The 72,089-nt window shown below is 39.5% G+C and overlaps 1 protein-coding gene across 1 annotated transcript; it reads right to left on the reverse strand.

The window, feature by feature from the left end:
* Positions 1 to 5,245: 5,245 nt before the first annotated feature.
* On the reverse strand, positions 5,246 to 46,469 carry ITGB8 (integrin subunit beta 8). Its single transcript, XM_074150609.1, has 14 exons — positions 46,340 to 46,469; positions 32,528 to 32,613; positions 29,710 to 29,884; positions 26,873 to 27,119; positions 25,183 to 25,348; positions 22,278 to 22,436; positions 17,157 to 17,252; positions 16,973 to 17,062; positions 14,247 to 14,381; positions 10,876 to 11,281; positions 8,407 to 8,632; positions 6,702 to 6,805; positions 5,462 to 5,625; positions 5,246 to 5,368 (listed from the first exon to the last, which is right to left on the reverse strand). Exons 1-14 carry the CDS (start codon positions 46,467 to 46,469, stop codon positions 5,246 to 5,248), a joined length of 2,307 nt encoding a protein of 768 aa, XP_074006710.1.
* Between the last annotated feature and the right edge of the window lie 25,620 nt (positions 46,470 to 72,089).

Genomic DNA, 72,089 nt, shown 5'->3' on the forward strand with positions numbered 1-72,089 from the left:
ATTGCTAAATAAGACACTTCAAAGTAGCTTTATTTTTTAAAGCAGTAGTAGGTAGAAGTGAAAAAGATGCTAGCACAGTGAGTTCATCCAACACTAATGCCTTCTTTCATCTTTCCAACATCTCCCTTCAAGATATAACTGAAAGAGCCCAAACACAATATAGATATCACGACAAAATGTTAGGATTTGGGTAGAAGCCATTATTTTAACAAATGCCAGACATTTCAGTTTTTTTTTTTTTAATAAGTAGGTACCATTTTTTTTTTAAGTGTGCGTGCAGAAAAGGAAACAAAGAGAACACGCAATCCAAAGCAGCATTTCTAAGGCTTAAGAATCTACTAATTTTAGGTTTTTCTCTTTTTCTTCTCCCTCCTCCCCTCTCTCCCCCTGAAAAGCCAACCATTCTGAGCTGGCTCACACTCAGTGAAACCCCACTGATTTGGCTCACTATAGAAATGCATTCACGCTGGCTAATTTTAACCTTTTTCCCCCTTTCCATGAATTTCAACTCTCCGTTAGACCCATGAGATGCCTGTGCATCGGAGCAGTGTCAAGTTCATCATTAAAAAGTAGTGTTCTTCTCAACTATTGCTCCATTTCTGCTTACCAAATAAATCCTTTCCCCTCTTTTGCAAATGGACAGCCAGAACACTGGCACTGTGCTTCACTCACAGTGTAAGTGTCACCCAGCACTGACTCAGCATGAATGCCTCTACGAGCAGTGCCCTTTCCCAGCTACATCTTACATTCCTTAAAACAGGCTGGTGGAGATGCTGGGGCTGGTGGGAAGTCAGTAGGCAGATGCCCAAAGACTTTCCAGAAGCTTTAATGGAAGTCTGCGGCGTCCAGGTTTACAGAACGTACTGGCACAGGCAGTCCCTTGCGATGTTACATACAAGCATTTTTTGATGAGTAAAGACGCAAAAAGCCTGCAGTGACGAGGACAGTGTGTGGCCAAGCGCCTAGGACAGAACCTGTGTCACCTCTGCCAAACCATCCAACTTCGAAGGTGCTTCCCACCCTGACCTATGGAGAAGTGTGATCTCAGAGCACCATCTCTGTGGGGATTCTGTAGGATCATTCCAAATTCTGGGAACTGTCGGATGCATGGCACCCGCTGAGGATGCCACCCCTCTTCAAGTCCCTGCACAAGCAGCAGGACCCTTCCATCTCTCTGCCTTGGGCATCACTAGGCCTCATGGCCACTTATAGAACTAAGGGTTGCTTGAAGCTGCTTCACACATTCACTCCCTATGTACATGTAGGTATGCACACTAAGCAGGAAACAGATATTATATATGATCAGACTGGGAAAATAACTTTTCTTCCACTGTGGTCTGAAGAATACTTGACATAGCAGGTTTTCACGACACCGAAGAGAGGAAAAAATAAATCCAGTTGATAAATAGTGGATAAAATGTAAACTATGCCTATACAAACGTCCTTCCTTTTTAAGGTTCACTTCCAACATTCCTTGTGAACGTAAGGGAATTTCAGCTGGGCACAATGAAAATTCCTCACATACCATGTGCACGTTTTCTGGATGAAACAGCTATTTTCCCACACGATTCTGTAGTAATGTTATTAACCTACTCGTGATGGTTGGAAATAATCAATTCATAGTATTTCTTTGTTTTAGAAGAATCTGAAGTAAAATGCATGCTTTTTAATTGCATAAACATGTCATTTCTGAAATGGTAGACAAATAAATAGGTACAGGTAAAAAAAGTGGGATTAGAATTTGAAAATGAAACATATGGAGTTTAACATTAAGAAATCTGCTGTGAAAAGTCATGCACTTACTGTTTGTGGAAGTAAATCTAAAAACAACTCCCAAGCCCAACAATGAGATGCAAGAATATCTGCTGGTATAATTGTGGGTATAGGCATGCAGTCGAATTATTGGCTTCTTTTTTTTTTTTCATTTTTTGAAGAAGCCCAGTGTAAGAAGTTTTATTTAAGAAGTTTGGAACGTTCTATTCTGAGGCTAGATATTTTTTCCTTGATCTTTACGAGCATCTTTGACGCACAATACATTGAAAACTAATATGAACTAATTAATCTTTAATATCTCCCATATTAAGCACTATAGGAAGCGGAATCCTTCTGCAATCACTGAGGAAATTCCTTGTGAATTACAGGCTGCTTTCTCATTTAAGGTCATGTGCTGAGGGAACACAGCTCCCTAAATAGTGAGGCTTTTGTTGGGCTATTCATCTCCTGCAGCAGCTCTTCTGAAAAACATGGTCAAAGGCAGAGGGAAACAAGTACCAAGCAAAGCCAGAGTTTCTCATGGATAGATTCCATCCCTAGAAACAAAGCCTCCTCCCAAGGATCCTGCTCTGTATAAGCTCCCCATGGGCCTTCTAAAAGCCTTGACCTGTCACATTAGCAGCAGCTTATTCTTTTTCACCAGCCTCCTCCACAATACAGCAAAGCCATGAGGGAGATGCAAGAAAAGCTTTTTTTTCTATTTTTTTTTTTTTTCCTTAAAAAACTTTTTTTTTTTCTTTAAATACTTTTTTTTTAACCTCAGGCCAGCAAGCAGCTTACAGTGCAATCTGTCCTGTGAGCCTGCTCCATTTGACCAGAGCATTTTAAACCTTCAGGCAGGTGTCTGATAAGGAAATACTGGCCGTGCCCCTTCACAGGCAGCACCGCAGAAGAAAAGTAGTAGCAGTGTGACACGTCTGGAGGATGGGTGTTACAGCTCAAATCTTTCTTCCACAAAGAACCCAACTCCATTATCCCCTACCCACATCATTTAACTCCCTCTAACAGTGAAAAGTAATTTCTAAAGAAAAAAAAAACATTAGCTATCACTTCAGTAAATGCTTAAAGGCCATTATGGGAAACGCATCTCAACAAACAATTAAAATTAAACAATTATTACACTGTTTAAAGAATATAATCACACCTTTTGTAATATACTCAGCTACTCTCCACTGAGCTTTTCATTTTTTTGTTGTTGTTATTGTGTTGTTAAGTGAAACAGATAATCAGAGACTTTGTTTCCTGCTCACTTAAAAATACTAACAAATTGTGTCAAGGACAATAGCAGGTAAACTTCTATCGACCTTTTATGTTAATACCACTGAAAGCAATGGTTTAGAATCTGTTAATTTACAGAAGAGGAAAATAGTTCTACGTATTTTAAAAGAAAATGAAAGTTTAAGGTATACTTCATAGATTACAGAATTAATCTATAATTAAGATATTACAATGAAGTTATCACTAAAATCAGGGTCAGTGTAAGGAAACCCCCTTTTCTTTAAATGAGACACTTTTACCTATATTGTAGAAAGCTCAGGGACTACTTTGAGGACTGCTTTAGAAACATTTAATAGTCCAGTTTATATATTTTTTAAAACCAATCCCTAAAATCTAAAGCTCTTATGGCAGTTTAATGGAAGGCCAATTGTCTCTATATTATTTTTCTCAATCCCACTTGATCCACGACCCAATAAACTGTGAACACTCCCGTAACACTTATAATTTCTTCTGCACCCTGCCTTCCTTTTACACGTGCACTCCTCAGATTTCAGTGGGAATTTACAGAATCAATACAGAATAGGGAATACGAATATTTAGTAATTTCTAAAAACTGCATATAAAAAGGTTCTGCTTTGTTTCTGTAACTCTATGACAGGGCAGGGTGCTGGGCCATGAGAGGTTGGACTGGGAGGTCCCTTCCAACCTGGTAATCTGTGATTCTATGATTCAATATTTAGCATCAGTAATTAATGTTGCTAAAATGACACACTGCATAATGTCTTCTGAGATGATTTTTCTTCTTGCCAGCAATATTTTAGTGCATTAGAGGTTGATCAGATTTTTGTAGGGTTCCGGCAGCATAAAGTTAGTAAATCAGACCATTGGCTGACTCTCCCAACTAGCATATAACAATAACATGTCTCGTAGCACTATAGCCGGGTGTGGGGGTCAGAAAATGCTTCTGCTTGACCTTGTAGCTCAAATTCTGCTCTCAGGTAAACTCATACTGGTCCCGCTGTGTTTAGAAGTGTTTTGCCCATTTCTAAAGGCAGAATTTGATTCCACATTTATGAAGTCAATGAATGTGTTCTCTTGAAAAAAGACTCCTGTTTACTTCACCTTCTTCCAAATTGCAGGTTCTTTTCCACATCACACTGGACACAATTCTCAGTGCACAGTCACAAAAATTGAAGTGGTTACGTAAGGACTCATGAAATCTAATCCTCTCAACTAATTTACACGGGAAAAAAGAGCACGTGTGTAAAATCAGACTTACGTCTGACATCGTACAAAAAGAACAAAACCCTTATTTGGCAAAACACTGACATGTAGCTAGCAAACCAAACACAGCTCTGGTGCAATTTATCTGCTTGCAATGGAGTTGATGCTGCTGACTCCAAAAGGGAGGTCAGTTGGCAGTGATCATCACAAAGACTATGCTGTTTGACAGAGGAACCCTCTTCTTTTGTGTAGCCAATCAAGTGTCCAAATACCATAAAATTCACATATAAATTTATGTTGAAACAAGTAAAAAAGCTAAAAATTACTCTTTATCAGATATAAATTATCAAGTGACATCATAACGTATAAAAAACTATAGATATCTAATTTACCTGTGTGTGTGCACGTATGTGTGTGCATACACACACACAACTATACACCCACACCAGTAACTAAGCTCTCATTTAATCCAGTCTTTTTTATTAAGTAATGAGGAGAAGCTAAGAGGCTAAACCGGACAAATCAGTGGAATTTAGTCAACTGAGAGAACTACAAAAGTACCGTTTACTCTATTTAAGAGCATTCAAATAGTTTTATCTATTGCTATAATATACAGCAATGTTAATATTTCAGTCACAGTTTTTGTCCATTCCCACAGAGCACATCAGTACTAGCTACATGTAGAGTGAGATCAGTGCTTTGTCAGACTGGTTCATATCTACATTCTAGGCCGTAACTAAATAAATTAGAATACACTAAAGTGCTACATCAACACTAACGTTCCTGAACAGTAGTAACGCACATTTCTCTTTCGAAAAAAAAAAAAATAAAAATTAAAAAATACAGCAGCTAGAGTTTCAAACATAGTCACATTACGTGAATATGCTTACATGTCACTTTGTTACAGTATTCAACAAAATGCACAACACAAAACCAAACGGCAACAGTCAAGACTCCCACAGAGTACAAAAGGTAACTTTGAAAAAGTTGAGCATGATGGAAATAGGCATTTGCAGAAAACACACTGTCTTCAGAATTCACACTTGAAAGTTTCATTTAATCGTAACTTGCTGATGTCGATATTTATTTCCTCTGGTTTGTCACGTCTGTATGTTACTGTTCTTGTACAAACAGTGGGCAAAAACATCTTATCCTTGAAGGAGAACATACAATTTTTATCAATGATTAGCTAACTTTTATGTGCAAGAAAAAGATTACTGAATATGATGGCTCTGAAATCAATTACCTTCTTTGTTGCAGATATTCTGTAATCAGCTGAAGATTTAACTTTATTGCTACTCCCCTGCAGAATTATCTGCCTGATGATAAGGACAACAAGCAACCCGATCAGAAAGGTAACTATAAAGATTATGGAAAAGACTCTAAAGTAGCTTCGTCCAGAGAAACATTCTGCAACGAAAGGAAAACACAAGTGTAAAGCCTAATATATGGTACAGGCACATCCCTGAAACACTGTTCTATCTACCACTGCACAGTAATGTCGCAAAGATGTAACAGGAGCCTGGTAAAAGTTAAGGGAAAATAAGGTAAGTTAAGGGGAGAAGTTGCTATATGCAAAGGCAATTCTGATTAAGATCAATAAATAATGGTGAAAATATTATTCCTTTAATCTACAGAACTAAGACTAAGGCTTCACTGTGTTGGCCACCATGAATTCTCTGTAAGCTGGTGAGTTTATGGCTGAAATAGAGAGGAAGAATAGTTAGAGATGTATGGGGCCAAGACAGTTTCATCTTCACGAGATTACAGGGCAGATCGTTGGCAAAATATGAAAGAAGATGTGGTTTCTTGAATCTTTGTCCAGTGCTCTCCTCACTGGCAAACCTCTCTCACACATCAAGCTCTCGCTAAAGTTTAGAGAAAAGTATTCACAGTTAGTTTTCTCATTTATGAATATCCGTAAGATAAAAAAATGTACCAAAAAGTGAAGTGACAAAAGGTAACCATTTACCTCCATTTTTGTTGCAGCGTGGACTGATTAAGCTTTATGAGATTCTATTTAAAAAGATGTTATTTTTCCACAGCCCTCATAACTGTGCAGTTTTTTATACTTGAAAGGAATATCGAAACATTAAATGTGAGGTAAGCATTCTACTTCATTCTTCCTTGTTTCTGGTAGTGTCAAATAACGTAAGCATATCCAAAGTAATAAAACATACAGATGCCATAACAGATTTTTGTAAATATTTCTTTAAGCATTGCTCAGACAGGATTCATTATTATTAAATGTGACTTCTCAAGGAGCTGGGAAATCTGATTTAGCAATGCTTGCCAATCACATTTCCTGTTATTATTTATCTTTCACTTTCCCTGAAGCTATCAGTGATTTTTCTCTTTTCCCTGCTTTCTTTGTTATTGTAATAATACGACATGCTTTTAAAAGACATTGTAACAGTGGTGAATTCAATTATTAATCCCAACAGATTTTCACCTCTTATTAAAATTACCTATAAAACGCCACATACCTGAAGTTTGATCAATGTAATGCAGCAGGTAAGCACATGAGGTTGTGCACTGCTCAAGTTTAGTTTGAGATGCATTGTTAGAATGATGGCACTGAACACAATTCCTGTAAAATAAAAATTAAATTAAAAACCCATGTCTTTCTCCGCACTCCCCTTAAAGAGATTTGCTGACGTATCGCTTGCACATAATGCTTTCCTGTTGCTAGTAAAAACATTGCGACATTTATTTATTTTTTTTCTGAAACGTGATGCCTCTCTCAGCATTTTATCCCTGTGATGCTTCTCAGAACTAACTGGTCAGAAGTTGTAAAGTAAAACATGCTTTTGGCTTTGAGCCACCTTCATCCGGCCCTTGCTCTGCATTTTGTGATGTGTGGTCTTCAGGGGGTGTAGCTAAGGTTCCAGCACCCTTCCTTCAGCTGTCAGCCTCTAGTTCATCCCTAGTCTTTATTTATCAATGTCATTGGGATACAGGCTGGGACTGAAGGGAGAAGATAGGTGTAGGAAACACAGCTTTGTAAACATAGCATCCCAAAAATTCTTAAGGCAAAGCCATGTGAGGTCCCACTGCTGGGCAGTTCAGAGGGTCAGCAGCACCGTGGGAGGCAGCGCTGTAAGCCTCGCCATTTCCACTTTTCAGCTTTGCAGAAGATGGACATCACAAGTGATCCTGAAAAAGGCCTGACTGAATTTCTAACGAAACTATGCCATCCTCTGAATTTATTAAAGGCACGCATTTCACAGTGCCATTGAACAAATGTAAGCCAGCAAAGCTAACTGCATGTTATCTAGTGAAGTCACCTTTTCAGACATGGCCCAGCTTGGGTCTCCAGTGTATTCACCACACGAGCTATAACTCAAATATGAATAAACAACAATTCTGTTGTGATGAACGTTCCCTTTCCAACTAAAGGCTGATCTCTCACCCTCCCTATCCACAGTGGGATGCAGAGATTACATGTGCTGACAGGAGGGTATAGAAGAGCCATGCCCAAAGGCAGGGCTTCATTGACTCTTTAAGCCAGCACCAGCCACTGACAGCTTGGTCTATCTTCTCTCCTCCTTGGGCTGCTCATTTCGACCTCCACGCTGTCCCTTCCTCTCCGTGGGTGAGGAAAAATGGCATGCTTTAAAACTAGCACAGCAAAGACCAAGTGGTTTAAAAGTGAGTAATGGAGAATGCTGTTCTCTGGGTAAGACCTGCTCTGCTGACCGATGATGGTGATAACGCGCAGGTACCGCTCCCGTTCCACATCTCCTACTTTCAGCTGAGAAGCACAAGGAGTGTGCAAAAACAAATCTGGAGAATATTACTGGACTTGGTGGCATTCAAGAGTAGGATCTATCGTCCGTTTTTAAAACTCAAAATTTATGAGCTTTGTTTACTACAGAGAAGATTTCATATGAAGAACCATCTTTTAATAAATATATGAAAAAAAAAAGATAATCATAGGACACACCTCCTTTGACTTCAGAAGGCTGAAAGTTGGACACAGACTGCTGAACACAGATATGGACATGCAATTCTCTTGATTGCCAGTGTGAATCCTTCAGCTATACAAAGAAAAGTCTCAAGTATGAATTGTTTCTATTTCCTACAGTCTAAATATCTAAGAAATATAGTACACATCTAGCCAAGCAGAAATATTTACCCTTGTTTCAGTAACACAGATTAAAAAAGTCAAGTCTAGTACAAGAAACATACCAGTTTTCTTCACAGGCTTTGTTACAAGTTGGGCAATATTCACACAAACGGCCAAAGCTCCTTGGATCTGTGCATTCACACTTTCCACAGACACATTTTCCTCTTCCGCTGCAAATCTGGCCCTTCGAATTCAGGCAGTGCTTTGCTGATTGTAACGAGCACTGGCATCGGTCACCTTCCCAGCCAGCAAAGCATTTGCATTTACCGGCTTCACATTCACCATTACCTACAAAATCAGATAGCCTTCAGTCATATGCTTTTATGGAAACATAGAAAGTCAATTTTTGCAAGCATATATTTGTAGTGCTGGTGCTTTATGTTAAACAGAGCTAGTATTGACCTTGGCTTGCTCATTAGTTTTTAAGTTAACAATTTGGGCTGAAATTAAAGCTGTGATAAATATTTATGGCTGCTGTTTCTTGTTAAGTTGAGCAAAAGCTGCTATCTTGATGTTATCCTCAAATGTTTCACTAGAATTTTCCCTATTGCCTTGGATCAAAGCAGCGTGGATTAAAAATTACACAACGACCAGGAAAAGAGTCTTCAGGCAAACTAAACAAACTTCTCTTTAGCAAGAAAGCATTCAACTCAAATAAACAGCACGAGTCAGTGGAGGAAGAAGAATCAAGTTCATGTGCACATGCCAGATTGGTTTTTTTTTCTTTTCTTTTCGGAAGCACGTGTCGTAGTGCTGCTTTTCCGCCTTTCTAAAGGACAGATGACTGAGCTGGGCAGGTGGGTATGAACTGTAGGTTGTTTAATAAGAACTTCAAACACATAGTCTCAAGGATTCAAAGGCAGTGAAGAACCTCTGGTGGCCTTTACAATTTTCAAGGCAAAGCAGTGGGAACTTTAAGGCAAAATCCATATGTTTTCCATGTTGTAGCACATTTAGGCAGCTGTACAACTGACATGCTGATAATGTCTCGCCACAGTATTACAGCATGGGAAAGCATCTTTAGGAAATATAGAAATAGAAAGCGCGTAACGCACAGGCAAATCTCATGAGGTCTCCTCAACTATGCTTCAGCAGTACCCAAGTTTCACACAAACTGTGATGGCCCTCTCGTGCTCCAGGGATCCACAGAGTAGCTGCAGGAAGACAGTCCCATCTCACAGATGGGATCCCCTAAATGGGAGAGAGGCCAAGGTACAGCCTGGGCCTTTTTTTCACCTGGGCCGGGCAAAATGGATCATAGGAGAGTGGATCATAGGACAGTGGATTGTAGGACATCTCAGAGCAAGGCTCTGCACTGGAAAATACTCCATGAGGAGGCACAGAGCTCAGCCATGGCCCCAGGTGGCAGGTTCCCCTTGTGGTACCATAGGGCAGGACTCTATCACGTGGGAAGGTCTCCAACACAACAGGGAGACAAAGATCTCCCTGTCTCCTCTGCCGATCAGGGCACCACATCTAGGCTTTAGGAGCTTATAAGTTTGAAAGGTCTGCTTAGGGTAATAGTAAATTTGAAAATTTGGTTGGGGGAAGGGAAGAGGAGTGAGAAGATGAACCTTAATTCTTTGTGTTGGAATGAAGTATTTAAATGACTGGGTGAAATTATTTCTCTTCATTTTACATAAACTTCACAGCCATCAGCTGAGCAAAACCAAAAGAAGTCTACTGAAGTCCATAGTAGTCTAAATTTATCCAACTAAAGTTGAAAAAAATGGTCCCTCAATTCACTTATTGTTCAGTGTACTTAATGCAGGACAGCAGTGCGGATTTTAAAATATTTAATTACTTCTGAGGGGACAAAAATATTCTGGTAGAGATTCAGTAATGATACTGATTCAATCTCATTTTTCCTTAGTAACTCAAAAGTACATGTTTTGTATTTTGTTCATATGCAATTTTCTTTAAAAAAACATAAAGTAGGGCAGCATAAGAATAAGAATTTCTAACAACTCTCCCTGTTTATGTTTCAATTCCATTCTCCTTTTTGGAGTAGGTGTTCGGAACTGTATTAGCATATATATCAGTATTTGAAATCATGTTTCGCTGTATCTCTCACAGACTGATTTAGGGTGTTACGAAATTGGAATCTCATCTGGAAGTTGCAATTCCTGCTAGTCTCTTAGTATCTCATATTCCCATTAGACTGAAATGTATCAACTTACTTTCTCAAATAATGTTACTGTTTTATCCAAAATATCAGCATCATTACCTCTGGAGAAGTTTGAGATTCAAATCTTAAAATAGTTAAACTTAGAAAAAACTCAATAAATCCCCTAAAAAGCAGTGCTGAAGTTCAGAAGACAGCGCATACCTTTGTGGTGAAGAAAGCCCAGGAGCGTGAATTCCTATCAGGCTGTTCTGGATATTTCACACACTAATTCTGAACACACAATTCTTGTACTTGACAGCCTTGTATCATTGTTTTCAGCTGCATCATGTATATAAGCTTCATAAAACCAAACCAAACCAAACCCAAATGAAAACCAAACTCAGACATAAACTCCACAGCTTACCAGAACATAGGTTTCCCTGGTGATACGGGCAGGAAAAATCATCCATTTCACAGTACTTGCCATACACCTTGCCCAGCTTGCTTTTGTAGCAGAAACATTTTCCATCTATGCAACTCCCTTGACCGCTGCAGATGGGCTGGTCCTGGTGTCGTCTGCACCTCTCTGAAGGAAGCGTGTCTTTATTAGAGCTACAATTATTGTCCCGGCAATGGGACTGTTTGCCATCAGAAGAAGTTTCATCAGCCCATACTCTTTTGTGCTTTGCGCTGTCTCCAGACTGACAGGCACAGCTTTGCTCCACGTTAACGATGGCGGTTTCATTGAAACCAATAGGCTTAAGTATTGCATATTTTCTTCCTCCAGTCGTATCACACCCTGTCATTGTAACTGATACATTGAAAAGTACCTAAGAAGAAATAAAGATAGATTTTACATCATTATAATTTCCTATAAATTGCTTAATTTTTTTAACACATAAATAAAGCAGAATCTTACATTGCATATGAATATGCACTAGCTAATAATAAAATACACAGTGGCCATTTGTCAAATATGATATATTAGAAATGACAGGCATCACAAATACAGTTTAAATCCTAACAATAGAAGACTGACAGCAGTCTACGTGTCATGTTAAGAAGGCATAGCTGCATAAGACAAGTTTAATACAAATTAAATAGCAACAGAATTACCATCATCGTCCTCCTGATCTTATGTAATGAGTACATTCTGTTATAGAAATACTCAGATGAGAATTGGGACTGGATTGAGCAAGACAATACAGAAACAGAAATACTCTTCATAAAAGTAACCTATAATGAATGTTCTTGCTGCAGAAATAGTCTGTGCAAATAGAAACTACAGAGGATTTTTGGATGGCCCTACCTACTCCTACTAAAACACAGAAATGTCTCACGCCTTAGTATCAGTTTATTTTTCTCAGTTCTCACAACAGGAATGGAGCAAGAGAGTCTTGCTGCTCTTGCTGTGGTCCTGGGCAAACCAAGCGCTGCTTCAGAGTGGACCTAGCGCCCAACTCCTGGCCACGTCATGGCCATCACCACCGTGCCCCAGGTCCTCATCCCAGCAATGCCCACTGCCGCAGCAGCCCCCATGGCTTTCCAGAGCCCTGGCACAGAACTCTGGATCATTTCGGTGATTAGATGACTGCCAGAGTTTGTATCAGCCACTACCAAAACTCTTTGACAGCTCTGACATCTGTGATACTTTCACTGGATAGACATCTTGTATTTCACGATTGCTTTTTGGTTTTTTTTTTTGACCGGTAGGCTACTGACAGGGTATTCTCACTAAGGCAATAGCCTGCTGACAGAAAACAGCTCCTCCTCGCCTCCTCACAGAGAAAAAATAACCAAGAGGAAAGGTGAGAAAAGAGCCCAAGAGAAGCAAATTACTCTTTATCACCAAAGATTTCCAAACAGAACAAAAAACAAAAGAAAAAAAAAGAGAATCCCTAAGAAACTGATTATATACGAGGTGGAAACTACCCGCAAAGACTAAGACCATTCATTTCTCATGGCTGTCTCCCCCTCCTGCTGCGCCCCCACACGAGAATAGCAGAGCCCTTGGGGACAATGGTGGCTTTGTGGCGAGTGGGGCTGCGGCTGCCTACACGGACAAGGGGAGAAGAATGCTGTGCAGAAGCATGTGCTTCTTAACGTTGTATTGAGGGGGCACACAGACTTTGTCTCGCCCCTTGTTTTTCTTCTTGTTTCTTAAATGTGCCACTACACACGTAACCCCCTTGGTTGCCTACACTCTCTGTGCATGAAACTTCTTCCCTTTGGTTACGGGGCAAAAGTGTGGCCATGCACTAATTAATTCACATGGCAGGTGCGTATCACATGGGGAGGACAGGCTGCAGCTAGAGAATGTGCTTTTCATTCAAGACAGAGCCCCGCTAGAAAACATTATCTCCACGTACAATACACTACTGGAGGAACGGCAGGGAGATGGGATGGAAGGACAAATTATGTCTTGAGTACGAGTCGTGAAATGTGATAGGTCTGAACCCAGCAGCAGAAAGATTAAATGTATTGCAACTAAATAATACACCGTGAGCACTGACACTTGCTAATAGCCTACATTAGCTTTGCACCCTGAAGAGACCATAGGACTCTTCCAGAATATAACACACTTTGTGTTTTGGTAAGAAAAGGAAGGAAGAAGGATTAGACAATAAAAGGAATGTGAGAATTAAGAAAAAGCATTTTGCCTGTAAACAAATACTGAAAGGAGGATTTACGGTTAAAATAAATGAATCTCTTGAGGATGGCTCATTTTCAACAGCAGCAGAGGTTTAGGACCACATGCAATCTTTTATAATCAACTGGCTTGGCTTTTTATTAAAAAGAAACAGATATAAATATTTTTCTTTTCATTAAACAGAACAAATTCCAGTCCTACTTCTTATGACATGCACAGGGAACAACACTGGAGAAGAGATGAGTTAAGAAAAACATAGAAAACCTCCCTTAAACTGTAGAAGCTAATCACAGCAGGGTGTATAGACAGAATTCACACGAGCACAAAATGCATCTAAATGAACATATTTAAAATTCACACATTTAATCTACTGATTTGCTTTGCTATTTCTACACACAGACACAAGTAAAATCACACCAGCTGAGACGTATGCACATGTCAAGAAGGAAAGAACTCCTTGACCCTGCACTCCAGAAACACAGACCTCTTCCTGGCAAGCTAAATGAATTACTCTACTAGTCCAAGCAATTAAATAAATATATCAAGGCACAGAGTTGTTCTGGGAAGAAAACCATGGTCCTCATATTCGCCAGACTTCTTCCCCCGCGTTTTCATGGTGCATGATGCTCCAGTTTTAGAGTCCATTTCATTCAGTAGGTGGCACCAATCCAAATGGGGATAATCATTTTATTAATTTGATTTATAAAATAAACTAATTATCCACAACCCTGATTGTGCATGAAGACTACTAGAGCAAGGAGAGGGAAAGGTGGCGTCTAGTGCAGACCCAAGAAACACAAATTCCAGTGATTCTTTTCAACTGGGTGATTATCTTTCAACCCCTTTACGTACAGATTTCATCACAATGAACGTGGCCATTGTGCCCAGTGGAGGACAAAGGAGGAGAGTTTAATGGACATTAGCTTTCAGGAAAAGCTTTGAGCCCTAGTTCCATGAGATTAGTGAGAATTAAAATAAGATTCAGGAAAAATAAAACCAGAGAATAATAGAGAGTCTGTGGTCATTAATCACATAAACCCATTTTCAGTTTAAGTAAATCCCTAGAAGATTTCACACCATTGAAACCCAACCAAACAAAAACCCAAGTATTCCACTTCCTTGAAGAACAAGAACTATCAACATACTTCTTCATTATATCCCACATTTTTACATCCTTCCATGCCGGTTTTTTTGCTTCCATCAGGACAGATTGCAGTAATATTGAAATGAAGACCTTGGATCTGGTTATCGACTTGAATTCTCACTTCAGAGATTAGTTTCTGTAACCAGAAAACAAGTTTTAGTGGCATTGCATCCCAACATATAATGTGACTAACACCAAGTGTGGCTACTATGTCTGACTGAAAATGAAGAAAGCTTGTCTGTGTGAATAAAGGAATGAATTAAAGCATTGTTTCCCATATAAAGACCCGATTACATTCCAAATATACACAACCAGTGAACTGGTAATTCTGATAAAGAGGATTACGTTTTCCAGATAAAAACGTTTTCAGCTTTTCTAAATTGGTTTTGAGACTGTATTTTTTCACAATTTGAAAATCTACTCTAACAACCACACACAACAAAACCTGCTTATTGTTTGAGAGACTACACTGCCTTTTAGCCACGTTTAAAATGAAACAGTAAACATACATACAACTATTGTTATCCAGCAGAAAAGGTTCATAATTGATTTGACACTTTATAAAATTCTGATATTTTGCATCTGTCTTGGAAAAGTTTTCTCTGAACAAACCTTAGGGTGATCTAAAGGCTGGTGGGATTATTCTTACTGGTATATTTGGGTCAGATAGGACTTTATAAGTCAACAACTGGTTGATTCCCATTAGGGTTTTTTATGATATAAAATAATGAAAAAGCCAGCTACTTTGTAACTTGTATTTACAGTATGCTCTAAAATCTTTCTTCCTTCCAAGAAGGAATATTGCTTCTTGACCTTTTAAAAAATTTTTAAAGCTGTACAGACCGACAAGCTGAAAATTGCACAAAGAGATTACTAAAATTCCTGGCATATTAGTATTAAAAAAATTAGTTCAGTAGGATATTTTTACTGCTACAAATGGAAATTTAATTACATGAATCTGAATACATGTTTATCCTAGTAACTTTTTTGAAAATTAGTGACTCATCTTTGGCTTTTTAGCCAGGGATTTTCAGCCAGGGTTTTCCACAACTAAGCCTAAGGTTTCCCTGCCTAGAACAAGAGTGCAAGAGGCCCACTGTCATCAAACATCAACATTAAATTTATTTTCTTATCTAAGTACTTTTGCTTTCAAGAAAGCAAAACATTCAAGCCCTGTTCACCGTGTGTTTGTATATTACAAGCCCCTAAAAGTATGATAAAAATCTCGAAGCATCAAATCCAATGAAGTTTAGGATGGGAAGGAAGATACCGTGTAAAAAATGAAAATAAGGCAAGAGTAAACTGGGGGTGGCTGGAGCAGGAAAGTCCCACAGAATCATCCATTGAACTAAATCATTATTTTGTACATTTTTGTTTCCTCTCCTTGAATGTTTGCCCTCCACTGTGCTCTAAAAACTGGGATACAATTTAGGATGGACAGTGTAAAAGTGGCATAAAAAAGGGACTATGATCTTCAAAATTTTTTGCCAGCAATTTCCTGCAAACCTCCATATTCAAAATGAGATTTCTTGATTTTATAAGAGAAAATACAGTATCGGTGAGAACTCCACTGCAATTTGATCACACCTAATCTCCTCTGCTTTTGAATGTCTTTGCCTTCTGCACAATGTTTCCAACATGACAGTGAGGAAAATGTGCACAAACCCACTCTATTGACTAGGAACAGACATAGGACTCTTCATTATAGCAAATTTTCTGAAAGCAAATAGCCCGATTTAGATGGTTAACCTAGTGCAATGGATAATTTCAGCCTCCCATGTCCAACTGATTAAAAATAATGTGATACAGTTTGGTATCTTGCATATAGTTTGTAACTGATTTCTCAACATTTAGAACTTGCATGTTTGTGTAACTTGCCCACCTTAACAGCATTCAACCATCACGTTAATTTTGATGCTGCTTTATGGGCTCCCCGTGCCCTGGTACATCAAATGTACATTACTTGGCTTCATTTTCAAAGCCGTTCATGCCTCCTTTTACCAGGCTATCTTTCATTCACTATCAAGATGCCAATTTCCACTTTCAGGCTGCCATTCCCTGTCAATCATTTGTGGAAAATGACTTTATGCTCTTTCCCATACTATTACTTTCAGTTGAGAACTCCAGGAAAGAGTTCATAAAGCCATTTCCACTGTTCTCTCCCAAATCCCTATCAAAACTCTTCTTCACTGCCACGCCTCAAAACCTTGAGTCATTACACTGCTTTGTGCAGTGTAAATCCTGCTTTCCACAATATCTACTGTTGTCAAACTACTTCCTTCTAAACTCCCACCTGTTGTCCTTTTTCTAAGAATTATGCTGTAAAACTCTCTAGATACTGCCCTATCTTTATGCTCAGAAATTATATGGTACCTAGACAGTGGTGTCTGGTGTGTAACTAAAGATCTGAGATGCCAAAACTCAATTAAGCCAGACATTTCTTTTGAAGTTACATGGCAAGAGGTGCAGAGCAACAAACAGCATATTTAGAAGCATCCTTAGAAAGGAAAAAGTGCCACCTCTTAGCTTTGAGACCCCAAAAGCCTAGGAATTTGAGAACTATCATGGGACAGTGTCACCCACCGACCTGGACATTCAGAAAAATAGGGAACTTATCCTCGTGGACTTCAGATAGAAGACAAGATCCTGGATATTCCAACTTCAGGCTATGAAAGGTGAAAAACCCCTGTACAAATACGGCATACAACATTGTCGCTGTCATCATACCTGATAGGCTTCTACCACCAAATCATTGAGATTTGCTGCTTGTGATTCTATCTGTCTTGCAACAGTACCAGGCAACAGAGGTAACAGATCCTATGAGAAATAAAACCATTTATGCACAGTTTTAATTTTCAATATAAATATTGAGCTTTCAAAATGGGAAAAAGAAATCAGGTTTCTAACCTACTTTATACCAATGGAACTGGCTTCCTTGAACTGCAAAAATAACATTGATGTTATTGTCAATCAATTTTTCAGAGAGCTGCCCAAGAGATGGATGCTCCTGCAAAATACAACAGAAAAGAGAAGACTGGAGATTAGTAGGGAAAAACCTTATATTTCACATATGACACAACACAGGATTCCAAAACCGTCCCAATCCTTATTTCTAAATGTACAGAGCAATGCTAGGCCTACATCCAAAAGAAAGCAGGACCAATCAAATAAAAAGATCATGAAAAAAAAAAAAAAGACTGTGATGGGTTTATCTGTTGCCAGCTATGCAGGGTGCTGCACAGTGGGAGGACTAAGTCATATAGTACTATTTTGCTGGTTTGAGTCTGTTGCTTAAGAAGTCCAGATATGATCTCGTCCACGGTCCATCTAGAAGAATAACAAGATTCCTGAAAATGACTGGGTTCTTGTGCAAAAGTCAGGGAAAAAGTACAATATAAGGACACCAAGATAAGTTCTGCTTTTGGGAACAGCAAGGCAAGTAATTAAAGGTTTGTTTCTCGGAAATGTGTATTTTGGCACCAGGGATCAGATATATCAGCTACATGCAGCCACTGGGTCAGGTTGTAGCAATGCCAGTATGCTGTACACGTCTTACTTAGGGCTGACAGCTTTCTCCTCTGTGTGTCCAAGACCTATCTCAGGAGTGATGCTTCCAGTCCTCACCATGATGACCTGCTACGGTTTCTTAACCACACTTGTGCTTGCAGAAGGTAGCACGAGTTTCACGTCTGTCCCCAGTAATGACACTGCTCTATTTGGTGAAGTGCCTGTGATGGCATGTCCTCTGCCAGTGACCTGCCCTTCTACACTTCTCATTGAGAGATCTGACGTGGATTCGAGAACAAGAGGTGTGTTGCTATCCCCTCACCCAAGATCTGGGGAAGCACAAGGGTGTCTCTGTGGTCCCAGTGGGCTTTGTAAACCTGGGCTATGTGAGATCCCTCCAGCTCCAGTACTCTAAAACCAACTGTATCTGAAAGTCACTGTTTATTTACCGTACATCTGTGAATACTTCTCAAGAAGTAAATTCAACTCTTAAAATTAATGAATAAACACAGAGAAGGGATAGAGGTCTTGGCCTGTGTTTCCCCTTGCAGAGATTTCATCTGGACATCTCCACTTATGTCAGGTCCTTCAACCTCTTTCCCCCATATACTTCTGTTGTCTTTCTTTTCCTGATATTTTTCACCATCTGACCCATATTGCTGCTCTCTTTCACAAACACACTCTGTTTTCCTGCACCATTCATTTCTCCCCAGAGTGCCACTTGTTACTCAAGGCAACCAGCAAGTCACCTCTCTCCCAACAGTAATCTGAATGCCAAGACAGCTGAGACAAAGTTATGCAAGGGGGCAAAATCCATCATATATTTCACCATATATTCCACCATATTGCACCATTATAAGGAGCCTCGTGTGGAAAGAACAAAGAAGTTTCTTGCTGCAGTTTGATCTCAGCCAGGGTCCGTGCCTCTCTCAATTTTTCTACCCTTTGGTAAGAGATTATATTCCTTAAGATAAGTGATGGAAGGTAGTAATAAATGGACCTTCTTACAGATGCAGCTGGGGAGTGTGCCATACACGAGGGTCCAGTGAGCATCCATACCCACTACGTAGCTGTTGTGGGTGAACCCCAGCAGCAGTGGCTTTGTTGCCACTCTCACTAGCCTGCAACACATTCCTACAGCCTCCTGCCTTCTCCATGACCACAGACCACAGTGGTGGGGCCTCCATCATGCTGTACAAGCCACATACAACTGGCTGGCAGATCACAGACACACCAAGTGGTCCCAGGACACTGGCGAGTGAAGCCAGACATTCTGTAAATACCTCCTGCACTATAAATGTGTGAAAGACGGGGGCAGTGTTGAGACATCATGAGATAGTGGTCAAATAAGCCAGCCTTCTGCTTAACACGACATGGATTCCATCATAGTGGCCCTTCAACATCTCTGCAACAAAGGGCAAAACTCTGGGATCAGTGGTATCAGAAACAGCCCTCATTAAACAAAAGCTTATTCAGATGGAGCTTACTGAAGGCAAGAGACGACATGCATAGATGTGCAAGGGTTGCAGGGACTAGATCCCCAACTACCTAGTCTGCTTACAAGTATACTTGTCAGCTCTAACTCACCAGTGTCCAGCTTGGTTAGTAGTACATTAAAGTCTCACTTCAGATTAGAAAGAAAAGTTTTCTTTTTATTAGAAGAGACTTTAAAAAAAAAAAGCATCAACAGACCCACACCGTCTTTTTCATTTTAAGCGTGTAAAGAGATGGCATAAAGAACGGTTGGTCACTCACGGAGCCTCATTTTGCTTGCTGTAAAAACCTTGCTGTACTTTATGTATTTTTATCTTATCTCTTCCCACTACTGCTCAGGCAAATGTACATTCATTTAAGATCATCTTTCTTGTTCCAATTACATCATTCATTTTATTATTTTAACCTACTGTGTTAAGCTGAGAAGATAACTAATACAGATGGTAAGTATTTCAGTAAGGGAGTTAACCAAGCACAGATCTAATTAAAATGGACTAGATTTCATTCCTGTCTTATGCTTTTTTGCTGACCTCTGCATGACTGCTTAGCAAAAGTTAGAAAGGAAAAGGCAGAAAAGTGACTAACTGGAAACGCTTCTGATCTAAAGGTTAAGCTTCTGCCAATAAATAAAGCAAAGTCCTCTTAACTGGCACAAGGAGGAAATAAATATATGCCAAAACGCAATCTTCTCAAGAGTACCAGAAGACAGGAATCAAAGTAGGAAAACAATGTGATTGCAGACAGCTCTTCCATTTAGCATAGCACAAAAAAATTGCATTGATAAGGAAAAAAAAAAGCAAAAATATGTTTCACATGATGTATTTTTTAAAAAGCTGACAGCCTTTCATGACGTTTCATTTAAATATGAAATAGTCTTCCCTCCCTGATTTTACTTGTTCATTTGAAGTTTCTTTATGGATCTCTATGACTAAAATAATCACAGGCTATACATCACTGAGATGAAAAAAAAAGCAGGAAACCAGTACACCTACCTTTACAGACACTATTGTGTTATCGTGTAAAATCTACTCCAGAAAAAAAAAAAAAATTCCATTCTACCCCTTTTCTTTTACTAAATGCATGCCCACTATTACACGTGGGCATACAAGAATTTGCCCATGGTTGGAAAAGATATGGGCTAGTAGCCAGAAAACACATGGGCCAAAACGTGGCACCACAGATCCAAGCATCTTTCAAGGTCATTTCATTTGGCTGGCTAAAAAGACTACCTCATTTCACAAAAGGCATCAACAGCAATAACCACGGAGATTTCTTATTCTATATGGGACAGTAGAATCATCATCTTTCAGCCCGGAATCCAGAAAACACTTCCTTCAGTCAGCCATCAATCTGTCATAGTTCCTTAGAAAGAGATTAATTAATTTTGTCTGTATTTTATATTGGTGAGGTTTTGCAGCTGAAACAGAAGTTAATTTCTCAAGTTGGACAGAAAATAAATATAGTTTGTTTTTTCTTTTTTTTTTTTTTTTGAGAAAGACAATATCTTTATTACCAAAGGAATCCTGAACACCAGGATAAGATTTGTACCTTCAGTAATTGTTAATAAGCAGAGCAAAATTCCTCTCATTTATAGCACAGAAACTGGGGAGGCAGGGGGAGGGGGAAGAAAGAAAAATAGGGATAGGGACACCATAACCTGTAAGCATGCTCTGCTTTGGGAAAGGAAATTTTCAGTTTTATTTGCTTTAAGTAGAATAAAGGAAGGGGTTGTTTTTATCCCATGGACACTGTAGAAATACCGAAACTGAACTGACTGGCTAGAGGGAAATAAACAATCCTGACATCTGTAAGGGAATATCCAAGAGGTGACCGAGGGAGTATATGAATGCAAGAACATCAGATAATCAGAAATTCAAACAACCTTCCTGTTAGCACACGCTTAGCTCCCTCCTCCGCTCAGCAAGGTCCTGAACACTCACCAATTCCCAGAAACCTCCTGTATTCCGTGATCACACACCATACGGTGGCCGCTTCCTGCTGGCCCAGCATCCTCCTAAACACCAGTTGCTGGGACTGAATTCAGGTCTAGCCTAACTTAAACATAGCCCTTACCGACTTCACTAGCACCTTGCTGGCTTGAACACAGGCTATATGCTTTAACTAAGTGTAGGCAGCACTGAGAATAAAACTGGAATGTGCTCTAATGATACCACAGTCCATATTCCTCTTTTCTGGTGATTACATGGCTATTAAGTAGTGATTCATGTTTCTTAAATAAACAAATTCATATTTATTTAAGGAAGTAGCCAAAGCAAATAAAACCTACAAATCTTAGGAAAAAAAATTCCTTTCTCCAGTCACTCATGACTACTTTATACATTCTTGAAGAAATTATTTTGAAAGGTAAAAATATCTGCTGGGTGCATATTATTTTCCTATAGTGGATTTGATGCAACTTTTTGCACAGGTATGCATTACCACACATTGGCTTTATACTGTGAGATTCAAATGTATTTAATGCTACATTACCACAGCAAAGCTTTGTGGCACAAGAGTATTTTCTAGTCCATCACGGTTGAATCAGCTCATTGCTGTTGTATGTCTTCTGTTTTGCTCTTACCAAGCCTTTTCAATCAATGCATCTGTGCATCTTCTGACCATAAACCATGCCCACTACCTTTGCTTTATAAGCAGGATTGTGCAATTCTTACATATTACCAGCTACTTCTTGTGCAAAATATCACACCAGACACTTCCTACTTAGATTTTTTTACAAAATATGTGTGATTTTTTATGAGATGGACAAAAAACCACACCAAAACCAGCAACATATCCTCCTCTGCTATGCATTGTTGCCTCACACTCCAAAATACTTTATCCCAGACAAAAAGAATGTCAATATTTCCAGGTGATTGATTCTTCATTTCACAACTTGCCTATCTGGAAAAATACTATTCTAATAACTGAAATAAAAACAATGCTTTGACAGCAATCTAAAAACCTCCTTTAAGCAGTTTTAGACTGCTTAAAGTGTAAACACTGAAGACAGAATCTATGACATATACCTTACCATACTCGTAGCTTTGATGTACACATTATCTTTCAAATGACAGTTTCCGTCATGGGGAATTACGATCCCCGCTAATTTACTATCAAGGGCCAGATGGGAAGTTTGATCTGTCATCACGAGAAGCAGTCGCTTTGCTTCTTTACGCCATCCAATATGGCTCTAAAAAGAAAACAAAATTAGGCATAAGAAACCAGTAACTATTTTCTAAAATAATAATAACAAAATGTATGTGAAAGTCTACTTTCAGATACTACACTGATGAGCAGCACTGAGTTTAAATCAGGCTATTTAAAGCATTTTGTGTGCATATATATATTTTATACTAGGTCTGAAAACTACCACTACGAGTTACGAGATCCGCTTACCACTTTAAAGGAAGTTCTCTCAAAACATATACAAGTTATGCTTATATAGTGGGCTTGGGTACAGCTGCCACATCGTGTGTGTCACCATTATACACAAATTCAATGTGTAGCATTTGTAAAATTCTTTGGGATCCAAAAAGCACTACAACCAATAAATATGCATTCATTTGTATTGGTACTTCGTGCCTTCTTCTATATTTACTTTATATTTATTTACTTTATATTCTCATCATTTATAATTTTCTTTTCCTACACACTGTTCCAGAAGGTACGTTGGCATATGATCAACACATCAGTAAACTAAAGTTTGAGTGCCTTCATGCACCTGCAAATCGAGAAATTCCTTATTATGCAGTAAAATGCTAAATCTATCCACCATCGGAAGAGATTAATAGTAAAGTGGCATCTGCAAGGGTGAATTTAATGTGTTGTAGGAATTCAGTGATGTCGAGGTAGCAGGGCAAACTTATATCTAAACTGCGTTAGGTGCCAATTTGTATTTCCATAACATTTATTTCCCTGCAAGGAATAAACGGCTGGTTTAAATGAAACTTGAGGCACACATGAATCACCTCATATTATTTTCGTTATTCCCCCTCCCAATTATTCCACCTTCTTCTTCACTAACTCCATTTCCCCTCCTTTTTTCCTCCTTTCTTGCTCCTCCTTTCTACAAAGCTGTCTCATCTCTACCATTTCCCTTAACTCTACCAGGCATCTTTCATCTCATGTGAAACGTGTATCTGCAATACAGTCCACGCACTCAGCCAGGCTTCACCACTTATTCTCTGCCTTCCTTTCTTTGCCTTGCAGAAAGAGATTTAGCTCCCTTCCCCTGCTCACTCCCTGCTAGCTCTGAATGGGGATTAAACATCTCATAACAGCAGGGATAATAAGTACAGAGGTGTGTGGTGTCTTTTCCAGCTTATGCATTAGGCATCAGCCTCCCTCAGACAATCCTAGACAGCATTCCCCTAAAGAAGGGGTATTTTAAGGTTTACTTATAAACAGGCTATATCTTAAATAATCCCAAATTCTCCTCTTACTCTTAAGACTCCATCATTTCATTTTGTCACCTTGAGGCTCCTACCTACATATGTCACAACAACCAAAACTCTAAAGCGCTTCATGTCCTAACCTGCTACTGCTTGCAACAGGGATGTATTGGTTAAAGCAAGATGGAGCAAGTTATAAAGTTCTATTGTAGGCAAAATGAGTGCACATTAATGTAAATTAGAGTTTATGACGGTCGTTATGAATTGCACATTGTTCTCATCCATTTTGGTTCACAATTCAGTTAGCAGGAAAGCCTGCCTCCCCATTCTCATGAATGTTTCCATTCTATTGTTTTCGGAAGCATATATTATTCTAGACCTCACACGTCATAAGTGTGGAATGTGTCCAATGAGAAACATTGAATTTTAAAGAATTTTTCCAAAGCTCCAGAATATTTTTTTGTAACAGCTGTGATCACAGTGTCTATGAAGAGGGGCTTTTATTTACCTGCTTTACAGCTCATCAAAATATGAAAATGAAATTGGACCAAACTATTAATTTTTAGCATACTTTGGATTACTTTTTGTTCTTGACTCATTCTACTGCTCCAAAAAGAAAAAATATGAAGATGGGCAAGATAAAAGAAAAACCCTGACATCATCCCAAGAGATGAAAAACACACCAAGCCTGTAATATGGACAGGAGTTGAATTACTTTCTTTAAGAGGACCAGAAAGAGCATCTTACAGAGCATTAGCAAACCCATAAATAGGCCAACTTTCAAAATTCCTACTGCAGTACTATGCATAGAAGAAAAACATGCAAAATAGCCCTTATAGAGCAAACAACTTCTCATTATGTACCAAAACAATCTGATTATTTAATATGCTTATAGATTGGGCACCACTGATGGAGATCTTTTCCATCCTTTTCTGCATGGGAAAGACAGTGATGAAATTTTATCAATATATAGAACTTAATTTTTAATTTATTTGTATTGTTTTTAATAAAGATTCTTTAAAAGCTGAGATAACATTAAAGTGCATTTGTTTTCTTTAGCTACACAAGCAGATATGTAACTGATTCTTCAGTTTTCAAACACATTCTTAACTAGAAGAAATGGCAATGAAGCATTGTCAACTTAGAAACACAAGGAGGGCTTTAATGATTTTTTAAACTAATTTTGTAATTGACTGAAATTAATACACGTCTGTTCAAGCAAGAAGCCATTCCTTTCATCATCCATCCTATGTTGGTTAGGCTGGTTAAAGCCAGAATTTGAAGAACATCATTAACCAATACTGAAAAATATATCCTTATGCTCTCAAAAATATATCCTTATGCTCTGCTTACTCAGTTTCAACTGGAAGCAGATATGTATAGCTAAGGGGGAAATAATGGAAAAGGAAGAAGAAATCTTACTATTTTCAGTCCTAGAGCTGACATTTTGAATTCAGAAACACTGAGCACCGTTGTACCAATATACATATAAATATATATCCGTGTCTGAACTACCACTTAGTCTTTTGTTAATAAGCTCCTTACCTGGCACACTGCTGCTTGGAGCATCGCATCAAAACCCCCTTCAGGTGTATCAATATTCCCAGAAATTTTTTGTTTATTCACTGCATTTTTGAATTCTGCTATATTGTCAGTCAGGGATAGCACGTGAATATAACCGTGAGGAGGCATACAATCTAAATTATAATCACTGTACAAAAACAAAACAAAACAAATATCTAACACATTCTATATTTTCCATTTGAAGGAGATGTAAATATTGCATCCCTATTAACCCATAAAATCCTGAGAGTATATGATCATCTACGGAGTGGTACGGCTTTGCTTTTCATTATCCTGAGAAGGGGCCATCACAGTGCAACATTAAGATCCTTTAGTGGATCAATACACAGGCTACTGGATCAAAACTAAAATAAAATCTAAGTTCCCACATCCACTAGTAGTAAGTAAACATAAATGAAATTAATGTTGAGATTAGTGACAGGTACGTCATCAAAGGGATGGGAAACCCCATTTTCAGTAACATCTCAGTTGTAAATGATACTTTTTGAAATTATGTATAAGGGAGAAAGTATGAAGTTTGACATAAGTAAGCTAATGCCACGGCATTTATACAGGTCATTGCTTTGAGACTAGTTTATGTCAGCGGAATTTATGGCACAAGCTGAAGTGCTCCTCTGATTCAGAGATGCTGAGCAGGATTCAACTCACTTCTGTTGCATACAGTGGCATCCAGACTATAACCTGCCTGCCCCCAACTCAATCTACATTCAATGAAGAGAAAATGGCACTTTAAATATTAATACCTCTGCAGATGTCTACTTTTAGGCAAAATGAATCGAGTGCTAATTGATCTCCACTCACTATATAGACAAGTCTAAATGACTGCTTTATTCACAGACATTTATCACTATCTAATGAATTCCACCACTACTGCCCAATTCAAAAACCACTGAAACAATAAAGATAATTATGGACCTCACAGAACTTTGGATCATGTCTTCCCAGGAAAGACAATAATGAGCAAGAAGACACGAACAGTTAATATTCACTTTTCCAAGTGTCATGGTTTATACAGATTGGAATTTGTGTGAATAATCTTGTTCTCCAGAGGATCTTGGAAGTGATCCCTTACTTTATGTAAGTGTTGAATGCAAGGTATAAAAGACATGGCATGAAAAAAGAAATGCAAGCCAGAACACCTTTCTTATTTAAAATGGGAGTTTCTTCATATTACAACTGGAATTAGATCAGAGGATTGCTTTTGTTCATTAAATGAGCTGAAAGAAACTGCATCACATTGACGCAAGTAGTTTTAAGAAAAGAGTTGATGAATACACGACCAGAAACCATAAGAGAAGTCCTAGGTCAGAAATTACAAAACTTTGTGATGAATCTAGGCAACATATAGCCAAAATAACTAAGAACACAACAGCTGACCATAAAACCAAATGCAAAACATAGTCAAATACGCCAAAGCAGCATGTTGTTTGGCTTGTTCTACTAAAGAAAATACAGCACGTTTTTTGCAGGTATTTCAGAAGTAATCGTTGTATAATAATTTTCAGCATTTTCTCAGGAACTTTTCTGGTGAACCAAGGTATAATAAAACAAAGACAGATTCTGAAGAGGTTCAAAAATAAATATGTATAATGCATATTTGTGTAACTAAGTAATTTCTCAGTGGTACAGTAAATATACAAAGACTACATACCTGCATTGGTTATGGATTCTACCTGGATGAATGCTGATATAGGGTGACACAGTTTTATCCACATAGGATCCAAATCCAAGTCGAAAATCAAGAGAAATATTTGCCATCTTTTTAGATAAAGCAAATCCAACGGAGTTTAGCTTTTCTATATTGTTGTGCATAGAGGCTGAGACATCGACTAAATAATAAAGATCCACAGGGTATTTCTCTAGAGGATGAACTTTTAACATAAAGTTTGCTTCACTTCCTGATTCAAAGGAAACAAATAAGTTTATTTACTATTTTTGAATGGACACACTTAAAAATACATTTATCTTTGCAGCCACCTCAGCACAAAGTTGTTTGTGTCAGCAAACAGAAAAACAAACAAACAAGAAAACCTCCCAAGAGTAAGTGAAACCTTGAAGCATCATTCAAAAATAATCCATAAAAGGGCTCTTTATAAAATATCTTGGTTTTTTTTTCTTGCAAGAGCACTGTGAAATTTATTGTAAAAATCTGACTTCTCCCCATTTTCTTTTAAATTCCTGGTTATGCAATCCCTTTGGCATTATACCAAAAAGCGGTTATGACTCACAAAGGACATAGATCTGCATACAAATTGTGGTCAGTCACTTCAAGGTTGACACTTCTAAGTACGTACGTGTGTCCTGGTTTGAGGACAAAATCAATTAAGAGAATCAATTTTCTGTTCAGTAATTTCAACTTTCAGTTAAGTTTCTTCTAACTAACTGCACTCTGAAACTAACAGCATAGTGTATCCTACAAATAGTTTGTCATATGAGTGTAAAACTGCATGTGTGCCACAAAAACAGCACAGCCTGAAAAACACGTAAGTAAAGTTATAGCAACCCACTTCCAAAGATTTGATGAGAAAACTCGGTAGGCTTAAAATATAACACGTCACCCCCCAGGTTTTAATAATAAAAAAATCCACCTTTTGGTGTATACAAAACAGAACTCATCTTTTATTTCAGGATGACAAATGCCTGTCTCTCCTGCAGAACCCCATCACGTTCTCATAAGTAATAAAAACGTTAATGCTTTGGAAGCCACTAAAATTAAAAAATAAAAATAGTCCCCACATTTTTGCTTGTCTAATATTCTGTAAAGCCATAAAAAAGAGTGAAGTGACTGAAGCATGGGCAGCATAGGTATAGTAATGCATAACTTCAAATTTTTCAGTATTCTATGTCACCCAAAGTGTGAGCTCACAGAAGAAATGAGGGAGTAGGATCTTTGTGTGTGAGTGCAGAGTGTAATTCAGTATTATGAAATGGAGATACAGCAAAGGACAGGAGGAAGGGAGGCACAGAGTAGTAGCGATAGGATGAGGGGTAATGGTTTTAAACTAAAAGACGGGAGATTTAGATTAGATACTAGAAAGATATTCGTTATTCTGAGGCTGGTGAGACATTAGAACAAGTTGCCCAGGGAAGCTGTGGATGCCCCATCCCTGGAGGTGTTCAAGGCCAGGCTGGATGGGGCTTTGAGCAACCTGGTCCAGTGGGAGGTGTCCCTGCCCATGGCAGGGGGCTTGGAACTAGATGATCTTTAAGGTCCCTTCCAACCCAAACCATTCTATGATTCTATAGAAGAATTATGCAAGTTTTCGATAAAAGCTGTCTGAACACATTCAGAAACAGATTCACTAAAAAACTCCCACCTGAAATGTGACTTATGTATTCATGATATTTACTAATCCATATGACAGTGCTAGATAGCATAATTAAAGTACACATAACAAAGATCTGATGCAGAAAAGTGAAACATGCAAAGTAGTTTTTTCCAGTGGCCTTTGAACATAATCCACCTGAAAATGTCAGGATTTGTCTGTATCAGGTCTTGCAGGAAGAAAACAGAATTTCAGTGTGCTGTAACTTATGTGTTTCCTCTTTGTCAGTGTAAATCGAATTACTTTTTGTAAATGATCCTTACAGGTCTCCGGTTTGCGTATAGAGAGCTGCTGAGTGCAGCTTTTACTTTTTCCCACGTAAATCCTGACAGTTGGGTATATGTAAACAATGACAAAAAAACCAGTTTCAAAATAAAAAACATCTTTGTCTGCATGATTATACTGTATCAAATTTCTGTTTTGAGGCACAACTGTAGCTGTATATCTGTGTATTTCCCTGGGGAATAAAATTCTGGCAGGATGTCTATATGTCAGAAGTTATTCTTCTGGAGCCCTCGGAATTTCATTCTTCTGCCTCCCTGATGCAAGAACTTCCACAAAGCATATGGAACTCCAAACTTATCTTCACTATTTGCTGGCAAAAAGGTTCATTAAACCATAAAAGGACTTGAGGATTTTAATAGGGCCAAGTGTCTCATATTTTATAAATGAAATGTTAAGCAGTGAATAGCTAAGTCTCATTTAGGAATCCAGTCCTTTCTTATATATTGGCTTTGGTGTCTTCACAGTTGTCTAGTCAATGCACTTAAAAGTAACCAAATAATCAAGAAGCTTATCAAATGATGAATTTAGGAATTCTACCCCAATTTACTTTCAGTCAGGAATACAGTTTATACATAAGTAAAGGAAAACTTTTTGTGTAAGTGGCTAAAGAAAAAGAGTCAAGAAACCACAGAAAACAGAAAAGACTAATTAAAATCCCTTTTCCACTTACTACTTGCATTATTCTGACCTTCATCTGTGTTTGACAGAGACCGTACTTGAATATTTGAGCAACATCATCATAGTTCTATAATATAGTGTTACAGCATCATTCTTCAAAATAATTGTTCCAGTGGCTTCTTCACAAAGTATCTGTACTTAGTAGTACTGTATTTAGTTTAAATTGACTATAATATCAATGTGTTAGAGATAACCTAACCTGGACGCAGTTGGACTGAAACTTTTCCTGGTGTCACTTGTGTATTTGTTTCATGGTCACTGGGTATTGTGACATGAACTGTGGGGTTTTCCACAAAATCTGATTGGCAGCCTCTTTTCATTAAGTTGAAAACAGTGTCACAGCGTCCTTTCTGTGTTGCATCGGCCATGAAATCCTGTTTTATAAGAGACAAAAAGTACAAAACAATCTGGGCTGAAAAAAACAACTGTAATATCTTCAAAGGAAAGAGAAAAACAAAATAATAGTCTTTGAAACAATAAAATATGCTACTATAATTGCATGAATTTTAGAACGAGTTAATGGAAGCCATATGTTTTTAATAAGGGCAATGAAAAAATATTTACATCAGAAGTTAAACCTAATAGCCACAATGACTTTTTTCTATAAAGAACAACACTTTTGTATGAGGATGATCTTGCACAACCAGAACAAGCTGACTTTGGAGAAAAAAGGAAACCATGTACTGTCACTAAGTCACTAGAAAAAGTTCTGTGCTACGCTATGAGTTAGTTAAACCAAGAAAGTATCATTCACACTGCATCAAAACAGGTTAGTTTTCAGTGGAATCCACTATTAATGTTACTTAGGCTAATATTTAAAAATAGCAGCAGAAGTCAGTGTTGGATTTATCTAACCTGAATTTGTCTATCACAGATGTTTAAGTTTTACCCAATACCCTACACCAAATCCCAAGACCAGCTGGACTACATCATTTGAAACCACAGAGAGAGGAAGTTATGTAGTACAAGACTGGACAGTTTAAGATGCCACCAACATAAAAAAGCCCCTGTAATAACAGAAAAGTTATTAGTAGCCGGATGATCTCAGAAGCAGCGCATCCTTTGTTGCAGTGAAAGGGCAAAGTTGCCAAAATTGTGCCAACATGATCCAATGCAAAATTCCTTCCTGACCACAAATCTGATGATTAACATGATCCTGATCATGCAAGGAAAAAAAAGACAAGAATCTTTGTACTCTTTCAAAGCACTGGTCCATCCCAGCCACAGCTGGGGACCAAACAATGGACAGTCTCTGATATTTCAGAGGCAGATGGGGAAAATAAACAATCAAAAAGTGCATGCAGCCTACTGTGTATGACAGAATAGTCTTCCAGACCCTGAAAAGGCCAGAGAAAGCCCCTGAAGAATGAGACTCCACAGTCGTGTACCTTGTCTTCCAAGTTCCAACTCATTTTTGTAGTCTACCTCTGATATATTTTTTCCATAACCTTCTTTAATGTAGACAACAGTCAGCTTTTTAATGTTACTGCTATTTATATACCCTTTTTGATGTATATACATTTCAAAAAGGTAGATTTTTAAATGCATAGAGATCTTAGCTACTCTCATTGTTATCGCTAACGACTGACAGATATGTAGTATTTTCTGAATTCGCTGTGCGTGGGTATGAAGTCAAAGCATCTCAAGTCTTGGGATGACTTTCTCATTAAAAACATTGTTTAGATGAAGCAGGCATGCTAAGCTGAAAACTGCTCCTGTAACTTTACTCTGGGAAATTTCTATCTGAAATAATATGGGTTTGCCATTCTACAACCATGGGCGGGTGCTTAAGTAAACTGGTTGTCAAAGCATGGTCTAAGGGGGTTTGACAAACCCCTGGCTTCCATCGACAGCTCTTAGGATTGACATGAGCAGTGATGCAAGAGAAGCAGGGTAGAAGTAAAACCTGGTCAAATCTTAGCACCTAGTTGGAAGGAGCTTTCCATAGCACTGGAAAGCTAAGAAGTGCTATTCCTTGATAAATACAGATGTAGCAGGATAAAACTGTGCCCTTTGTAAGAGAGGACAACAGGTCACAATAATGGACCACTTCCACATTGCAATCCATTGTGCTGTCTACACACGCCCTAAGGCTCCTTTGGAAAACAAGCCCTCCATGCCTCTGCTGCATTACTTTTCCTTATACTTGTTTCAGATTAAGTTAATCATTCCAAGACACAGTATCTTGGATAAAGTTACACCAGCGCCTTATACTCCTTATCTCTTCCAGGCACACCCTAGGAATTTATTTGCCTTCTCTGCTAATGAAAGCTACTATAGATAATTTGCATGTGACCTTCCAGAGCATATGAGTTTGTAATTGCAAGGTTATTCTTAAAAACCTTGCTCCTCTGAAGTGCTTAAAATGGTCCAGCCTTACTTGAAATCATGTAATCAACTGGGGTTTTTTTTCTGTCAAGAAAACCAGAAATTCCCATATTCTTACAGTTCGCAAAGCAATTTCAGAATAATTCTTGCTACCTAAGATCTATCTTTTGTGATAAGTGTCAGAATTGATAGTTTCAAGTGTAAAAATAAGAAAAGTATCATTTTTTCCATTAACGACAGGGTCATAATGTATGGTGAACTCAATGTTAACTCCACTGTTAGTAAAACCTTTTGCTAAATGCAATCAGCACATGTGTATAGACATGATCTGATATATAATGAGGATTTAATATAAATTACTGATAAGTAATTTTGCTTTTGAAGCCAAAAATTGTTGAACTCTCAAAGTTACTGTAAGTCTGCCAAAGCTGTCTACAAAGCAGATGGAACGCATTAAAAAGTTCTCACTTTATTTAAAATTACTGCAATTTTCCAAATAAAAGGTTGTATTTTCTCCTTTGGAAACAAAATATATTTCACATGATTTCTCAGGTTCTGTCTCCGGAGGTCATTAAAGACGTTCTTGCCATTTCTCACTATAATTTTCACAGTTTAAAAGTCTTTTATCTTTATAAAGATCAGAAGCAGCTAAAATATAAAGTCAAAAGTAAATAAGTAAAATGCCATACCTCTTGAGCACACCATCCACACTCTGGACCCAAAGCAAGACACTTTGTGCATGTTGCTGCATTTGAAGTGGCACATCTGTTTTCCGCTGCAATGAAATATAAAACCAAACATTCATGATTTATGATGATATGTGGGAATTGTAAAATACCTAATTTTAAACCAAGATTTCAAAAATTACTTCACCAGATTAAGAGTGATGACAACGTATCCAAACAGAAGTAAAACAGAACAAAGGCAGCCCAGTGAGGGAATACTTGCAGCATTTTTTTTATCTACAGCCTAGAACTATATGTACAGATTGAATAAACTCCATTCTCAAGGCCAAATTTTTAAGATCCTGACTTAGAATAATTTTGAAGTGAAAGTTTATCTTTGGCATGTACCTTGCTGAGTTACTGCCTAACAGAAAAAATTTACCAGGTAGCTTATCTTTTCATAGACTTTTTTCCTTTAAAGTCATTTACACTTGACTGAGTTATTCATTATTCACTCTTCAAGGAACCCAAGATATTTTCTCACTTTCTATAAATATTCCCCCTCTGCATTTTCTGGAATGAATAGTTTCCCAGAAGAGGTAGCCTTTTTTTTTTGTTTGTTTTTCCAGAAGCAAATACAAATTTATCCAACATTACGTGTGTCACAGATTGAAGACACATCATCCTGTACTAACAATTGCAAAAACTGTGCCTACTAACAGGTCTATCAGCAAAGTCCTTTATACCCTTTTCACACCTTTGTTTTATGGGTCACTGCTTGAGTTACTACTCTTTGCTATGAAACTTTGGCAGTCGGAATTGAGAAGAAGAGATAGCCTTTTCAAAGGACTCGGTCAGCTCCAGCTGAATGTCAGCATTAGCATCTCCTTTCGGCACGTTCAGCTCAAGTCTCTTGTGGACCAGTTGCCTCTACACGAGACAGAAGTCGCCTGCCAAGAGTCATGCGGAAGGCACTTCAGGGCACAGCACAGCAGTAGCGCTGTTTAACAGCGCTGCTCTGTGGCATATTCAGCACGGTATATTATAAAATATACTGGAAGCAAAATAAAATCAATTCCTGTATACTGGAAAGGCTACATCTGTTAATTGGTCCGTAGTAATGATGTGCATATCATCATATCAAAACAGTTTGAAGAAAGGTTTGGTTTTCATCCAAAGTTTTGGCTACACGTACTGTCTCTCAGATTATTTCTTTCCAATCTGCAATAATGCAAACCATCTCTCTCTTTGGAATAATGAGAGCAACTTCTCACAGTGAAAAGCTGTGTTAGGAAAACACGTACTAAAATATCTTTTTTATCTTTAACTGATTTCAACTATGGATGCAAAGATGAGATCCCGTATCACACGAACAGCTAGTCCTCAATAGGTCACTTTGAATAACTCATGATCCAAGGAACTAATCACAGCTTACAAGTTACCAGTATCGTTATATATACCATTATCAGTATTAACAAGATAGAAAAGCCTAGTACAACACAACTGCAGCATTACACTGATAACGTATAGGTTATTGGCAATTTCATTAATTTCAAAGGTCAGACCCATATGCTATTTCATATAAATGGCTGTTGACAACTTTTACCACGCGGGCAATGTGAGAAAAGAAATGTATATGAAAGGGAGATAAACTCCTACAGATATGATAGAAACAATAAGCTGAAAAGCAGCCCAGGAACACCCAGAAAACTGCTTAAAGGGTGGGAGAGGTGGGCAGGGATAAATAAAGGAGGAGTCACTAAGGGGAGAGAAAAGAACAAGACAAAATCCAAAAGGTTTTTGTTTGTTTCTTATAAAGACAAACACAGCAAGTTTGACTTGGATGTGAAAGGAGAGCAAGCCCATCCGGCACCGACACGATAAAACTTCTTTGCATTTATACGAAGGCGGCAACAGCACTTAACGTTCTGCAGTCTGAAAGAGCAGACCTGGAGGCCATAGAAAAAGTTACCGCAAACCACAGGAGAGAAGGAGGAGGATGAGGATTCCAGGTAGGTTCTGACACGCACAAGGTTGTAGAGCTTGCCACAGATCCCTTTCTAGACTGTACTGGTAAAGCGCAAAGACACAGGATGAAAAGTTGTTGAAGGAGTAAAAATAAAAGGAATGTAATTGTTCTTGGCACAGAAACATCACTCCCATCTTCAACTGAATACCAAAGGCTGCAGAGATGAAAGGCATTACAAGAAAAAGAGAGTAAAGTGATGGATTCAGTAAAAGTATGGAAGGACAAGGAAAGACATGAACTGCTGATCTGCAGCATAATAGTGGCTAAAGACCACCATGGGGCAAAACAGGGAGGAGATGACCTGATCTTTGAAGTTACCAATCAAGTTAACATCCACCGTGAGAGACAGAGCTGTTCTGATAAGAATAGTTGACAGGAAGAAATGAGAGACCTGTGCTTCTAGTTATACAGATAAGGAGTAAGTCAAATTAATTCCTGGTCACTGTAATCAGTAAACCAAAGTAAACCAAATGGGTTTGGCCTAATTAATTTCCTGCAGTAATGTCTGAGACTCCTTTCGTAAAACGTATAATCCAATCTGCATAACAAACATTTCCCAAAACTAAATGCCACTGACCATGTAGCAAAATATTAATATCTTATTGTAATGTGCACTTGCTAAAAAAAAAATAGTATGTGCTTATGATGTACTGGAAAACTGACTGAAAAATAATTGCCCTTTTTTTTTTCTGTATGGTTAGTTTATTGAATCTATTGAAGCTTGATTTAGCGTCTTAATACAGCCCACCTTGTAAAACATTGCATGGGAAAGGGGGATTTTTTTCTAAAATACTAAGGCAGAAGATCTTAAAATCCAGTTTGGGTTTTCAATGTGATCATGGCAGATGAAATGCTTTAACAAATGAGATATACAGTATTGCTGGATGCAAATCTCTTTGCTGATAACCCTCCAGTCTCAAGAGCTCCATTTTCGCAACATGAAGTCATGGATTGGCATTTGACAAGCTTGGTACCATTGGCTCAAAAAGTTGATTTTTTTGGAATAAAGAGAAACTTGAAAAAGGTTTATAATGCCTGAGACACATTCTGGCTACATCACTATGGTAGGTCCCAAGTACATAGTCCCTTATAGCAGTAACATTTATGGACATGCTTTCATTCACCAAATATTTATTATTTACTTATAAGCCTACTCTAAAACTGTAACTGATTTAGTATAAACTTTTCAGTTTCTTTTAAAAATCATATGCTAAAGCAAGAAAAAAAGAATTTTATGAGTTGGCGCAAAAAAGAACAGAGATTTTTCCTGCCACTTCACCAAAAACGGAGTCCAGACAAGACTGAGTTACTGTTCAGCCAAAGCTAAGGGCAAGTTTCTACTGGCTTAGTTATAACTGATGTATGCCAAAAGGTATTTTCAACAAGGGCCAAATTTTGTGCTGGGAACTGCACAGGCATATGCATATAATAAAAAGTGAGCGCAGCAGGTTAAACTCCACTTTTCCAGCCTCCTCCACAAAATACAACCGTGTTCAAACAACTGCAGCTATTTACAGTCATCCCAGGTGTGGCAAGCCTAAACTCTCCGCAACAAGAGGGATCAAGGCAAGACAAATATCATTTAAGTTATAATCATATCCTGCCTCCCTATTATGAAAATAACTTTATCATAATCAGGGTATTTATCTCAGTGATGGAATAACAATAACGCGTACTGGTGTTTGAGAGGGGATGTTAAGCAGTTTTTCAAACAGACAGCACTTTGTTCAAGTACAGCCAAGAATTCGGATTTACATCAACTTCACTGTTGGTACACGTTTGTGCTGTTCTTGGAGGATATACCATTTGCTTTCTTAAAAGAGAAAGCCAAAGTATAACTAGCAGCTTACACTCCCTGATCATGGTCCTCAGACTGCTGAACGCTAGTTAAGGCAAGAAGATGCAAAATTCCCTAGCCTCTACAGAGGTTTTTTCCTTAAGTTCTGCATCCAGTCTTGTTCTAGGGCAGCAATCAGCCAGGCTGCCCCTCTCCACTGATAACGTGGCCTTCAGTAACTCGTGTGAAGCATCACTTCTGAGGAAAGCTGCAGCTTTTATGCAGTATACTGCAGTTTTCACCTTTCGGTCTTCAGGAGCTAAGCAACGTGATTCCTGCAGGGGGGACAGCCCGTCACTGTCCCAGCTAACACACAGCTTCCCAGTTCACTTCGGCTGAACGTGCAGATACAATGAAAAGCATTGTAAAAATGCTACATAAGGGGGATTTTTTTTTCCATGATTATTGTGTCTGACACTTACTTGCTCAGATTACAAGGAAAAAATGAGCGCCTGTGCTTTAACTGCCAATCCTAAACCCTAAACCTGGAATTAGGGTTTTTTCCCCCCTTTTTTTCCAAACAAGCAGTAATTCCCTCTACCCTTTGTGCACAAGGCCATGCTTTAAAAACACTCTTTGTTACCACCAGTTTTTCCAAGAGGGTTACAAGGTCCACCTTAAAATCAGCTTTAAGAGGTTCTCACACTTGCCCAGAAAAGGAGATTTCAACTTGAACACTGTACATCTATTATGCTTTATAGCAAATTCCTAAGATTACCTGAGCAAAAATGCCAGAAAACTTTTCTTCCCTCTCCCTTTTTTCTATTACATAGATTTGTTAATTGGGTTCACTTCTCTATTAATGGTTGTCCACTTCAGTTTCACTATTCAGACAGGAGCTAAGCTGCACACAGATTTGAAAATATCTTATGCAAGAGAAGCATCAGTAAACTAAAACTTGGCATGTAAGAGACTCATGTGTTTGCTAAGAAAAAGAAGATGTGTAAAAGAAAGATGCAAAACATGACTGGCACCTTTAAATCCTGTGCCCTGGAAAAATACTTGGCAAGTGGCTAAAAACACCTTTCCATTAAAACAAACAAGCAAACAAACAAACAAACAAGAAAAACTCCAAACCAAAAAATACCCTTGACTTTCTTTTTCTACCAGTTCTTAAAAAAATAATAATAAAGTGTTACTGTGTTCCTAAAAAGAAAAATGGAGTATACTGGAAGACAGAAACCATAACGTGGTTACAGAGATGAGAGATATAAATGAGACATAAATAAGAAGTACACGTGCACGTCTGGATAAATGCAGTGAAAAGCATCACTAGTGAACAAGTCCCAGCTAGTGATACGGGCTCCCATTCCTAACTCTGCCAATACCCCCCTGATAGTTTTGGGGTTTCCCAATTAACCTGCATTACCATATGAACACAGTATCCTATGAACATGTGGGGCATTACTGAGAGCTACACAAACGATTTGAAAAGCCATCAAAATGCAAAGTAGTGCAGCAGCCTGCCTCATTGTGTGAGACTTTGTGCCTTGGCAAACTATGCCGCAAAATAACCAAGGTCCTCCTTCTTTCCACATTGTGTGAGCTATGAGTGATGAAACTTGAGAGAACTGATGCTGGGTATCAGCTGAAGAAGGCAAAGGCGAAGGGTTAGGAGGAAAAGGGGGAGACCTCTGTCAACACAGCAGTAGGAAAGCCTTGGCAGAAAAGGACAGTCGTAGCTGATGTTGGAGGACAGTAAACGTATCAGAAGTCTACTGTGTAATGGCACATGGAGTTCCCAAGCAGTGGATGGACAATTCAGACACTTCCATAATTAGGGAATGATATAGATCTCAGGCTTCAAGGAGATACTTCTGACACCTCTCTGAGCCTACATGTGTCTTTCTTAGCCTCATCTCTCTGAAAAGTCCCATCACTTATATGAATATTGCACATCATTCAGGAGGAAAGCTTGGGAGAACAGAAGCCTCACACAGATGCATACAAACTCCAGATTTTCATGTATATTTCTCAATTTAGAGGATTTTAAAATTTTGTCAGAAAGATGCATATAGCAGCATTTTGGAACGGTACTACCCAAAATAGCTACTGGTATAGCAGTTAGGACTCACAAACACAACATTCAAACCACAGCCTCAAACACGACCTTGACTGTGGGAGACAGAGCTATTGACTGCTCCAGACTGACTTTGTTCCCAAGCTGCAATACAGAATGAAAATAAGCAATGTAACCTTGAAATTTTTCACAACACGCAATTTTTGTTCCTTGGCCAACTTTACTTGCAGCCTCTCCTTTCTATGAAACTTCCTGCTTTCACGGGAGATGGTTAAATTTTGTTGATACAATCCACGCCTGCAAACAATGAGTCAAAGACTATTTAGTTTCTGAAACCAACCTATTCCAACTCTCCCAAATAAAAACATACAGACAATTTACTCCGATTATATCATTAGAAGAGACTCATTTCCCACAGCCATTAGCGTTTATGGTACAGGTTTGACCGTCCTGTTTGCACAGCTCTGCACCAATAAAAATGCAAAGCATATGGAACCAGAGAGCTTAAATCTTTTTTTATTAAATCCCTTGATTTAAAGGGAACTTCAGGATGCTCCAAGCTGTCTTAATTCCCTTGTTTCCTAGGAAGGAACATGGGCATGGGAATCGTTAGACCCTAGTCATTTCCAGCTGCTAGAATCTCCCTTGGAGTTAGCCAGCTTGGATCCAGTCGTGCTGCTCAAGCAAAGCCTGGCACAGCTACTGCCATATTTCATTGCTAATTTAATTTCTTGCGTATCAGTAAGCAAGTAGCACATCAACAACCTAGAATGGTTGTTGTATACTATAAAGTCTTTACCTAAATATGACGTCATGATGAATGTAAAGGTAGACATAAATGACTATTTTTTGCCTCCTTAAGAAGTTCAACTTTGAATAAAAGTCTAAGCTGTATCTCCCACCATCTCCTCTAGCTCCACCTCCTCAAACCTGGCCCTAAACCCCCAATTGCCCCCCTAAACAACCTTTCTATCACATATCTGTTCTTCTCCAAATTCTTGCTTCCTGCCGCTGCGCTTTCATTCACAAACCCAGAAGCAGTGCAGGGGATGGGAATAGCTCAGCGCTATTTCTTCCCAAGGAGTGTCACCATAGACCACCCAATTCACAAGTTCTTAGTCCATAGCAATGCAAACAGCTCAATTCACTTTTCTCTGCATACGCTTTGAGTTGGAACAAACCTACTCTGCATTTCAGACCGTAATTCTCAAAGCTTAAAACCTAATGGAACCAATCCCTCAATTCTGAACACTAAATGATAACCGAATTGTGCTTTTACATAAGTTTTTCCTGAAACAAACCAAAAGCCCCAAACAAAAACCTGTACGTATGTGTATATTAGGAAGGAAAGTCAGGATTAAAACAAAATGTTCAAGACATAATAGATAGTTTACATTCACAATGAGAAAACCTCAAGAATATTAAATAAAAGCTAAGACTGGTATCAGAGAGGATAACCACCACTCTTTAAGGACTTGTAGTATTTAATGCACAAGTTCGGGAGGAACATTTTATTCGGCAGGGCTATTTTAAAAATGTTATTGCCTTCTGGAATACAAAGTGTTTGGTATTTGTTATTTCATTAATTTGATTTTCAATAGGGTTTTCAATCTTCAGACATGGTTATTGGCCCTGAGACAAATGGAATGTGGTAAAAAAATCTGGGATTTTCTTCTTAATTATTTTTCTTACTTTTATACACTTTGAATGCAGAAACAGATGTCATATTTTAGTTAACTGTGTGATAGCAGCACAAAACACTCTGATGATCCCATCTGATGATTAACAGCTGAATTATGAGTCCTTCAAAGGTGAGTTAAACTATAGTGCTTTTCTGTATAGATAAAAAATGGAAGAACACAAATATCTTCTAAGACAATACTGAGAAATTAGTTTCTCAAATATGATACATGCATTTTTCACAAACATTCAAAAAAAAACCCACCCCAAACCCAACCACACGTCTAGGAACAGACATTGGCCAACCTCCATTTTAGGTTTATATAGGCCTGTTAGTTTTTTTAAATTTGGGGGCGAAGATTACACAAAACATGACTGCAGGCTATAAAATACGCAGACTCGCATACTAACTATAACCACTGGTGCACATATACTGTTTAAATCAAGCTTCTGCTTGTGCTTCTGCAAGGAAGTATTCACACATGTGCATGGTCTGCAGGTGCAGTTCCAACACTCTGTAAGGGACACCCTTCAAACACGCAAAGTCCAGATTTTAAACAGGTAGTGGTTTATTTAATGCTCTGAAGCAATGCCACCACATTTTTGACAGCTAAACACGATCCAACAGTTTTGCTTAGATTGGAAGAGCATGCTTGCTGATGTCATTAGTTTTATTTAGGTAACTTTGCACCATTTGTGCCAGAGTGGAGGTTGTCTCAAGTTTTCTTATTTCCTGGGAGTCCAGTTTGTACAAGGGATCTCGGTTCAGCTTTCCAGCAGGAAGCTCCCATTTGAGAGAAGCAAGTTGTCCTCAGCACACTACTAACCCCTGTCATCCTGCAGGGATGAAATAGGAATAAATCGTACTCTTAAATACAGAAGAACAAGCGGAATTCACTTAACCTAATTCCCTCGAACACCAAGAAGGAACAGAATTTATTTTGGAAAGGGCAGTTACTGGTTTAATCAGACTTGGACGACTTTTGTGATGCCACCATACATCAAGCAGCCGTATTCATAACACAGCTACAACAACAGCAAAATGCCAAAAATACTTAAGTTGTCAAGATTTGAACCCAATGGAATACTGCTGCTAACAACTCCCAAGTCAGCAGGCAGAGAAGGGGCCTGAAAAAAAATGAAAATCAAGCTTTGAGGAACATCATTCCACCTGCCTGAAGCTACAGAATTTTCCTCCTCCAATAGTTGTAGTTAAAAACTCTGTCTCAGTATCTTCTGATAATTATAAATACTTCAGACTCATTACTGTCACCATGGGTAATCGCAGGAAGAAGTCACCACAGGCATATGACAATGAAGTCATGGGAAGCATAGAAACATATGAAGAAAAAAGTCAATTATGAGCTTTGCAAACTTTTCAATTCAGGCAAATATAGCCTCAGCTAGAAGTTGCTTTTTTGGCAGCTTTCTAATGCTGTAAATTCCGATCATCCTGAAACACTTACATTTTGCTCAAGGGGTTATTCTTGTTCTGCCACCAGAACAAGGGGGAATCCTGAATGGCTGGCAAGCAGCTTACTTTTCTTCTTGAAGAAAGGTTCCATTACAGTGGACAGTGAACTAATTCATTAGAGCCCTACTTCCTTCCCAAAAGCTAAACTAAATAGCCCAAGTCCATTTATGTAAACTGCCAAAAGAAAAAAAATTACCTTTTAATAAAGTTCAAGTGCTTAGAAAAGAATAACAGACCATATCCTACTTTGTCCATCATAAATTATGCCTATTTAAGCAGATCAGAAAGAAGTATTACATCTTTCCACTGGTTAGACAGAAGTCAGCAATTAGTAAGGGACACATACAAGAGCTTTGAAGACAAATTTTGCTGGGAAGGAGGACATAAGAAGAAAGAGAAACACTGAGGCCATAAGAATTTGGTTAAAAAAAACCACAAAAAGTTTATTAACACAAAGGAATAGATATTCTTCTCCAGAATTTTGATTTCAGTACATTCGACTTGAGAAGCGAGATTTATACCAAGATGTCTGCACTACCAGTTACAGTGAAAGCACAGGATAGTTCACATACATGATTCTTGAAAATTTATGATTTTAGTGTCATTTAAAGCTCAAAACACAAAGCCATTCTGCTTGCCCTTCTTACCCTGACAGAACTCATTAAATCCAAATCACTGCCTAGGATACACCTATCCCGATACTAAAAAAAGTATGGTTTTGCCATATACAGCTTTTAAAATGTACATTGGTGATACATAAAATAATTCATGTATGTAGTGTAGCTTTTGTTTGTACAATAAGGTTAATGTTTCTTACGTCAGGCCTATGCTTAAGAAGGGAGATCCCAGCTTCTAAGGACTTACTCCCAAAAATAATGATGATGAATCTGACTTTCTGAAACAGACTATACAGAGTATTCCTGCTGTACGCAATCTTCAGGCTGCCTTCACTACTTCCTTCAGCAACAGCATGTCCTTCCTAAACGACACACACAGAGCACCAAGAATGCTCTTCTAGTTGGTGAACTGCCCATCTCCTCTCTTTTCCCAGTCTCACCACATCTCAAACACCTGTAGAATGGAAATATTGTAAATACTATACATGCAACCACCAGTATGATTCAACTTGCAAAAATCATAAAATAAAAAAAACCTACCATATAAAACCCCTGAAGAGACGTTAAATTGCAACAGATGATGAGAAGTGTATAATTTGCAAAGCAAATTTATGCATACCATTGGCATAATAGGCTCCTTGGGCAATGTGCAGATAAGCAAACCTCCCCTTCACTGTTCCTCAGAACTGCAACCTACAACCACGTTCCCTCTCAAACACCCAGACTGGCTTTCCCAAAGATGGTCCAATACCCCTAGGGAGCAGATCACCCACGCAGACTCAGGAAATTAAAAATGGGTTTTCTCTTCTTCTTGGATTGTTTTAAGCCCTAGGAAAAGCAGAATTGTCTCAGTGCTGAGTATCCCATACAATAGAGCTTCTTCCACTGAGCCCCAAAGGAAACGGGCCAGCGCAGAAGAGAAATCAACAAATGCTGGTTAAAGCTACCATGATGTACCATTTGTTTCAGACTTTTTTGTGTGCAGGGACAGACCTGCACCACCTCTCTTCAAAACCAATTCTTCCATGGGTGGTTTGAATGACATTTTTCTATTCTTTTGAGAAGTGACACAGTAATGATTTATGAACTTTCTAACTAGAGGGAACACACCTAAGAATCTGATGTGACAAGACTGGCAAAGCACCAAAGACCCAGATGAGGGAACATTAATGAATTATGTTTAGCATCAGAACTCATGCTATTGGGATAGATCAATTAACAATCGTCCCTGCTATGATCACATCTCCTCTACTTGCCTAAAATCCCTAACCGGTCTTTCTAAATGACACTCTAAAAAAGACTGTCAATACCAACTTTTAAAAGGTCAAGAGATTTGTCACCCATGACTATGTAACAGAAATGCTGTTTGACAGTCTCCAACTCTTAAATTAGGGATGAAGATTTTCATGCCATTCCATCCCTATGTGCACATTACAAGTAAACCCTGCTTGAGCTTCATACAGGAATGACTACCTAGACATTTTTGAAAGCACAAAACCCCTTAGCTTTCAAATTTTAATATATGTAAAAATTGTTTTTGAGACACTGCTGAGTTTTGAACCAATGTACTCTGTTAACCTTGACCAATCAGTCATTCCTCAGTATTTAAGCCCTGCATATTCCATGTGCTTATATAGCAGATAACAGCTAAAGAGTTTCAACAGTTCAGTTTCTGAACAGGGCAAGTGAACTGACTGTCTCCACTGAAGTGAGCACTTACACAAGTGGTTAACACAATGCATACACGTGCTCTTGCTGTAGAACCCAGCTTTTATTCAGTTCACTGGTTTACGTCTTTAGGAGTTTGTCAGGTATTAGTGTTCAAACATAAATTTGGGATCTGTTTAAATCACCATGGAACTAGCTCCTTTCTTATGTCAGGTATTTGTTTTAGTTGGCTTAGCGAGCTGCAAATTTCCTTTGGTGAGAGTTACTGAACAAGGCACCCTTTGTAGAAGGCGGCAACACTAACCTTTTTATCTGAGCTTACAGAACCTTCAATTTGAGACTTAAAACTTTACAGTGTTGTGAGATTTCCTTTAGTGTTCCTCATAACTCCAAACCCAGGGTCAAATTCTACCTTTACTTATCCCCAAGCAGTAACTCACATGTCAAACTGCAGTTTGCAGAACAAACACCTCAGGTGGCATCAAACTGTCCATTTTGCAATTAGAAGAGCCACAAATGCTCCAAAAAGAATGAATAAACCAGAGTCCCGTGTACATTTCATATTCATTCCAGTCTCTTGTAGAACTGGAGACTCAGTGCAACAGATGATACACAGGTTCTGCCAACTCTGCACATAAATAAACTGAACTCGCTGATGGCACGGGAACAGCACGATGCTCTTCTCCATGCCCAGCACTGTCAAGGCAGAAGAGGAGTGGCTGCTTCAACAAAGCTGTGCTGCCAAATAGCTGTACATGGAGCAGCTGCCCGGAGTCTCCCTCAGAGCAGCCTGCAGAACTTCAAAGAATCCAGGTGGTGCTGCACTGGCTGATAGAGCTATCACAATCAAAAGAATAAGCACACAATAATAATAATAATAATAATAATAATAATAATAATAATAATAATAATGAAAAAACTCATGTGTTCATTCACGGAAAAACAAAACAAAACAAAACACTTTTCTTGCTTCAACTGTGGCTCTAGCCTGTAAAGTGATTATGTATGAAGGAAAGAATTCAGTGTGACTTTCAGCTTTCATGAATTAGCAGAGGTTTCAAATGAAGAGGAGAAAACAAGGTCTATCTGAGTTACAGTCTGCCCAATCTGGGAGCTGTTGTCACAATAAACACATAACCCATGACGTATCCCCCATGTGTATTTTTACTATCCAGCACAATAAAGAGAGCAGGCATCCTTTGGAGCAAAAGCCCCATGCACAATTTTTCACTACGGCATTCTGTTCTCATGCATTATTTGCACTAGTGTTTACCCAGGAGCTGCACTCATGAGCAAGCACAGCACTGCACTCAGGCACAGAACTATCCTCTCCATAAAGTTTCAATTAGCCTTTCAACTCAATTACACTGCATAAAAAAGAATCTGGGATACTAAATACAAGATGTCATGTTTCATAAGAAATTTAATAATATTATATTTTATTTTTCCTATTGACATTTAGTTTGGTTTTGAATTCAAAATATGAAGCCAAAAAAGCAAAATAAATTATCCTATGAAAGTTAACAAATTATTCCATTGTTTTTAATAGTACTGGGCAAATCCCACTGAATTAGGCATGAATTTGTCACATATGCAATAAGGAACTTAAGACTAATACATTGTTCCCATTGTAAATCTTATTTTTAGAGGTTACATGTTAACATTTTAAATTAACTCCAGGCTTAAACTTGGAATATGCATTTATTCCACAAGGGAAAAAAAAAAAAAAAAGAAAAAAGGAAAGGTGATTGACAACTTGATCTGCGTTTCTGACCACTGCCAGTTAAGTAAGACCCTTTATGAAATACTTGACTAACCTGAAAGCTCTGATCAACTGCTGTACGATCTAAGGTGTCTTTGCACAGACTCCCCTCAGCCTGCACGCATCAGAACTGATGCCAGGGGGTTTTGGGAAGCCCTTCCACAATTTGAGGTGTTACATACGTTTGCCAGAGCCTCCGCCACCACCAGTACCACAGCTACCGGGGAACTGTCAGCATACACGTTACCCCAAGGTAAAGAGAAGACTGTTTTCCTGTAACTATCCATTTTAAACCCTGCCACCAAATGCCATACAGACGATGTGAAAACGAGGGTTTTCATCCCCAAGAACTGTCCATCCCCAGTCTGTGACACCCGCCCCCCCCGGGGGGGGTCTATGTGCCGCTTCTCGGTGGCTTGCGGAGGGTGACCGGGCACTTCAGGACCCGCAGCCCCCTGGAGCGCGACGCTCCCCGCGGGCTGCCGGGGAGATGCCACGGCTCGGTAAAGGCTGGACGCCCCCGAGATGGGCAATTAAACCCCGGGCTCGCACCAGCGCTACTCGAGGAGTGTGAAGTTCGGGCGAGGGCCGGCCGCTCTCCCCCTAGGTACCCTCCGCCCGCCCCGGCTGACAGGGGGGCAGCCGCCGAGCCTGGGCATGCCCTCCGCCCCCGCACGGCCCCCGCACGAAAACCAAACCCAAACCCGACCCCAACCAGGCGAGCAGCCCGAAGGGGCTCGGCAACTTACGGCGCTGGCAGAGTCCCGGCACGGCCGCCAGCAGCCGGGCCGCCCCCAGGAGGGGTCCGGGGCCGCGCTGGCACTTGGGCACGGAGACGATCCCCGCGGTGAGGCACGCCAGCAGCGGCACCCACATCATGCGCCGCGGGCGGCACCGCTCCCGCTCCCGCTCCCTCGCCCTCTCCTCGGGGCCGCGTCTCGGCGCCGCGGCGCTCTCAGTCCCGGCCCCCGCGGGGGCGGCGGCGGGGCCGGGGGAGGGGCGGCGGCGGGCCCGGCACAGGTAGGGCGCTCGGCGGCGGGGCGGGCGCGGGCCGCCGCATCTCAGGGGCAGCGCCCGCCGCGCCCCCGCGCCCCGCGAGGGGTGGCCCCCCGGCGGCAGCGGCGGCGACGGGGCCCCTGCCGAGCGCGGAGAGCGGCTCCCTCCATCCGCCTCCAGCCCGGCGCGCAAGGGGCGCCCCGCCGCCCGCCCTGCCCGGCCGCGGAGAGGCACTTGGCACCGCGCGGGGATCAGCGGCGGCGGCGGCGGCACCGCACCTCCCTCAGGGAAACAACCGCCCGGCGGCTGTCCCCGCCTACCCCCACCCCGGCTGCCGTCCCCCGTCCGCCCCCGCCGCGCTGCCAGGTGGGCGCTGCCTGCCGCCGTCCGGGGCCGCCGCCGCCGGGGCCGCTGCTCCGCGCCGCGGGGCCGGGGGGGCCGCCCAGGCCGCCCGCAGAGCCGTCGGGCCCCGCCGCGGTCGGTGCGCGCCGGGCCGGCGGGTCCCCCCCCGGTTGCTAGGAGACGGCAGCGGGGCAGGTTCCGCGGGCGGGCGGGGGCGGGCCCGGCGGTGAAGTCACTGCGCCCGCCCGCGCCTCTTTGTTCGGCGGCTGCCGGCGCCCATTGTTCGCACCGCCGCTGCCCCCCCCCACCTCTCCCTCCCCCGGCCTCGCCAACGGCCACCGCGGGGAGGCGGGCGAAGGCCGCGGGCAGGGCGCTGCGTCGCCCGGTTCCCCCCCCCGCCTCCCCTCGCCCGTCGCCGCGGGCGGCCCTGTCAGCAGCCCCCCGGCGGTTGTGGCTACGTATGAAGGAGGCCGCCGCAACCAGGCGCTCTTGCCACCCTCACCCCCGCCTCCTCTTCCTCACCCCCCGTCGCTGCCCCCCACCTCAGAAACACCCCCGTCCCCTTCCCGGGGCGCCCCATCGCCCCGCTGCCGGCAGCGCGCCCGGCTCCTGGTGCGGGCCGGCAAACAGCCCTCCCACAGCGCACCCCTTCACACACACCCCCACGGCCGCCGCCGATTACTTCACGTTTACCTAAAAATACCTCCCCTCCTTTTATCGCTCTTATCGCCCTCCCCGAGTAATTTCTGCGCGGAGTTTCCACCCCCTGGGGCCAAGTGGGAGTAACGCAAAGGTTAACCGTGCCCGGGGCCGGGCGGAAAGTACCTCGCCGGGAGGGCCAGGAAAGCCCCGCCGGGCCTAGGTGCGCTCTCCTGCCTGCCCGGCCCGGCCCCGCTCCCCTTCCCGGCTCTCCTGTCGTTAGTTGCGGTGCACTTTGGTCACCACAACCCCCGGCAGCGCTACAGGCTTGGGAAAGGGTGGCTGGAAGGCTGCCCGGTGGAAAAAAGGGGTGTTGGTGGACAGACGGCTGAATGTGAGCCAGCAGTGTGCCCAGGTGGCTAATAAGGCCATGACTTGTATCAGAAACAGTGTGGCCAGCAGGACTAGGGATGTGACTGTCCCCTTGCACTTGTCACTGGAGGCCCCACCTAAAGTGCTGGGTCATTTTGGGCCCCTCACTACAAGAAAGACATTGAGGTGCTGGAGCGGGTCCAGAGAAGGGTAATGAAGCTTGGTGAGGGGTCTGGAGAACAAGTCTTATGAGAAGAGGCTGAGGGAGCTGGGGTTGTTCAGCCTGGAGAAAAGGAGGCTGAGGAGAGACCTTATCGCTCTCTACAACTACCTGGAAGGAGGGTGTAGCGAGGCGGGGGGTCGGGTCTCTTCACCCAAGTAACGAGTGATAGGACAAGAGGAAATGGCCTCAAGTTGCGCCAGGGGAGGTTTAGATTGGATATTAGGAGAAATTTCTTCACTGAAAGGGTTGTCAAACATTGGAACAGGCTGACCAGGGAAGTGGTGAAATCACCATCCCTGGAGATATTTAAAAGACGTGTAGATGCGGTGGTGAGGGACGTGGTTTAGTGGTGGTTTTGGCAGCGTTAGGTTAACCGTTGGATGCGATCTTAAAGGCCCCTTCCAACATAGATGATTCTATGATTCTGTGAGGGCTCTGCTTCCAGAGGAGATGGTGGATGGCATTTTCCCTGCAAGTGAAACCCACCTGGGTACCTTGTCCTGTCACACCGGGTTTCAGGCCCCACAGTGGGGGAAGGTGTGCCAGCCATGGACCCTCAGGGCCTCTGGGCTGAGCACAGAGCCAGCCGTAGCCATCATGGTGACATCACTTCATTTCTAATACTACCGAACAGATGTCAGTGCATGCAGGATCCCAAAATAGCATCTCGACGTGGCGCCCAAGCCTGCCTCCGCAGGGTACAACGTTGATAGATCAGGCAAATGCAAGCAGTGTAAATACTAGTGCTGTTTCACAGACTTTACGAACGAAAGGCTGCTGAAGCGTTTTCAGAGCCTGTGCTGTGCCTCGCGGAGCTGAGATAAGGGTGGTTTGTCATCTGCACGTCAAAGGTCAGAAGCTGAACACACACTGGGTTTGTTCAAGGTTGTTGAGGAAGAGATGGCAATGGAGCAGTCCTATACTCCCACTCTTGGGAGTTTTTAAACACTGTATCATCTTTTTGCTTCATCTTGGAAAAATCCCCCATTTGACTGTCATTCCTCAGGCAGCCACGGCCCAAACGGGGATCTGGGATGTGAGTAAGCCATAAGCAGTGGCAGTAACATAAAAGGGTAGCACCTATATGACTTCAAATATTGTGGCATTCTTGACCTAGAAGATCTATGATTTCAGAGGTCTCAATTTCACACTAGGTAAGTGGTGAGGTACGTGTCCCACGAGAGCTCGGTTGGGTGCTATTCTTTGAAATGAGATGCCATAGTGACAGGTAAACTAAACTGAATTTACTCCTATTTGAGACTATAGTGTCTAAGTCCTGGGTCATGATTTTGTAAATTCATGTTGATTCAAATGTATCTGGAAAAAAAGGGTCCAGGATGAGACACGAAAAAAATAAGGGAATATTTTTAAACAAAATCCCAGCAGAAGCAAAAGTCAATGAAACCGAGATCTCTCTACTTTGGGATTTTCACCTGCAGAGTCTAAGTAGTGCTGATGGGAGGAAGAATACAGCTAGACTTCATATGGATATATTCTGTATGAATCTCTGTATCAGATCAGAACTTAAATTATCATAAGCATCGTAAAGAAAACAGCTGTGTCCTCAACAGCATGAATTAACTTGTGAATTTCTAAGCATAGACTGTTCACCATACAAAAAGGAAATGGAGTCCTTACATGCCCTGCTCCTGATGAGAACGACGTCCAAGGATTTGGCATTCTGGGCAGAAACACAATACCTACAGTCTAGCATGGAATAAAAAAATGGATAATTTTCATATAAAATCTGAGAGTAAGGTAGCCAAAATGAACACACTAGTCATTAATTTAAACAGTGAGAACATAATGAAAAGGATGCCAGTGTAGGGTGAGAACTATGCACCCTGAGTAGTAAAAGTCACCAATATCAGCTGTAACAAAGAAGCCAAGAGCTGAAGATCCCAATAGTTGCGGCCTCTATAAGTAGAGGCCACTTCTAACTCTTCAAAGTATTCTCCTGGTTTATGTAAAATGCAGCTTCTCCCTTTTTCTTTAGCTTCACTCCTCCCATGGTGGAATCCAAAGACTTAAAAATATTTACTTTGCAGTGATAGCATCTTTTAATGTATTGTTGTTTAGGCAGCGTTTATAATGTAATAATATAAGCTGCATCTCAAATAACATTATGCAGGAGATTTGAATAATAATTCTAGTTTTGCAAATGGAGAAACTGAATTATCTAAGGTCACGTAAGAGACTCGTAATGAGGAGTTTAAGACCTCTGGAACTGGATTTAAGTCTCGGCCCGCTGTTGGTCCTTGGAGATATTTGAAACTCAGCTGAACAAGTCCCTGAGCAGTCTGGTCTAATTGGACCTGTTTAGAGCAGAGGGCTGGTTGGGCCTCAGGGGGCTTTTCCCAACCTAAGTTATTCTATGATTTTTTATGGTGGAAAGTGTGTAATTCTCTGTTCTTATATTACATGTATACCAAATTTCTTGAAGTGTTGTAACTGTGGCCCCTTTCCAGTACTTATATTTGCTGAATTGAAAACAAAATGTAATTGTCTATCACAGTGTTGGCGAATAGCCTCTCTTGTCAGGAAACAGTTTTGAAAATGTTGCATCTGCAATGAATGTTGACTCGAGCTGGTCAAAAACCCCAAAGCATTTCTTACAAAACCCATGTTCCTTTTTTGGTTGAATATTTCGACCATCTTTGATGTGCCATTTCATGGGGGAGAGTCCAAACCGAGATTGCAAAGGGAAGAGTGATGGTGGTTTACAACTGTTAATATCAAAACTTTTTTTCAAATGAGAAATGCATTATGTGTCCATTAGCCTGTCACGTGATTTCTTACATTACCTTGGCATCTTACACAATTAAAATCCCCATAGAAAGCATTTTGGTATACTTAATTTAATTGCACTTTCCCCCAACTTCCCTATTTTAATAATTGAAAATCTTGCTGGAGTACAGTAATAGTTTTGGATTTGGTAGCTTCACTTGATCCCACTGACATGCAAATGGTATTTCTTTGCTATATAACTAAATAAAAGGATCACATGCTTATCTGTCAGATCCAATTGCGTTTGCTATAGCTTGGGTTCTTTTTTTTTTGCACAACATTTGAATCTAAACTGCATCTGTTTCCTATAAAGAAGTCAGTGTATTTTGCAAATCTTTTATAACCCATCAATTTAAAATGATGGAAAAATTCAGATTCAGCTGTTCCCAAGAAACAGATTTCCAAGGAGTCTCCCCCAGCAGTGTGGACCATGAACAATCCACCTATGCTGTTTTTTATATCCAGTAAAATTCTATATAAAATTCCAACTGCCCAATGCAATACACAAAATTTTTAAGAAAATGTAATTTTTTGACAACTTTGACAAAGTTGTGATGCATTTCCATGTAAGATATTAAAACTACGTACATTGTACGTACATTGTAACGTACAACATTGTACAAATGTTTCTCATTTCTAGGCTTAGTTCTCACTGTGAAAACTAATGATGTCAACTTTCAAAATAGAATATTTACCCTCCTGAAATAGTATTTTCCATAATTTTTTTCATTAATGCCTGCCTTAATTACCAAGTCCACACTACTGAACTTCCTGATGCACAGGGCATAAAGAGAAAATGGTGCGTTTTAAGGAAAAACAATAATCCAAAATGACCAATACTCTAAAGAGAGTTTTCCATGAAGCCTTCCACTGATGTCTCAGGGATGTTTCTTGTGGGCTTACAAATCTTGCTTGGGTTCGCAACCTCAGCGTCTTCAGCAGGCCTGCGGCAAACAATCTGGCAACATCTGAAGCACTATCTTTTTGCATTTAGCTTCCTGACTCTAACAGTTTGGTCAATATTATGCAGAGACAGGTGGAATAACACCTTCTATTTTCCGTACATTCCAGTCTAGTGACATTTGTGCGTGTTGTATCTAACTGTTGTTCTTATTCACTATTTATTTGTATCAGTTTAAATAGAAGATGAAGCTTTTTCTGGTCTAAGTGCCAGCAATATTCCCTCCCTTCTGCTGTTCTGTGCAGAATTACTTTCAAACCCCAACAGTACATTTTGCTTCCTTTCTTATATAACCAATAAATTTCTGAAATTTGTATATGAAAAATAGAGTATGTAGTCCTCTAGAAATCCCAGATCTCGATCTTGCGTGCTTCAGTGCTTGACAGAAGCCCACTGAAGAAGGGTATGTTATAAGACAAGAAACCTGAGATATTTCACACTGTTGCGAGAAAAAAAAAAATTGCCATTCAGGTGGATTCTCAACTGAAATGGTCACGGCACGCGGTTGTCATCTCATCTTCCACTGTCCGAGATGGAGACAGCAGTGGCTTCTTGGGTGAGAAGGTATCAACCTGTTTAGGGTTTAACAGGTCAAAACCAAGGCTTTAAGCTCTATATAGACACTCATTTCCTAGGACATCTGTAGTACAGACAGCTGATCTGTAAATTAGCATTGAGGGGGGTCTCGGTGAAGGTGCCCCTGTCCTCCTTTTTAAAAAGAGTAGGGTGATTTTTCTAGAAACGAGCAAGCAGAAGAAATTACCAATATAGTCCAACTAAGATGCTCAAAAGCATAAAAACATGTGTTGTAACAAGTGGTCAAAGTTTAGGATTGTGTATTGAAATGCTCAAATAATCTCTTTCTGGAAGTATTTACTGAAAAAAAACCCCAGCAGTATGTTGAGTTGAACAGATCTGTTCTGAAAGAAGAACATTTTAATTGTTGTCACATGCAAAGTTTTAAAGAATGCTGCTAGACTAAGATTTTTCAGTACTTCCACTATGCTTTTTTATGTGACGGAACTGGTATTTCAGATAGAAGTGTTTTCTTCCTTTTGACAAATAAACATGTGGTGTGCTATGACAGCCTTTCTGATTTCAGACAGAAGAGCTCCCATGTGGCCTGTCTTTAAAGTACAAAATTTACCTGGGATTCTTCTAAATGCTGTCATTAATATTTTCCAGGTATTACACCACAGGTTTACAGGCGCTGCGGCTTGATTTCTGGAAGGAATAAGACAGAAGGGCACTAAACGGGACAAGTTATTTCATTAACCTTATTTCAGTGGGACATTTGCCTGAAGATCAGACCCAATGTTACTAATCTTTGTGCCCTTTTCCTGTTTTCCTTCATTGACTAACAGAGAACGGAGAGCGTATTGTTTGGTTAGTTTTATATTCACAAAGGACCCACCCCAAAACAGTGATTACAGTTTTGATGCCAACTGTATGGTTTTCCAGCTCCATGGGAAAGGATGGGTGAAGGCCAGGTTTCCTCTTGACAGACGTAGGTGTAGATCCACTGAAGCTAAGGCTGCTGAACTCCTCTGAAAATACACATTTCAAGGGATAGTTTGTGACATAAACAAATAGCATTTCCATTTCTACAGAGGATCAACAGCCACAGTGAAGTTCAGCAACAGGCACGCACTTTTATCAGTTTTTTTGGGGTATTATTGCAAGCTGAAACTATCCACATTGCACTGGCACTCCATGTGTTTTTCTTTCTTTTACCTCCACCCATTTCCTTTTGTTCTTGTTACCTGCCTCCTACCTTTCTCTCCGGTACTTGAAAAAGGTATGTAGTCTCCACTTACTGCTGAGAGCCAGCTTAGGTGCCAATCGAGTGACTGTGTCACACCTCATGTTTCTTTGTTTTCTTCTTCCTCAAAATTTAGTTTTTCCTCTTTTTTTTTTCATTGAAGACTATTGTTCCCATTCTGCCTCCTTCCTCACCTGCATTAAAATTATTTTTTTACTCTTTCTTCTCATGTTGTTTTGTTTGCTTGTTTGTTTGTTTGTTTGTTTTTCCCCTCAATCACTTCAGATGGATCGTCAGATACTTTACAGGCCTCTTGCTTTCCCCATCTTCCCCCTCTCTGCTTCTCTCACTTCCCCAGTGGAGTCCCAAGGTCACGATTGCTACCATCTCAAACAGCGCTGCAGTCTCTCCCTCATCCTCTTTCCGTGATGATTTCACCCCTTCTCTGTCCCCAGGATCTAAAGTAGTGGGTTACCAAAGGAGGAGATGAAACATTCCATAATAATACAGCAGGCCTGACAACATTTTGGAAAGTTTGCAGAGAAAATTCCCAGGTAAGCCCCTGTCACCATTAGCTCACTCGTATTTCCCAGAGGTTTCCTGTGTAATGTTTTACAAGGAACTGGTAGAAAGAAAAAAGATAGAATATAGTGGAGAAACAGTAGGAAATATTTCTTGGGACTTCTGAAAGATTAAAGTTCCTCCTGAGAAAATCTTAAGAAGATTAAGTTAGAGGTTGAAAGGGAAAGTTAAGTTGTGGTTTAGAAACAGCACTTATATTGTTTAACAGAAATTAGTGTTAGTTTTTAGCACAGCGTAGCCTGTATAGATCAGGCTCAAAAGTATCTTGCAGTTACAAGGCAGAAGTTTGTAACTGGGTGATTGATGAGAACAAATAATTTCTCCTGCTCACAGCTGAGCTGCTCAGTCTGGTGCATTGAGCGGTGGCCGATGAGTGGAAAAATCCCACAGGCAAACTCTGCTTGCATGTGACAGAGGGGGGAAGTGGGAGGGATGGGGAACAGGGACAGGGAGGGTGTGTTTTTACAGAGTTATCAAAGGTTTCGAGCCTCGCTGATAGGATTTCAGCTCCTCTTGTCCTTGGTCTTGAGATGTGGTGTGCACATTACAGCCAGGATGCTCTGTGGGGTATTCATCTGCATATCCCCTCCCCGCTCTCATCAGATTGCTGCTCAAGACTCACTACTAACATGACAACTAAAATAAATCAATGTTTCCTGGTGACATTGAGAAAGAATGGAGGCAGATGGGGACAGTTAGAAATAATAAAAAGCCCCCGTCACTTACTGATTTTTGTAATCGTTTCAAATATGTGTCTGTATATATGTCTCCTCACCTCTCCCATCCTGCTTATCCTTAGATTGCTATCATTTTGGCATAGGAACATGTATGTTTGGGCAGCACCTCACACAATTCATCCCTACTTCTCAAAGATATCCCTACTTCTGAAATATTTTTATTCATATCAGTAAATCTTTTCTTGTCTAATTCCAGGATCCAGTAGACCCGTAGTTATTGGTTTTACTGTTTTTCCTTCATGCTATAATAAAGCTAAGATTCTTTTTAAAATAATGTATAATTAACTTGTGGAATTCATTGGCTCCAGATCAGAACTTGGTAGGATTCAAAAATAGATGAGATATTTATATGAAATTTATGTGCCTTTACACTAGCCAGGATAAAAGTTCATAAGGAAGGTAAGCTTTCATGCTTCAGAACAAGAACCAACCACTGTCTGGGGCTGCAGAGAAATTTCCCCTGCAGCCATATAGTGATGTGGTCCTTTAAAGATGATTTCTACCTTTGCTGAAGCGTCCGGTACTGACTGTTACTGAAGTCAGGATAAGGCGTGAGAGGGACTATGGGATTCATGTATTGCTAAGGAACAGACAGCACTTTGGGACAGATATTTTTAGCCTGAGTCTAGGAGTAATTGAATTGTCCAACAATATTTAAAGAGTTAGTATAAACTGAGGACCAAAATAAAGGTCACGCTGTTAGCATATACTTAATAAGACTACACAGTTACCTTAGGATTTGCCAGATCTTATAAATTTATCTCAAATGGAACATAGTTTACATAATTAAGTTACAGCCAAACTTGTAATCAGTTCCTTTAGAATTTAGTTAATGTGATACTTTACCAGCAAATAATCCTCGTGTGATGTGACACACTAATGAACACTGGAAGGTGAGGGGAAGTAGAGGTTGCAAAATAATTTATTAAGCCTAACGCTGAATAATTTTTTTTTCTGATTAGCAGAAATATAGTTCTTTGCTGTCCAGAAATTCTTTGAGCCTATGATAGTATAGTTTTTTCCTCTTGAAACATCTCCTACTTACTTCGTTCTTGTTTGCTCTTTGCGCTCCAGGATGTAAGACATATAGGTTGAACATATCACAGAAATGATGAAAAGAATGCATGTTAGTATTATTCTAACACTAAAAAGTTGAGTACAACTTCATTTCAAACTGTAGGTTGATTCTCTGGTAATTTTACATTTGTTCTATGTGGCCTTATACACTTTGGAGCCCTCTTTCTCCTTATGCAGAGCCTCACTCTCTATTCTGCAGCCTACCAAAAAGTTTTGATGAGATCCACTTATATAAGGAGCAAAACATAGCATTCACTGTATAATGTTATGAATTCTAGATACATAGATATATTAGAAAAATGCTCCCCAGCATATGATTTCGTTATGTAAAATTGATACTTCCTTGAAATTGAAATTTTTGTAATAGATTCAAAATGTCTGTGCAAGAAGTCAGTATTGCCCACCTAGTACAGACACCGTGAATGAGAAACAATGATTTTAAGTTAATTGATGGAAATTACATATAGTTGTAGCAAAGTTGAGAGCTGAGGCAGAATTCTACCTGTTGGTGCAAAAAGGAGTTAGTGGCCAGGGTTTTCTTTTCCATCTGAGCTCCTGCTATTTTGAAGTAGCTTGAAGTTTTTCTAAGGAGTGCCTAGAGAGAGAAATCTCTCCTCTGTAGAGAACAGAAGACCTACCCAACCTGCTGCTGCCTCTGTTGTGTCACCCAAATTGTGGCTGGGGATGCCACCCCCTTTTGCTCTTGAGCCATCCATTGCTCAGTCGTTTATGCTTTCTTTGTTCTGGCTTTCTTCTTTTACCAGAAACAGGTAATGTATACTATTTTTTTTCCCCTAATTTTTAGATTGGCTTTCAAATCCAAAGTGTATGCAGAGAGAAGAAATCACTCTTTCTGGAATGCTGTTGGACTAACAGCAGTAACAGTTGTTTTTTTTTTTTTTCCAGAGCAAATTTTTTTCTCCTTTAATTTCTTTCAGCAATAGCAACTGTAGAGGCTGCCTGTAACAATAGTAGGCAATCATTTTTCCATTCCAAACACAGGAATGTAGTCTGATGGTATCCTTCTAAAGAAGTATATGAAACCTTTAGGTGGCAGCCAAGGGCTGCAGTTTGAATCCCTAGATTTATTAGTGGTGTGGTTTATGGTCTCTTCTTCAGGTGGCAAAGAGGATACGAAGAAGAATGGATTAGAAATTAATCCAAAAGTAAAGCAGAAGAAATTTCACACAAGTGAAACAAGCATTAAAAACCTGGACATGTCTGGATATACAGGAATTCACCTATTGTCTGTGGCCCTTCTGCCATCCTCTGTTTCCTTCAAAATACTCTTAAAAGCACACCCTCAAGCCTAATATCTTACTCCTAGTGTTATAAAAATGGCACTTAATATAGTACTTTCATGTTGTATTCAGGACATGAATTATAACGTGTGTCTGGACCTGGGAGGAGGTTGGAAACACTTGGTGGTCCCCTGGCACGCAGCTCCTCTGCCACCTCCATGGCCCATCACAGCAGGTGGCAGAGGCTGCCGGTCCCCTTGCCACCCTGGCACAGGAATGCCAGTCTCCTGGGCAATTTGGGGCATGCCACGGGAGACTGTGTCTCCAAAGGTGGTCATTCAAATTATATCTTCAGGAATTATATCTTCAGGCCATGCTACTCTAAAACAGACCTTTGTGAAAATGGTTGGTTTGTGGTTGTTTTTTTTTCATAAACTGGACTTGTCGAATCCTGGGGTTAGTTTGCTGCTGTTTTACAGTAGACGTGTTGAAATTCTGCTGAAATACATTATTACAATATGTTATTCAGTCATCTGGAGATGTCAAAATGTTTGTTAATGAAGACAAAACTATTTGAAAGAAATTGTAGACTCCAGAGACTTTCTCTTAGACAAGAAAATGCATCTTTTTTTTTTTTTTTACAAATGACTGCACAACAATATCTTTTGATACAGAACTTACTTTTTTTTTAACTTACTGTCATTTTCATGCAAGAAAACATGGCGATATTTGTATTATTTATTTTGAGAGTTAAAACCGGAAAATTTACAAATAACCTCATCTGTTTATTGGACTGTTCCCAAGTTTTTCTTTGTATAATTAACAACTACATGCAGCTACAAATCACGTTGTTTACCTCTGCAATCTAATGCAGCATACATTGTCTCACCATCCCTCAGATAGGCTGAAGTATTCAACATTGCGGTTCCAGGTACCTATAGATGTGCAGAACAAACACCCAAATTCAGCAGTGAGACAAATAATTGTGTACTCTGACTACAAACCAGATGTTAAAAATCAAGTAGGTTAACTTAAATGACTAGTGATTCAATGATTAACAAGGTTGGTTTACATCAAGACGTTAGAAAATACAACTTTCTTTTAAACAGATTGTAAATGTCTGTCTGAGTATGTGGGTATTTATTGGGTAAGAAGATTTGTTTTTTCTCCCCTTTTCCTTCTCTGTTTCTTTCGCATTCTCTATTTTGTGTGCACCCCTGTGAATGACTGGGGACATACGCAAACTCCATTTCCAATATTTCTGACTCTTCAGGTGCACGCAAAGGACTCTTCAGAAGACTTACAGCTGTTTTAACACACACCTGGCCTGAGGCTAATACATCTGCCTCCCTGCAGAACCTCTTCATGGGTTTGTGTCTACTTAGCTCCGAGTGAAAGCGAAGAAGTCAGTAAGCCCAGCTTTTCCCACCGATGGAGAGGTGCCATGCTCTTCTTATTAACACTTACCTTAAGTGTTATTAACACTAAACTTAAGTTATCCCCTTGCTGCCCTGTGTTGCTGCACGCTAGTTCACCTCCTGTCACATAAAAAGGTCAGGCATCAAGCTTTACAAATTTTTTGCATTTTAATTGTTCACTCCCATTATCTGCCCCAAACTCCCTTTCATTCAAGTCCCTGCTTGATTGCATTCACCTCCAGGGAGCAAAGAATAAGGCATCTAATTGACATTACTTCGTAAACAGAATGGTCTGAGCTGATGTGGAATACAGCCAAGACACTATAAAAGATGCCCTTGTTATTCAAGAGGCACCGATAGATGTTTACATGATAAAAAAAGGTAAAGATAAAAGTTTTCCACCCAAAAGAACCCACTCCTCTTGCGTGTATATTCCTTATTACTGGCATTTTATTTGTTCATATAGCAAAACATTGGCAGCTGACTTACTAGAAGCAACCTTACTAAACGGTCCACTTACTTACTTTTTAGTTAAATGATTTATTACTGCATAAACATTTTCTTCAATTAAAAAATGCCCATCCACCTCCTATTCAGCTGTGCAGACTTTCTTGGGGTAAAGTTTTTTTTGAGGCTCTGCCTCATAATAATGGTTTTCTAAGTGACACTGACCAGCTGGGCATTTATGTTTTGTCTCGTGCTGAGCTACACTAAGGTGTTTTGTGACACATTTCCCTGCCCAGGGAATATTCAGGATATGGGGGTGGTTTAAAATGTTTGTTTGGATGAGATGAGAAATGATCCCACAAGTTGCTGAAAGGAAGGGGCTTAGTGCAATGGGAGGTAGGAGAGGACGTGTCTAGTATGGTGAAGAAGGAATTGCACATTAGCTCATATAAATAATAATAGCAGGTGTGGGTAATTGCGCTTCAGTAAAACTGTATTTGAAAGCAGTTAAGTTGTAGTTTCTTAGCAACTGCTGCTGACAGCCATGTTTTAAGTGGCCAAGGCTTTCAAATTAGGCAACTCCCATAGCCCGCTATACAACAGCATTAAATGGAGAGAAACACTAAAGCAGAAGTGTTTCTACTCTCTAACCGGAAACACAACAGAGGGCCAGAGCTACAGAAGAGGTGATGAAATAGAAAAAGCAGAAATTACGTCTTCATTTCCAGGTAAGCTTTTCATTTCTAGGTAAGCCTTAGCCTAAGAACTGCTTAGGAAGAAATGTTGTGGAGAAAGACATGGCCATAGCTTACTCAATGCAATGGGTAGACTTTAGGGGATGTTGGCAGGGGCAAAATTTGTATTTTGGTAACTTTTTAACTTTGTTAACACATTTTGTTATGTTCCTTTATGTATCTGTCATGTAAAATTTATGTGTGTATATATAAAGATGCATGTAAAGGATTTTTTGTGAATGACTGTATCTGTGTTTTAGCATAAATGTAAGTGTTGTAGGTAATGTTCATCACTTAAGACCATGCTGCAGCAAGATGATTTTGGATGTTGGATAAGAACATTTCATGGAAGGAGACTGTGCTAAAGCCAACCAAGAAGATATGAAGGAGCATTAAAGAGGTAGAGTCTGAAGGGTTCATCTTTTTGGCTACTTGATGCAAATTTACATTTGGCTAATTCATCCTGTAGTGTCTGAGTTGTTTTCAATTCCTTATGGATGCTCCACAGAAAGCACTATTTCTGATTGTTAATATTAACCTGAGTTAGCTAGGTCTTATCCCAGCAGTTGATACGCTCTAAATTCATTTTCCGTATAGCCAGCAAAAAGTTCTTAACTGTATTTTTTTTCCCCCTTTTTTTTTCGAAACCAGAATATTTTCTGGCAATACACAGGCTTGGATACATCATCCTGGGGAAAAGTTCTCCAACTCAAGATGGAAAAGCTAATGTATTAGTTAAGGCACTCCCTGGATTAACAAACTTCAAATTCTGGGCAAGTGCCCTAACTTGTGGCTTACTATTTTGGTGAGTGGGAATGTCAGTCTGTCTCTTACATGAACGGTATGGTATTTTGTGCCTTTATTCCAGCTCTATAAAACTCTTCTTACTTTTTTAAAGTAGAATTTATTTATGCAAAAGAACAGTGGAATTGACTTCTACAGGTTTTAAAACACCTTAGATATTTCTATATCTTCTTCCATGTGCAAAACGTATTTCTCTGGCTGAGCTTCTTTAACATAGATATATAGAAAAGACGTTTGTGAAAAGAACGTGTTCTAGCGTGATGTGGCACTGTGTCCTTCATGAGGACAGTGTAGTGTTTATTTAGAAGGAGATGAGGCTACACAGTATATACACAGTTCCAAAGACTGATAAATAGTAATATGGTTCATTTTGTTCAGTTCACTGGCTGTTTAACTTTTATCCTATGTATCCTCATATAACCCTTGGTATGACGTAGATTCCGGTATAACCACAGTTGAAAGTCATTTAGTTGTTATGTGATCCAAAACACATGCAGTGTTCCAAGGAACTTCCTATGATGTCTTCACACATTTAGAGGCAGTCCTTGGATTTCAAAAGAAAAACTTATTTATCCATGACTTTGCTACTATATGGTGAGGCTCCAAATATTCCTTTGTCAGGAAAAAGCTTTTAGCCTTTTAATAACATCTCATGGAAGTATCTATCCACCAACTTTTAAAAAAAAATTGTGTATGAAACTTGCTGATCACTGTAATTTATTGAAATGAGTCTGAGGTTGTTTTTTCTTCTCACATTTCAGTGTTTTAATCCTGACTTGCTTGTTAATTCTCCTATTTCTTCATGTCACATAAAAAAAATCTTTCAGTACTTCACTGTCTTGTTTTTTTAATTAATATTCCAGAGACCTAATGGATGCCCATGGTTTTCACTGTGGGATGGTACACAGATGTTACTCTGCAGGATATATTTATCAGCTTGAATTTTAGGACAGAAAACACTGAAACTGCATGAACCTGAGTACTAATTTAATTGTCTTCAGTACCTTTAATTCTGATGAACATGCTCCTCTTTCTTTCTGCAGGTGTTCTTAGATTTTTCAAGCAGAAGTACTGAATTACAAATATAAGTGGACTCTGCAAGTGAATAGAGTCTACGGTACACTGAGCCAAAATTTTCAAAAATGGCCTGGCTCAGTACCCCAGACCTGAGCAACACAATTTTGGATATCTGATTTAGGCAGGAGCTGATTTTCCCTTTAATTCCCACTGAAATCAAGAGGATTGCAATCTGAAATTTGAAGATGGTTGACTAGTTGATTGCACACATTGCAATAATAAAAGCCACACATGCCACATGGGATTTTTTCTTACAGAAATCCAATTTTGTTTCCAAACAAAGCTGCCACCCTTGTCTATCTTCTTTTTTCTTTCCCTAGGTGAACTAGGAAAGGTTGGCTTAAATGATTAACAACAAATCGTCACAGATACTGCCTAAATTCCTTTTTTTTTTTTTTTACTTTGTGTAAGAGGAATGTATTTGTTTCGATACTTTTATCCAAAACGAAGGTGCCATCTTTCTTTACTCAGAAGACTTTCTCAGTTATTTTTGTATCATTCAAGGATATTGTTCTGAGTAATATTCAGAAACCACATCCATAATTGTATGTCCTTTTTATTTATGCAATGTAGATATTTAATGCTGTCTTCATTGGCTGATGGCAGGGCACCTATCCCACAAATGAACATGTTTTTGTAGTTTAAAAGAGATAATGCTGTCTCTATACAGCCTTAGTCTATTACTGCCAATTAAATCATTAACACTTCATTTCTTTTATTGTCTGTAGTCTATGATTGAAATGCGGCAGCAACTCACTGTTATATAAAACAGGTCCATATTTTGCTTCTTAACTTTATGCTTCTTTTCAGAGTATGGGTGTGCCAGCTCTAATGTGCATGTGGCATCATTGGGAAAGAATTTGGAGCAGAATAAAAGTATTCATTCCTTTCACCAGAATGTTCCACCTATTTAAGGATCTTAAAGCAGGCAGATGGGAAATGCCTGAAAAAATACAAGCCCAAGGGAAGCAGAAAAAAGAGCAGGTTGGAATGGACCATCTGTGAAAACTTTTTGAGTATCAGATATAAGACTTGAATAGCTGGCATAGAGAATGAAAGCCTCATTACCTCCAGATGATGCAGATGCTGGATCTGCCTTAAAATATTGTAGAATTGTTCAAACTTCACAGCAGTAATTCTGGTAAGTAGGATGAATGGCGTTATCTGAGCCGGATTCAATAGGCTGACATCACCTGAGCAATTGAACAAAACAAGGGTCATTCCTTTTATGGCAGCTTATACAGAGGATTTTCAGTCTTGTTATGTTTTGCAATGCAGCAAAGCTGTCTTTGGTCAGACAAATTTGGCAATTCTATGAGAATTCCTGAAATTATTTGAGTGAAAAACTAACTGGATCATTTTGCTACTAGACTTAAAAGACCTACCAGTCTATGAAAACTCATGATAAAAAAACATATATATAATTAGGGATTATTCTTTCTTAGTTTTTTTTCTCTGATTTTTTTTTTTAAAGATTTTCTTTTCCATTAGGTTCTGATGGAAATATCTTCCTTTTTTATTTATTTTAGATTTCTCTGAGTGCATACATTTGGAGAAATGAAAAAACAATTGTTTCATCAGCATTAATGCTAAAGAGCAGTAATCTTCCTTGGAAACTCTTTTTTAACACTGTTGTCTTGTAGCAATAAATAGTTCTCAGCCATAGAATCTTTCCCTGAGACACAAGAGAGAACAGCTACAGATATGAGCAGGAAGTGATACTGGCTATAATTTAAAGACCACATCTAAAATGAACTATATTACTTTGCAAATCATTTTAAAGTCATCTTGCCCTGTTCTCTTCCCCCTCTTCTCATGAGATTTTTGGGTTTTGGGGTTTTTTTTAAAGTGAAGTTCCCAGTTTCTGAGAAAAAACTTGGAATGTGTGTATATAACAACATAATTAGTGAATACAGTAAGTGAGCCATTCAAATTGGAATGAAAAATTCCCCACCAGATTTTATAACAGCTGCTGAAGTCATGTGGATAAGCCTGCTCCCAGCCTGAAACATCACGGGGAGGAAAGATCAAAGGATTGTTCAGAGCTAACCATGTCTAGAGTAGGGTAAAAGAAACAAGGGCAAAATTATGTTTATTTTTTGAGGTTTTTTAAAATTGCTTTTGTCCGTAATTATTTTATAGAGAACAGAAACCTAGTTTTAAAAATTTCAGGCTCAATTTGAAATTATTCACCCGGATTCTCCATAGGAACAAACATGTTGCTATGGAGATGGACCAGAGCAAAGACAAAATATAGATACAGATAGATTCCCCAGAGGAATGTAATTCAAGGCATAAGTACACTGCTTAAACACTATAAACACTGTCCTGGTATGCCTTGTTTTCTCCATCAAAAGTACAAATAAAATATCCCTAATCCTAAATGATCTGTTGTTGTTTTAGAAATAGCTGTTAAAAGATTAGTCATTCTTCTAGTATTTATTTTACTTTTTTTTCCCCCTTAAAGGACAGTACAGAAATTTTTTTGTTATTGCCTAAGTGCTATTGAAAGAAAAGGAGAAATGAGCAATAAAATGGATAAAACTTTGCAGGAAAAGCAGTGGTGAGGACTTTGCTGATGTAAAGACAACTTGCTTGCTGGGAGTTTAACATTCATAACAAACATGTAAAAATGTATTCCTTTCTCTTCATTGCTATATAATACGCTGAGCCCAAGTGGAACTTCTGAGAGAGAAAGGACGAGTGCTTCTGCTCTGAAACCCATGCCTCTGTCACTTGGCATAAGCAAAAAATCTTCATTAAGCTTTTGGATAAGAGGACCTCTTACCTTTGGTAATTCACCAAAGGGAAAACTCACGCCCAGGTCAGTGCTACATTTGTTGAAGTGCACTATTTTACCTGCATATGCTGTTTAAAATCATAGCTTCTATTTCAGATTAAATATCTTATTGTATTATCGCTTTCTTCTAGCTCACTGTGAAAATAGTAAGAATCCTAGCACATCATATCAAAAAGGATAGGTTAAAACTGCTCCTGTATTTTTTTTATAAGCATTGTTTTCATAGTTTTCTCATTTTCTGCAAGTAGCTTGAGGAATTCAATACATATGGCCTTTTATAGCATTGCATCGTGACATGAAGAAGAAATTATTTAAGCTATAAATTAGATAGACCTCCTTCATGGAGACCCCATTCTTAACACTACATCTGGAAGCTATTGAAGCAAGTGGACTTCTCTTCAGGGATGTTTTAGAGACAATAAGGCACAGATTTAAAAATATTTCTCTGCAGCTGTGACCTCCAGCCAGGTTTCTGAATGAACTTGAGTGTGTTTTATTATCATTCCTCGATATCATATGTATTACCTAATATAGATGTACGCCTATGCTCAGAATTAATCTCATTAGGGAACTAAAATATTTGGAAGCCCTTCCAAATAATTGCTGGATTAAGTGGGAAGCAGGCACCAAATTCCCTCCTCTAGAGTGCTTCTGTATATGTACAAATACCTCTTTTTTTTAATGAGTTCTAGTTCATTGGGAACTTGATGGCAAAACGTGAATTTTCTGGATCTCTTGCATTTTCATTTCTATAAATATATTTTTGGAAGACACCATTTTCAAAAATGATCACTAATGTTTGATTAAGATGGACTGTCACCTGCTCGTACAGTTCTGGAGGTGGTTTGTTACAAGAATGCCCTTAGAAGTTCAGAAATATTACTTGAGCCTACTCTTTGCCTGAACACTATCTGGCCTTTTAGGGGCTCACTCTTAGTAAGTCTCTCACTAGTAAGGTCAGGTTTAAAACAAATAGTTGTATGCTTATAGAGATTAGTAATAGGGAAAGCTTCATTTCCGAGAACTACAGATGTTCCTGGTGCAGTTTGAAACAGGCTGTTTTGTGCACGGGACATAAATGGTTTGGGCCTTGAAAACAGAGAAGGAATTGACTGAAGTTTTGGTGAAGTTTAAAGGGTACCAAGTTTCTGTAAACAGGGTAAGGAAAAACATTACTGCTATGTAAAAGATAATTAGTTTGAAAGTTTTGCTTTTAATGAAAAAGGTTTATATATGCCACAGACAGAGAGGAAAAACAGGGAACAAAAAGAAACATGGCAAATCTCGCCTCTGGGAACCAGGAAGAGTCACAGCTGTATTAAAATCCTATCAAGCAAAGAATGCACGCTCCGAGGTACATAGATAACAAATCAGTGGATGGTGGCAAGGGTCTTAAGGCAGAAGCAGTGCATTAAAATGATTACACTGTCAGGAAAGCTGAGCTACTATATTCAGAACGAACACATTTTCAGTGTTAGCAAGAGAGACGTTCTAACCAGATGCTTATTTCTACATAAGCTGTGGCACCACCATGTATTCTGGACCACGTCAAACTTTTGGTGACAGTAGAAGATGGCTCAAAAGTGGGATATTTGCGTATTGACAGCACAGAGTAAGATAACTGGAAGCCCAGGAGCCAGGAATAGGGGGGTAAGAGGTGATGCTGGACCCTCTCTTGCATTGCACAGAGTGAGCTCCCTTTGGTTACTGTGCTGTCACTGGCGGCACTGGTCTCCCAGTCAGAGGTAAAGTCTCCAGGGCTGATCCTGGGTGCTGCCAGGGTGCATGAAGAACCTGCCGGGTGTTTGCACAGTGGCACAGCTGGAATTCTTGGGCTGTTTCAGCAGGGCCAGGATAGTTCCTTAACTTCCCTAGGTAGTTTCAAGGTAGACATTTTTGGAACATGTAGCCCTCTGTCCCTCTTAGGCAGATGTGTAGACACAACTGTAAGCTGGCATATCCCCTTCAAAGCAGACTTTAGGGGCCAGTCTGGCTTTTGTTGAAAACTAGAAAACGAGAAACATAGGGGTGGCTGCCTTTCTGCTCTTGCATGTTCATTTTCTGCTGCCTCTACAAAGTTTCAGCAAAATACGTAATTTGGTACATATGAAACCCGAAGCAAGTTTCACAGAAAGCCAGATATGAATAGTCTCTTTACATATTCTCAATGGGGAGAGAGTTTTTAGTATTTTTAGTTTTAAAAAAGCACATTAAGCTACCAGAAATGGAGGTTCCTGTGTTACTTGGAGTATGTGAAAGCAGAATACTTCATTAAAACAAACCCACAAGGCGGCTTTACCTGCGCCCCTGTACTCCCGAGTTATACACAATGACCAGAAAAGCTACCCCGCGCTGAAACCAACAGCACCATGGTTTGCACACAACGTAGGTGATAAGCTCAGCAATCATAAAAGACAGTGTTATATCTGAAGATGAAATCTAAACTAATGAAATGTCTTATCAAATGGGAAACAATTAAGTAGAATCTTTGAAAAGGAAATGACGGTTTAGTGACATCTAGTGATATTAATGCTTGTCTAGATTTTTCCATCAAAATATGACGTCAAATATCAGCTTAGGGGAATCCGTATTATATTTTAAAGGAAAATTTGGTTAGTGCAGGTGTTCAGATTACTACTGGGAAAATCCAAATGATATATATAATTTGGCATTTGGCAGTTTAAAATTTACTTAAATTTAAAAGTGAACTACAAGTTGCTACAAAAATGTAACTTGAGCACGATTTTACCATGAAATAAATCCCCAGGGGAACCTTCTACTCCTAAGCTTGCTGAAATTTGGTTACTTTAGATGTTCAAATATTTTATAAAGGCAGGTACACATGCTATTTTCTAGATGTAAATACTGATGCCCTGAACTGACTACAGCACATTTTTATGTTAGCGACAGAGTCACGAAATGAATGTAAGTATTTTTATTATCTGTCTCCAGAGCCCCAAGGACTAGAGGCTATAATGAAAACTCTGAAGAAATTAAGTGGTATCACTTTTCTTTAAGACTGAACTTTTATTAGAGTGATGAAAACAATACAAGATCATTTAATCAATTTTTTTAAAAAATCAGAATTTAAATTATTTCTAAATAATTAGAATAAACAAAAGACATTGTTTTCCTACAACTGCACATTCTCCTGTATGATTTTCCTACAACTGCACTTTCTCTGGTATGGGAGCGTTAGTTAAAAAAACCCACTGTAAAATATCTGAAGCCGTATAATGAAGTATTATTTCAAGGCAGGGGTCCAGTGTCAAAACAGATTTGACTCAAATCAAGCAGTATAACTTCCTGTGTCATAAAAGGGGTGGGGGACTGAAGCCACTGAGAAAGTTGTTCCAGCCATATCACTGCTAATCAAACAGAAGACAATAAATTTATCAACAGGTATTTCATAATCAGATGTCCTATATACAAACGTCAGATTGGAGTGTAAAAAGATTAGAACTGGGAGCAATAAAGTAGACTCTTTTCACGTTATGCATATTTCTGACAGCAGAAGACCACTCATAAATAACCAGCTGGTCTCCCCAGAATTTTCACATCTCTCCCTCATTTTTGTATTCAGCTATTCAGTTCCTTATCTACCTCAGTTATAACTTTTACTTCTTGCCTCTTTTAGATTTTAATGGTTTGACATGTTACAGTTTCTTTATCAACCAGGTTCAGTACCATCTTGAAACTGACATCAATAAAAAACTTTTGGTTTTTGCTAAACCAAGGGGAAAAACATAGTTCTTTAATATGAGGCCATAACTTCTCTATTCCAAGAGAAGAGTCATTACTCTACTGCTGAGGAACAAACATATGGTAACGGCACAAGAAAACTGAACAGCTCTTTTCTAGTTCTTAAACTACACTATTTTTTTTTTTTGGCAGGATCAAGGGGGTAGGTGTTGGTGTTTTTGTCTTTCATTTTATCTAATGGAAGGCTGTCACCAAGCACGACTGGGCATGACACCCTTTGCTGTGATATATAACATGAGCTAACGGTGTACTGCCCAAAGAATTTCTTGGGAAGAGCAAGCTGTCAACGTGATTACTGAATGCCTGCTTCACAATGTTTTGACAGGGAAAAGCTCATATTTCCTTATATTAGCACAAATCCCAAAGCATCTAGACCAAGGACTATTGCAGAAATCGGAAGGGTTCATGTATGCTACAATAAAATGGGCTTCTAAACTGCCTAGAATGATAAATTCAGATTAGACATTGGGAGGAGGTCAATGTATGATCAGTGAAGCTGGAAGCTGGAGCCGTGATGAAATGCTGTGTTTTGTATATACAGGCCTGTTGTGCAGAAATGCAAATAAGGCAAGAATGACAACTGGACATTTTCTGTTGTGAAGTTTTTCTATTGGATAAAAATAATCTACTGAAAATGGAAATATTCTGGGGGATGTTGATCTCTGTAGGGACTTGTTTTGCTTTTACAAAGAGGCATTTATACCTTGGCACCTGACCTAAGCACCAGGATCCCAGAGTTTTCATCAGTCGGTTCTCCAGAAACTTGCTGGTTTCTGAGTCCCAAGAGCTCAGTTCTTCCAGGCCTCTGCAATGCAGTGTGTGAATGGACTGGGAAGCTCAGAGCCCCTGGGAACTCACTGCCCAAATACCACCCATCACAGAGGCCAGGCAACATAGCTGGCTTCAGGAACATGGACTCAGCCCTTGCAGTGTTTTGCTTTTTTAAAAATTATAGCTTTAGACTCCCATTTAAAAGAAAAAATAATCAGCTTTCAGAATTTCACCTTGATTTGTAATTCATAAAAAGGAATAAATTTTCTTTTGTGGAAGCAGAACCATGTTTCCTGACCATCTTCAAAGAGAAATGTTGCCTTAAAAATCACCAGAGATGAATGTTGGGAAGACAAAATGAAAACTAAAGTGCCCAAATATTTGAAACAATATCTAAGACAAAAAAAAGGGAAAGCTTGGCGATGGACAAGCTGGAAATTATTATTACAATTGACCAGCTGGGTATTAAATGCAAGAAAATGTATTAGTACTAGCATGACAATGCAACCCTTTGAAAATATTCATAATGGCAGGTAAAATGGAGCAATTTCATATCTGTGTTTTATTTTTGTCTTTTCCCTTTGCATCATTGCGTGCTGTATTCAGCCTAGAGCTGCATGTTCACACAACATTTATTAGTATAACACCAAGGGCAGAACTACTCACAAGAAGATAGTCCTCCTAGGGTGCATCTCAAGATTATCAGCTTTTTGGAACAAAACCCAGAGGTGAAATTCTGGCTTGATTTATGTTAGTGACTGTTATTTTTAATGAGATATTATTGCATTCTATTCTTTTTTCAAGTGTTATGCAGATCTGTGAAATTAAGTAGTCTTATTATCCTGGTTTTGGAGTCAGCAGATCTCATTCATTACCTTCAAGTTGACCACAGTTTTTCAGGTCTTTCTGTTCTTTCCTGTTCTTTCTTTTATAAATTGTGGGGTTTTGGCCATGATGGCAATTGTTCATTCCACCCAGCTTTCCTGTGAGAGGGGTTCCCTAGACTGCAATTATAATTTCTCTGCATATCTGCTCCTTTATGCAGAACTCTCTTGAGAAATCCCATTTTCATACCATGCAGTAGTCATTCTTCTGCCTCCCTTGCTGGCCACCAATTTAACATGTACTTTATGACTTGCTTAATCATCATCTATTTCACTTGACATTGCTGTTTATTTAGCGTATTCCTGTTGCAGGGATTTTCCAACTTCTCTCTCTATTCATCCTGACCATGAACATTTAAACCAACATTGTTATTCCCAGTCATTATCCATAAACTGAGATATTTCAGTTCTTGTGCGATCTTTATACATCAGCTGAGGTATTTGAATGCTTGTGTGATCTTTATATAATTGAATTTTACTGGGCTCTGTCTGTTTTTCTCATCATAACATAGAATTCTTCTGCCAAACAATTTTTAAACCATTTTATTCCCATGTAGATTTCTATCAGTCTAAATCATTTTTCAGTTATTTACTTTCACAGTATAATATAATCATAGACTCACAAAATATTCTACTGGAAAGAAACTTTGGGAGGCGTCTAGTCCAACCTCATGCTCACAACAGCTACAAAGGCAGACCAGGTTGCTCTGGGTTTTATTGTGGTCCTGAAAACAAAGGATGGAGACAACGCACACTTCTCATAACCAGGCAACCTATTTCAACTGCCTGTCTGTCCTCATGGTAAAAGTCTAGTCTGGACTTTTCTTGTTTCAGTTTATGCCCATCGTCTCTCATCTTCCCCCTATGCATTGCTATGACCGGCTCCACCTTCTCAATTTCACTCCATCTTCTTGTAGGTAGTCCCTTCAAAATCCCCTCAGCAGGGTATTCTCCTTCTTTTATTTGGCCACAGATGGTCACTGAACTGAAATGCTTGTGTTGTTATGTCATTGACCAAAAACCATCATCTTAAAAACCTAAACTAATGCCAGTACGTGTGATTTTTCTACTGCTTTGCCCTTTGCTGCAAGTCCCATTGTGTCCTTAGCTAGCTTTTGCACACAGAAGCCAATTAATTTACTCCAGTCAGCATTCCCAGGATTGCTTTGCTATGCTTTAGATAATTTTCTTTTATCAGGAGGTAGTCAGATTGGGAAATGATGGCACTGTTGTTACATTTAATTAAGTGCTCACCCCAACCTTTCCAATGGGTATTTTGGCAATAGTCAAGCTCTGGACCCTGAATGACTTTCTCTGAGTGGCCTCCTTTCTGGTTCTGAAGCCAAGACGTTCACTACAGACCTATCTGAGATTTCCTGGGCAGCCCATTAAGACCTATTGTCATGTGCTGAACCTCTGGAATTTTATCACTCTTTTAATTCAGCTGTGTCTTTAATTCTTCCTCTTTCTTTTCAATATTATGTATTTTTGGCATTTTGTTTTGATTTTTTTTCCCCCCAAATAACTGCAGATAAAGATGGAGATATCATGTGTAATGTGAACTTCATCAACTAACCAGGCATAATATTTTTGTTTGGAAATCACAGTTGTTCTGCTCTTAGGCAGACGATGTGCTGTACCTGATGTGTCACAGCTGCACAAATCTGGTTATAGAGAGCCACATTTTTATATCTTTACCTTAGTTTAGAACACCTCCCATAACAGGGAAAGTAATAGAAATGCAGTTTCTATATGTAGTTTACAACAATTTCTATAGATAAAATTCTTCCTGAAAATTCCTTAGACCAGCTTTATGAAACATATCTGAGAGACTAAGTAGCTAGGAAAACTTAAAACAATTTATAAAATAAATCTTCCCTGATGTCCCCAGCTAAGAAAACAGTCTCTCTTTCTTGGCATGTGCTGAGTCTCCCCACATCAGGAATCCTGGAGTCAGGATTAGCAGAGTGATATGTGTGCAGATATAAAACACACTGCTTGGAAAATTTGATCCATCTCATCCATTGGCTTTTCACCTCTATACTGAGTGAACCACAGAAAATTCCTACAGGATCTCCAGGAG

Source organism: Numenius arquata, chromosome 7, assembly GCF_964106895.1.
Source record: "Numenius arquata chromosome 7, bNumArq3.hap1.1, whole genome shotgun sequence".
Classification (NCBI taxonomy): domain Eukaryota; kingdom Metazoa; phylum Chordata; class Aves; order Charadriiformes; family Scolopacidae; genus Numenius; species Numenius arquata.

What these genes read in the sequence shown, in the direction of transcription:
- ITGB8 (XM_074150609.1), bottom strand. Translation starts at nt 46,469, where the DNA reads ATGATGTGGGTGCCGCTGCTGGCGTGCCTCACCGCGGGGATCGTCTCC. An exon ending in TTCAGTCCAACTGCGTCCAG is followed by an intron (nt 27,120 to 29,709) that starts GTTAGGTTATCT and finishes CCTTTGAATCAG; the next exon opens with GAAGTGAAGCAAACTTTATG. An exon ending in ACATCAAAGCTACGAGTATG is followed by an intron (nt 17,253 to 22,277) that starts GTAAGGTATATG and finishes TGTATTTTGCAG; the next exon opens with GAGCATCCATCTCTTGGGCA.